The sequence below is a fragment of the Xenopus tropicalis genome, chromosome 3, assembly GCF_000004195.4.
Source record: "Xenopus tropicalis strain Nigerian chromosome 3, UCB_Xtro_10.0, whole genome shotgun sequence".
NCBI lineage: Eukaryota > Metazoa > Chordata > Amphibia > Anura > Pipidae > Xenopus > Xenopus tropicalis.
Window position 1 is genome coordinate 109,450,927 of NC_030679.2, and position 72,089 is coordinate 109,523,015.

General features: G+C 39.1%; 1 protein-coding gene and 1 long non-coding RNA gene across 6 annotated transcripts; one reads left to right on the top strand and one right to left on the bottom strand.

Moving 5' to 3' along the window:
• Window positions 1-4,636: 4,636 nt before the first annotated feature.
• Window positions 4,637-42,448, bottom strand: rhcg (Rh family C glycoprotein). Of its 5 annotated transcripts, none has more exons than XM_012958791.3 (12): window positions 42,346-42,448; window positions 40,716-40,749; window positions 39,983-40,155; window positions 27,090-27,276; window positions 24,234-24,384; window positions 20,568-20,715; window positions 19,983-20,149; window positions 17,591-17,728; window positions 16,136-16,272; window positions 15,430-15,554; window positions 15,039-15,112; window positions 4,637-6,782 (listed from the first exon to the last, which is right to left on the bottom strand). In XM_012958791.3, exons 1-12 carry the CDS (start codon window positions 42,431-42,433, stop codon window positions 6,675-6,677), a joined length of 1,530 nt encoding a protein of 509 aa, XP_012814245.1. In that variant the 5' UTR covers window positions 42,434-42,448; the 3' UTR covers window positions 4,637-6,674.
• Window positions 38,121-55,899, top strand: LOC116409779. Its single transcript, XR_004222056.1, has 3 exons — window positions 38,121-38,597; window positions 45,713-45,823; window positions 54,108-55,899. It is a non-coding gene; the product is annotated as an uncharacterized LOC116409779 (long non-coding RNA).
• Window positions 55,900-72,089: the final 16,190 nt, after the last annotated feature.

Sequence of the window (72,089 nt, forward strand, 5' to 3'; positions counted from 1 at the left end):
CACCCCAAACTACAGGGCCAAAGACCACCCACACTAGAAACTTCCCAAGGTATTCCTCTTAGTGATGAGTTCGGGCGAGTTTGGGCCAGCTCAGCACCTCTTTAGTGGGTCGTAGTTGAACCCACTCACCCATAATGTTATTGTTCAGTGAAGTGCCTGGCGAATGCCTGCTGTCTGCTTATTTATATACTCGCACCTGATTGCCCCGCCCCCTCTAGTAACCAGGGCCATATTTATATATTGGAGGGCGGCCCTCGGGTGCCTATATATTAGTTTTTACATTTTTAAAAAAATATAACATATGCTCCTGTTGCAAATAGAAAAGGCTGCTAGTTTGGGGCAAGTGATAATAATGGGGGATTTTAATTACCCTGATATTGACTGGGGCAATAGTACTGCCAGGACAGTAAATGGGAACAAGTTTATAAACTTGCTGCATGACAACTTTATGTCACAAGTTGTTGAGAAGCCAACCAGGAACCATGCTATACTGGATCTAGTGTTCTCTAATGACCCAGAACGTATAGCAAATGTGCAAGTGGTTGAACCCCTGGGTAATAGTGACCATAATGTTATTTCATTTGATGTTTGGTGCAGGAAACAAATTTACATGGGGCCAACAAAGACACTGAATTTTAGGAAGGGAAATTTTAGCTCCTTAAGGGCAGCGCTTCAGGGCATAGATTGGGGCATTATGTTTTCTGATAAAAACACAGAGCAGAAATGGTTGTCATTTAAAATGATATTAAATCATTACTGTTCTCAATTCATTCCATTAATAAGAAAAAGTAGAAGTGTTAGGAATCACCCCATGTGGCTTAACTCTGAGGTAAAGAAGTTAATAGGGAAAAAAAGGAAAACTCTTAAGAAATATAAGTCAGAGGGGACAGTAGCTGCGTTTAATGATTATAAACACTATAACAAGTGTTGTAAAACAGCAATCCGGAAGGCAAAGATAGAAAATGAGGAGCGCATCGCGGTCGAGGCCAAGACTAACCCCAAAAAGTTTTTAGAGTATATTAATAGCAAAAAGATGCAGGTTGAGGGTGTGGCCCCATTGAGTTATAATAACAATATGGTTACAGCGGATACAGAAAAGGCAGATGTGCTTAACCAGTTCTTTTCTTCTGTGTATACAGTAGAGGAGCCAGTGGGCCAAGTCCCACCCAATAGCTGCACTGTTGCCTCAGCTCCAACTACACAGTGGTTGGCACAGGATATGGTGCTTAAAGGGTTACACACGATAAATGTAAACAAGGCACCGGGGCCAGATGGAATACACCCTCGGGTACTGAGAGAGCTAGGGGCAGAATTGCAGTGGCCCTTGTTTCTGATATTCTCAGACTCGCTTTCATCAGGTATGGTACCTAGGGATTGGAAGAAGGCGAATGTCACTCCCATATTTAAAAAGGGAGTAAGATCTCAGCCTGGCAATTATAGGCCTGTAAGTTTGACATCCGTGGTGGGCAAGTTATTTGAAGGCTTGTTAAGGGATCACATTCAAAATTATGTAGTGGAGAATGGCATTATGAGCAGTAATCAGCATGGCTTTATGAAGGACAGGTCATGTCAGACCAATTTAATTGCTTTTTATGATGAGGTAAGTAAGAAGCTGCACAGTGGGGATGCAGTAGATATAATCTATTTGGATTTTGCCAAAGCATTTGATACCGTTCCCCACAAACGACTGCTTTCTAAGCTAAGGTCTATTGGTCTTAGTGAAGTCGTTTGCACATGGATAGAAAACTGGCTACAGGATCGGGTACAGAGGGTGGTTGTTAATGGTTCATTCTTTACTTGGAGTAAGGTTCTCAGTGAGGTCCCTCAGGGTTCTGTACTGGGTCCACTTTTGTTTAATTTGTTCATAAATGACTTAGGGGAGGGTATTATGAGTAATGTATCAGTGTTTGCAGATGACACAAAACTCTGCAGACCAGTCAATTCTATCCAGGATGTGACATCCCTGCAGCAGGATCTTGACCAACTGGCAATCTGGGCAGCTAAGTGGCAGATGAGATTTAATGTGGATAAATGTAAGGTCATGCACCTGGGATGTAAAAATATGCAAGCCCCGTATACCCTTAATGGGACTGCACTAGGCAAATCCCTAATGGAGAAGGACCTTGGAGTCCTTGTAGATAATAAACTTGGCTGTAGCAAGCAATGCCAGGCAGCAGCTGCAAGGGCAAACAAGGTTTTGATCTGTATTAAAAGGGGTATAGATTCACGGGAGGAGGGGGTTATTCTTCCCCTTTACAGAGCGCTGGTAAGGCCCCATCTAGAATATGCTGTTCAGTTTTGGTCTCCAGTGCTCAAACGGGACATTATTGAGTTAGAGAGGGTCCAGAGAAGGGCAACTAAGCTGGTAAAGGGTATGGAAAGTCTCAGTTATGAAGAAAGACTGGCCAACTTGGGTCTGTTTACGCTGGAGAAGAGGCGCTTAAGAGGTGACATGATAACTATGTATACATATATAAAGGGATCATATAATAACCTTTCTAATGTTTTATTTACCAGTAGGTCCTTCCAACGGACACGAGGGCACCCACTTTGTTTAGAAGAAGGGAGGTTCTGTTTAAATATTCGGAAAGGATTTTTTACAGTGAGAGCTGTGAAGTTCTGGAATTCCCTCCCCGAATCAGTCGTGCTGGCTGATACATTATATAGCTTTAAGAAGGGGCTGGATGGATTCTTAGCAAGTGAGGGAATACAGGGTTATGGGAGATAGCTCTTAGTACAAGTTGATCCAGGATCTTGGAGTCAGGAAGGAATTTTTTCCCCTCTGCGGCAAATTAGAGAGGCTTCAGATGGGGTTTTTTGCCTTCCTCTGGATCAACTAGTAGTTAGGCAGGCTATATATAGGCATTATGGTTGAACTTGATGGACGTATGTCTTTTTTCAACCCAACTTACTATGTTACTATGTTACTATGTTGCGCCATAGATTTCCATAGGAAATTGGGAGATGGAGCTGGGGGGTGAGGGGTAGGGGGGGTCAGTTTGCGCTGTGTGCATTGATGTCACTTCTGCTACACAGGTGCGTGTGTAAGGTGGCAACGGACCTAAATACAGTCCTGCTGGTAATGTCAGTGATAGGGGGTTGGACATGGGTATCTATGACAGTGCCACAGATCAGGTATGGTGGGGTTGGGAGCAAATGGGTTAGAGTAGGTTGCACATCACTAACACCTTTCTGTCATCAAATTTAGATGTTGCTGCCACCTAATGACCAAATAGTTGGAGGGCCAAAGAGCAATCCTTGATGTAACTTCTTGTCCCACTCCTGTCTCTCTCTGTCAGGTAGAAACTGGTCCAGTCTTTTCTGTAAAGTACTAGTTCTGTCATTCCAGATTCCTTATTAGCTTTCATATCCCAAAATAGCAACCTGTGCTCTGGTTTGGTGTATTTTTAACTTCTAATAGTGTGCTAGGACTTTGTGTGCCAGGTCTGGAGTAGGCGGCCCTGTCAGACTTCCCACAGGAGGTGCATTAGGACCTGTCTGTCGTTGCCATAAATGTGTGTGACAAGCTTATTTCTCCCTGTGCTCAGGAAAGCCTGCTTATAATTTAGTATGGAACAGATCTGTAACTGTACCTCAATACTCACTTAAAGGAGAACTATACGCTTACCTAACCAACACGTGTATCCTAATAAGATTAAGAATCTTATCAAACTTTTCAGTTGTGTTGCTGAGAATTCCTATGATCATATGAATATAAATGTGTTGAACCTAATGCTACAGTATTGTGCAGCAGGGCTAAGGGTTTAGACACACGGAGCTACTAGTTGCAGCTACTTGTCGTGGCTACTAAAATAGACAATGCTGATCATCTACTGATAATTGTCTTTACGTGTGTTTTAGCAGAGGCAATTCTCAGTGTTTTCTATGGCAAGGGATTTTCTGGTGTTTAGAAGCCATGGAAAAAGTAACTGCTACCAGTAGCTCTGTGTGTTTTCACCCTAAGGGTAGAGAGAGGCCCCCTGGAAAATGCAGAAAGGCTGGAGCCCAACCTGAGGTAAGTCACCAATCCTGTCTCCCATACACTCCATTTTAATCAAATAATTCAGATTTTTAAAACTGATTTCCTTTTTCTCTGTAGTAATCAAACAGTACCTTGTAATTGATCCCAACTAAGATATAAATAATCCTTATTGGATGCAAAACAATCTTATTGGGTTTAATTAATGTTTTATTAATTTTTAGTAGACTTAAGGTATTGAGATCCAAGTTACGGAATGACCCCTTATCCGGAACACCCTTGGTCCCAAGCATTCTGGATAACGGGTCATATACCTGTATCATTATAACAGTTCATGTTTTACTTGGTCATATGACATACAGTGGTAATGTACCCCCTACTGTAACACACTGCCTCGGTCTGTCATAGGAATGCACCATTTATAATATAATATACAGTTTTGGTTCATAGGGAAATGGCCAAACTGCATAATATATAAACATCCCAATACTGAATTGACTTTTTCTAGAAAACCAGTATAAATGTAGTTGGAGTGCTTCCACCACCCAGACAAGTAAATTGCCACGTGTTGTGATGGTAGGTGTTTGTTACAGATCCCCAGCCTGCCCTGGAGACATAGTAATAGATAAACCAGAAAGTCCAGTAGCACACTTATCATTTGCAAAAATCAGTTATCATTTTATTCAGCCAAAATAAACATACGGGTGACATTTCAGGCCTCACTCGGCATTTTTTCAAGCGTTATTATGTTTTCTAGCAAAGACCCAATACCTCTTTACAAAGACAAATTTGCAGCAGTGATAAAGTAATCACATGTGACTGTTATGGAGTATATATGGGGTACAGGCTTTAGCATTTACATGGTTACAGGGGGCTACGAGGTATTTCACTATTATTTACCACCGATCTAGGTAGATAAGCATCTGGAAATAATTTAAATAAAACAGCACAAAGCAATAGAGCAATATTACACATTTATTAAAATTACATCAAAAGTAGTTTGGTGGGGGAAATGCATTTATTTCAATGATGAAAAGGTGACAGCGGATTTTGTACCTTTATATCTCTGTTATTTCTATCACAAAGCAGCAGTTCTGACATGCTTTATGGCTGGGATTATAGCTATCTTCGCACTAAATCTGTCAAAAATCTTATCCGAGACCTTTACTGCAGGAGTGAGCATTTTACAAAATTAATTAGCAAAGCAAATGACATAAGAAAGGTTAGCAAGGCAAAAGAAATGACACCACTTTAAATATTTAAAATATGCAAATGTAGCTCCAGAGCTAATAAGACACACTTAAAAAATGAAATAGAAAAGGCCTTTATTTTCCCAAAGTCCCTAGAAAAGGCCTATATTTTCCCCAAAGTTCCACTGTCCCACTGCAGAACACCATCAAGGAGTGAGATGCTAGAAGTGAAAGTGACGCCAAGATTCAAATAGCTGATTTGTGCTTAAATGTCACTGGCACCTGAAGTCCCCTCTGCCAAAAGCAATCTGGTTCATGTATGGAGAGGAGGATGCCGTTCATATAATGTCTCTGCCTGCAGACAGGGGTGCTAGCGGAGGGTGATGGAGTTTTCCTAAAGCTGTTCTAAGTGCAATATTAAGTGCAATATTGAGAATTTCATTAATAAACATGTATACCTTCTAATTATCCCTGTTTAGGAAGGGTGTAGCTAAAAATGGGTGAGGGTTCTGTGCAAAATGGTGTAGTCTGTGATTAGGAGTGCTCACTGTAGATCAGGGATGATATAATAAGAGGTATGAATGTGTGTGGATATACTGCACTATATGTACTGCTTCAGCCCAAGTACAGCTATGTAGCCCGATCCCTGCGAGAGCAAATAAGAGTTTGAGGATTTAGGTGAAATGGAGGGGCACCTAGTGAATTTTCCAATAAGTGTGACCATTCCAGGTACTACAGTAGGGCCTACCTAGGGAAGACTTGAGATTTTTTTTGACAATTTATCATTTATTTTCAACTTCCTATTGAAAATGTGACGTCAGTGCCAATATATATATATATATATATAATGTATAAATCATACCCTCCTACTCAGGTGCAAACGCAGGAATTCTTGCACGTGGGAGTTCTAACACCATATATTGATAATAATTATGGCTGAGAAAATCACATTCAGTTTCCTTGCTTTTGAGAAGTGCCTTTCAAGCTGTTTTGTCCAGCTTTCTCAATGGAGTGGGTAGATTTTCAGTGCTAACGTGCTATAAGGATTCTAGAGAGTTCTTTGGCAAGATCAGGCCAAAATAAAATGGCACATGCATTAATGGCTCAGGCTCAGCTTGTTATTAAGCAAGGCTGTCAGGGCAATGGAACCCCAACTCCCAACACCCAATGCTATCAAACACCTTGCTGGATGAAAAAGTTCTTAAAGGCAGGTATTATCACATTTTCATTAAGGGATATTGCAAAAAAAAAAAAAAAAAAACAACAACAACAAACAAACAAGTTTTGTTTGATCCCAAAAGATTGTGCACTGCTGAGTAAAGCAGAGTACCTTGGTCAGAAAAAAAAAAAAATATATATATTTGTTTTTTTTTGTTTTTTTTTAACAATAGAGTAAAAAAATGGCTTCTTCAGAACTAAACATTCCAGCGTGTTATTCAGGAAGATAAGGAGACAGAAGATGAGTGCCGCGTTGTGGATATTTTCATACAACTTTGTTAAACAAGTCATTTAAAGGCCACTTCCGTCCTATCTGGTAGTTTAAAATTTTCTGGTAAATGAGTGACATATTGATTGGCAGCCCCAAGGTGTTCCTCCTCATCCTCCTCAGGCAGCTGTAGGGACAAACAAGGAGATTTACTTATTATATATTCATTAGATGTTTGCACAACTCATGCCATGCAGGACACACTTGTCTTGCTTACTAAGCAAATACCCTCTAGACCCACATTTCTGGATGTCTGCTCAGAATGTGCATAAACCGGTTATTATATAAATATCTACATTCTCACCATTAACTAAGGTTACCAGTGAAATCTGGGGACAAGAAGGAGCCTAAGGTGCGCGCAAAGGTTTTAATTGCCACAACCACTTTTGGTCACGCCCACATTGCGTACACCCACTCAACATCACAGCCACACATTTTGATATCAATATATTTTCCTAGAAAAGCTCCAGAATATTTATACATATTACCATACCTAAAACCAAAACTAATTACAGAAGTAAAAAAGCCAGCAGTAAGAGCTGGGTTGGACTGGCTGGCAGGTCACCTGATCCTCGTGGGCCCTGCCAAACAGACCCAATCCCCATCTTATACTATAGGCACTCCCCCTGTCCTCCCATCAATCATGGCTGTATTGGACTGGAGGGTCCAGGGTCCACCGGGGCTGAATAAGAACCAATGATCACAGCTGTGTCAGGCAATGTGTATAGTGCAGATGGCTTATCTGTTTCTGGGGAAATGTCCCCGTTTCCCTATGGAAAATTGACCACTGACAAGAGGAAGGAATGAGTGAACTTCCATCTCCTGATCTTCTCCTTTCCTTCTTCCATGTCCTCCAAACTTTCTGTGCCTGTTTCCATTGCTAAAGCGAAGCTTCTCCTCTCCATTGCACTTTAGCAACAGAAAAGCTGGCGCAGAAAGTTTGGGGGATGTGGAAGTAGGAAAGGAGATCAGGAGATGGAAGTTCACTCCCTCCTTCCTCTTGTCGTGGAATAATGACGATTGACTGGGGGGCAGCTCTGTTGACACAGGGACAGTTTTCAGTGGTCAATTTTCCATAGGGACAGGGAATCTGAAACAGGGTCATTCCCCCTGAAATGGTAACCTTAACATAAACCTAAAGGCTTGTGGCTAGGAACAGTGGCATCGGTGTATTCACAATTTAGCCAATGCCATGTATAGCATCTGAGTATATATGTAGCCAACCTACCCAGACTGTAACATTTTAAGAAGTGGGTCAGTTTCACAGTTTCATTTGTGCAAATTTCTGCAACAGTCTGTACTTAAGGGGCAGATATTTTTAAATATGTGCTTCTAGTAATTATCAAGGGCCATTAAAGGTTTGAGACCTTTACTTACAGTTTCAATAGTATCTTTGCATAAGCAAGGGACTCTAAGCTGTGGGTTGCTCATAGCACTAATCCATCAATTTACATTACTGAATTGTAGGTGAAAGAAAACATTTCACATTCTTCCAGCAGGAAAAAAATAGTAATAGAAATACAATATCATAATATATAAATATAAAATTAAATATTATATTATAATAATATAAATACACTTTGTTTATATACATCATATTTCTGTTGGAAACATTTTAAATGTTTAATCACACAAAATTAGTAAAAATGTAGCAATTTCTTTTTCTCTTAGGATCTACTGCCACCTAGTGACAAATTGTGCTTTATATTTTGACTGGTACACTGCTGCCTTATTTAATGAATAGACTAGGGGGAGGAACCACGTAGGCAGTAATTCCCTCTTAATTACGTTTACCCACACTAGAAAACACCAAGGATAGTGAAGCATTGGTAACTTTATTCCTTCCAGAGACCAAGATGTTAACACAATAACAAATGCCAGTCAATATTTCTGCAGAAATTTCACACAGATGTTATCAGTCATGCATTCAAAAGGTAGTTCATTGTACAAAAACAAATTTTAGCTGATTACTCAAGACCATTTGAAGTGTTCTCTCTCCCATCCTTGCCAGCAGCCTCCATGTCAATCCAGAGAACCTGTCCACACATTTCCCTCTAAAGGTCTGAGCCCAAGACACTTCCTCAGTCTTTTGCAAAATCCCAGAGCCTTCACTACCCTGGTCCTTCACACTGATAACCTACCTGGCGGGGAACCCACTTGGAAGCTACTCCCACTCACTCCTTGGTGAGACCTTTAATGGCTTATACTCACTGGCCTGAACTCTCACACTACTAAGTATGCTATGACACAACTATCCTATGCTGGCTAAACCTGACATACTCTGAGTTGTGGCTATTCCTCACTGGCTTTGTCCAGTAGATGACTATGCCTGGGATGTGAGCAGTTTCTTTTTATACCCTCCTAGCCACACCCTTGTAGAACTTCTTAGGTCTTTCTCTTCTCTCTAGCTCCCTCTGGTGGTCAGGCATTAAAACTTCAATTAAAGCACTTAACTAACTCTACCCTACCCTCTAGTGGCCAAATGCTACCCTAAAATAACTTTGGCACACTTCTTTCACCCCCTTACAAGTGATATTACTCTTTGTCTATATAGTTCCAACACATTCATGCAGAACTTTACAAAGATTATGCATCATTCACATCAGCGCCTGACCCATTGGAGCTTACAATCTAAGGTCCCTATCACATGCGTACATATTACATTTTATCAGGAGCCAATTAACCTGCCTGCATGTTTGTGAAGTTTGGTGTCATTTTTCTTAAAGCAACTTCCGACCTTACACAAGGTCCGAAGCAGTGTAAAATAACAACGTCAAATATGCATTCCTTGCTGCTCCTTCCATTGTGTACCATCTTTAATGTACAAGGAAGGGCCTATAGTGTCATGTTCACATCCCACCCCTCCTGTATGCATTGCTCTCCATTCCAGACAGGTGCAAATGGAGCTGGTGTATTATGGGCATAAAACAGTACTTTACACCTGCAATTTGCACTATTTTAGTAATAGTATATAAACTAGCCTTCACATCTAAGAAACAATTAAAATTACTGTATATACTCGCATATAAGCCTAGTTTTTCAGCACCCAAAATGTGCTGAAAAAGTCACCCTCGGCTTATACTTTAGTCAGGTGCCATGGGTCCTTCCAGACTAGCACCCTCTGTCCTTTGTGTGCAAATTAGGCCCCCCACAACCAGACCCTCCAGTGCTTTGGCCTGCTCTCAAATTCATCTTCATCTACCATCCTCACCTGTCCCATTCTGCACTAGACATTGCACTTTATATTCTATATAAACTATATATAGTTTTGAAGGATTTTAACTCTTTGTGTTTTAGCTTGGTTGCTGATTGAGCTAAGGGGGTAGTACTCTTAAGGTATCATTGTTGATGCCATATTGTTTTTGTTGACCCTCTTCTCCACTTACAGAGCTAGTTTACTGTTTTTCTTTGAAATAAATATTGAAAAACATATACTCCACTGATGCCTCATTTAATGTAATTTTATTGGTATTTATTTTGATTATTGAAACTTAGCAGTAGCTGCTGCATTTCCCACCCTAGGCCCACCTCGAGTCAACAAGTTTTTCCACTTTACCTCGGCTTATATTCGGATCGGCTCATACTCGAGTATATACGGTATGCAAAAATAATAAAACCTATTTGTGAAGAATAAACATCCTCTATAGTTTGCTTGCATATTTATATCAATGATTATTACCCCCTTTAAAATAAAAGTTTAGTAAAATCATACGTGCTTTTATGCTTAGGTGGGCCCTGCCAGCCCCTATCCATGTCTCCATTGTGTTTGATTTACTAGAGCAGAGCCACTGCAATCTCCAGCAGGATCAAGAGAGTTAATAAAACTGGTACACCTTAGAGGGGCATTTAGTTCTGCCTTCTGGCTAATAAAAAGTACACACCTGGCCTTAGCATGACATGAATGTGTTTGGTCATAGGCTGTGGCCAAGAATTTAAAAATTACAGCTTCTGCCAAACCCTGTCTTACAGCTTCATCAAAAACATTATATATTCATTCTAATGAAATAACATACACTCTCACCCGTTAGCGGTGTAGGGTTCCCCAAAATTTGGGTCCCCTAGGATGGTTGCCCCCAGAATAGACCCCAAGGGAGGGTAGTACTTTAGTAGTGGGACACCTTGGGTGGTTGGCACTATAAGGGTTAACAGGGAGTTAGCTTCCCTGCAGTTCCATAGTTAGGCCACAGGGTGCACACAGTATATAAGGCTGTGCAGCCATGTGCCTGCAGGTCTTTCAGCCTGGGACCCCTCTTGGAGAAGAGGTTAACAACAGGTCAGAGTTAGACAGTGAGTAATTGTTATAGACCACTCTAGGAGTGGTAGGTAGGTTATCTAGCTGGGCAGCGTGGCCCCGACAGGAGGTTTTACTGGATTAAGATCCACCAGCACTCATAGCTGGAGTCAGGGAGTAAAGTGCTAAGTGTAGGAGATTTGCCTAATCCAGGGGTATCTAAGTGGAAGTACCGGGGTGAGGTCTGCTGAGGGGGTGTCCGCTTGGCGTGTAGTACCGGGAAGTGCCCTAGAGAGGGGCTTCTGGCGAGAAGTACCGGAGGGAACCCCTAAAGGGAATCATCTGGCGTGTAGTACTGCTAATATCTCGTGGAGAGAGGGTCTCTTAAGGGAGAGGGAGTATACCCTGACTGTAACATTGCTCCTGTGTGTAACCTGCCTGTCTGATACATCTGTGACAATAAATAAGTTCCACTGGTTAAACATCCATCCAGTGTTCTGTCTCTGCATACACGGAGGATCCACACTGCCGGGTAAGCAACTACCCCAGGGAGGGGGCAAGGTACCAGGAGTGCTGGGAGTCCCCATACTGCAGTACAGTATCAAGTTCTCAGGAGGGGAGTTATAGTTCATTCTATCCCTATCCTGGGTGGAGGCACGCCAAAGTATAAAGGAATAGCTGTTCCTAAGCGGGGCTCAGGACTCCTGAAAGCGCCAAGTATAGTGACATATCAGCAGGTAGTGCCACATCTAATCATAAAGTGGGCTACAGCGGGAAAGTGGGAGTCACAGCAGAACAGCTGAAAAGCCTCTGGTTGGACATCCCTGAAGTATATACTTAAATATGTTATACATTCTGATGCTCTTTTTGTCCTACCCTTTAACTGGTCCAACCAGCTTCATCGGGTTATTTGGCCAAAACATTTGATGATCATCATTTACCTACGGTTTCAGTAAATGTTTGCATGTTAACTGTTATGTTCAGTGTTGGTATTTTGTAAATATAACACATTAACACAGAACACAGTAATAATGATTTTGGGTTTGCATAGCTGGATGCATGCTGTCAGGGCTGGGTGATATTGGCTCATAAAAGGCACATTTTCCCTAGCCTTCACCTCAAGGAATCATTTTACCTATACATCATATATACCTATACATCAATAATTCTATGGGCCATCACACTCTGGCCTGAACACATAAGTCAAGAAGTATCAACATGTATCTCTAATTTATACCATTGCTGTGCAGCTTCTGTGGGCACTGCATTCTGCATACATTCCAGCTGCTTGCTATGTCATTAAATTAAGGTACAAGCCCAGAGTTCCAGACATTACAGCCATGGCACAGCTCTGATACATTCAGTTAAACCTAAGGCCCCTTACACAATAGAGTACTGCATATCACACTTATTGAGTGTGGCACTGGACACAACTGCCAATTATACTCAATAGACTGCTGTCATGATAACCAACATTGCTTTGGTGCTCAAGATGCAGAGTGGAAAGTGAATGTGTGTACACATAGGAGTGCGCCTTATGCAGTTGGTCTCCCTTCTTCCTGCTAAGTATATCCCTAGCCCCATTGGTTAATGTCACTTTACAACCGAGAAAGATTGCTGCTACCCCTCCAGTCTCCTAATTTCTAGCCAGAAACCGTTTATCCTTAGACTGGAAAGTTCTCACCCAGACTTTGCAACCTGAGGTGGGCAAAAAGCCATATATCTTATCTTACTATGGGCAAGAAAAGAGGGATAATTTCTGAATACAAGCTCTGCAAAACCGCATAGCCCTATAAGGGACCCAAAATTGAGCAAAGATATAATTTACAAAGATACTTGCATCCATATATGGAACCAATTAAGCCTGATTAGTAGCTGACGCCCATCTAATAACTGGCAGTCTGGACCTGCAGATTGTGTCCAAAGAGGCACCAAGTGAATTAGATGCTAATTCTGTTACTGATGCAGTGTTTATTGCTGTGGAAGTGATGCAATCTCCACACAAATGCGGCAAGAAAAATCTGAGTTGAAACTTGCCAAAAAGGACACTAATTTGCATCAATATTAGTGCATCATGTATGACAGACAATACTTAGCTGACACTTCAAATTACTCTTTATTGTGGGCATAAAAAAAAACATGGTGATCTGCATCCACATTTAGCACTTTGCACTGTATTTGTAAATGAGATCTAAACTTCAGTAGGCAGTGGCCACATTTCAGGTGGCAGGATACAAGTAAATGGGTTTGGATTTGTGATATTTGTGACATTGGTATTTGGGGGAAAAATTTATATGAGGCCCATAACCCTCTACTTACACTCCTGTACTAAACTGATAATGCTATCATGCGTGCAAACCTGTTACTAAGAATTGCTGGTTTAACTTTATGTGACAGTGTATGTTTATAGGCTTGCACCCATGAACTTTTTACACAGGATATCCAATATCATGTTTATATTGGCCTTTATGATAACTGACGCTGACACCTCTATGTTTATTTCTTTTGCTTTATTAGCTGTACAGTTTGCAGTATACCAGCGCCTAGTCTTCCTCTCTCAAGCACGAGATGCTTTTAAAAAAAAAAAAAACACCTAGTAAAATCAATAATGAAAATTCATTTGTCTCTGGAAAGGGGGTAGAGTTACACCAATTATCTACTCATTGTAGATAAGATTTTATCTCTCCTTATAGAGCATTAAAGGGAAAAGTTGTGCCTATTATTGTGCTTCTTTAGGCTAATGCCACACGAGGCGTAGGGCTGAAATTTTCGGCAAGCGGATAAACGCTTGCCGAAAATTCAGCCCTACGCCTGCTACTTGTGCCTGCACCCAAATGAATGGGATACGCTCGGGTGCAGGCACATGTAGCCGATATACGCATGAAAACGCGAGACTTTGCATTCTCACGCATTCTCGTGCGTATATCTGCTACATGTGCCTGCACCCGAGCGTATTCCATTCATTCGGGTGCAGGCACAAGTAGCAGGCGTAGGGCTGATTTTTCGGCAAGCGTTTTTCCGCTTGCCGAAAAAATCAGCCCTACGCCGTGTGTGGCATCAGCCTAACTTAAATCAGGTGCAGGTCATTTCTGGGGCAATATAATTAGAATCTATTTATTGTCATACTGAATATTAATTCTTGTCCTTTAGTTATAAATGTGGTATTATTACTTAGGCACAGTTATTTATTATTATTATTTGTACAGGGTCAGATTGGGCTGGTAGGACACCAGGAAAACACCCAGTTGGCACTGGCCTCTATGGGCCCCACTAACCAGGTCCATTCCCCGTGGCATTTTGAATGCTCCCTTGCCCCTGTAGCCTGATCACAGCCACAAGTTAATGAGTTAAATCTAAAGCAATATGGTACGGTGGCAGGGGAGGGAAGGCTGGTGTATGCCAGAAGTGAGGTGTACGTTGGGAGGGGGGCCCTTGAGGCTGAAGCTCCGACACTGTATTTGTATTATACATGTAAGTTGAGGAAATCATAGCAAAGAATGATATGTGAGCAGGGTCTGTTTTGTGCATTGACTAGGGGTCTTTTTATCTGAACAGTATCAATGCCAATGAGCAGACTGAGCAGTGTATAACCAATGCTGCTTTAAGACATGCCACATGGGGAAGATTGGTCGCCCTGTGATTAATCTTCTCTAGAGGTGGCAACTAATCTCCTCTGAATGCTTTCCTGCTGGTGATTTACATTATTAAAACATATATGTTGCTTCAGCTTTCCAAAAGTTACTTTCCAAAGTCACTCGAAGTTGCCTCGCGAGGAGATTAGTTGTCACCGCAAGAGGAATAGCAGGGTGACTAATTTCCTCACCTCGTCATTAATCTCCTCATTTGACATTGCCCTGAAGAGACTTTGGATATCTTCACACAGCGTCAGCAGTGCCATAGCTGGGGTATTTCCCCCTTTGTGATATTTTTCATGGTGTATTACTAAATATTGGTCAAAATTAGATTTTGAAGTCAGTGGAGCATTCCTTAGCCAAGGCAAACAATATGGCAGGTCCCTCTTGTAAATTTAACCAAACAGTAAATCACAGCTGAGCAATAATATATCTACTCCCATTTTCTAAGAAAGTAAGGTTCTTCAAACAATTAAATGTCTCATTCCCTTTAACATACTGCCCTCTATAAAGATCTTACCTCCCAATAGACTTCATCATCAAAGCAGTTCTCATCTGAAGGGTCTCCCCAAATTGGCAGTTTTAGAATGCAACCTATAAAAAGATACATTCTTTTAGCCCAGAACCCTTGAAGAGGTCAGATTGTCAGTAAAATACATAGCCAGCCAAAATGATCTTGAGCTGACTGCTTATACCAGGGTCCTAATGTAACCTCTCTGGACCCCACACCAACAAAATATGTCATTATTTAATTCAAATATCATAGATGGTTGTAGTAAAAATATTAAAAATAGTAGCCCTGAAATACTGTTGTATAAATTTTTTTCATTCCACGATAGAAGGAATAGGCTGTGCTAGTTACCTATCAGTAAGCTTCCAGTAACATACAAAGAAGAGATCATAATTCATACCTACAACAGTGCCTCCTACAAGCCCAAATGCAAGTGAGACACAGAGGCCAGCTGCTTGATATCCTCCTTGCATGCTGGGAGTTCTGGTAGCATAATCACCTTCAAATCTAAACATTTTTTTCAGTCTATGAAATAAAAATATGAAAGAATTTTATATCAAAATATTGCAGTTTAATTAAGATTTACTACTTTATGGGTTGTTTTATAATACACATACAGTATAAAACGTGCCTGTGCAATTCAGTATTTTTGTAACTTATATGTACTGTAACACCAAGATAACCAAGTTTTTGGACCATACCACTCAACATCCCTAAATTCCTCATCCTCCATGACAATGCCCAGCGGCACCTACATATATTCCAGATTCCCCTGACACATGACCCACTTTTTTTTCACGTCAACAAGCTAGAGCTTTCTGTGTAAATGCTTACAACTGGGACTATATATATATGACAATAAGAACCATTCATCGGTTTGGTTGATAACTGAATAGAATTTAAAAAAAAGTCACAGTGAACCAGTTCTGTTTTTAAAGGTACTAGCAGGTTTGATTATCGTTGAGAATGCTTAAATATTGTTTTGACAGTCAATACAATTTTGAAAACTCCTGGAAAGAATGTGTGGCTTATGCTTATTTTTCATATGTCAGTACACCACTTAAACAATGTAAATGTTCTGTTTATTGTTTGTTCAGGTTACTTACCCATCTGCAGTATAAACCGCTTCTGTTGCACATGCTGCTGTGACTGCTCCAACAATTCCACCTATCAAGCCTGGCATTGCATGGAGATTATGTATTCCACATGTATCATGGAGCCTTAGTTTATTGGACAAAAAAGGCTGAGGAAAAAGAATAATAGTGAGGGAACAATAATAGAGGCAATGTCATTTACAGTTATTATATATATATATTTGTGTATGTCTGAGCCGCTGCAGGATTTTCTGTATGCCACAGTAAGGTTTTTAACATAATCCAAAATGGAATATTGACGAGTGAACATTTTTGCCAGATTCACCGTGAAAAAACACCTACAGACTCCAATGAGTGCAAAAAAAAAAAAAATCCCATGGTAAGAAAAAAGTTGCCGTGGAAAAACCCCGTTGACTTCAATGTGTTTAGTTAATGTTTGTGAATTTCTTGGTGAAGCGAAACAGGACAGATTCGCTCATCGACAAAGGGGAGCTGTCATCCTGAGGAATAATTCCAAATCCTTTTCTAGCATGTTAGTTGAGCAAAATAAAGAAAATAAGTATAAACAGTAGCGAATACCTCTATGAATGCAAGCAATATTGTGCCCCCCTGAATCTACATGTTAAAATTCAAACATGCAGAGAAGAAGCATTATGTGTGGATAGTGATGAACAAATTTTTTTGGCAGGCATGTATTCACAGCAAATTTCCACATTTCGCCATTGGCGAATTGTTTTGTGAAACTTGCGCAAAAATTTGCCTCGGAAAAATTTGCCACACGACAAAAAACGTCACGGTCGCGGGAAAAATAGTCGTAATCATATCGAATTGGGTGCGCTTGTGTCTAAAATGGACGCAGTTGTGGCAAATTAGGCATGGGCATAAATAAAAAGACGCAGGCGTCAAAAAAGTCACGTGACAAATGTGTTTAATGGATTTTTTGCAAATTTTTTTGTTGTTTGGCTAATTTTGTGGCGAAATGGGACAGATTTGCTCATCACTATGTGTGGACAGTAAGTTATAATCCTATACTTTCATTGAATTAATGGAATACAAATGCAGTCAATAAACAGGACATCGTTTGCATTAAAAGAGAAAATGACTGTGATTTGTCAGCCTGTCTACTATCCTACACTTTGGTTTGGAACTGTTGTCTGGTTCTGGGTGAGACACACCTATTGACCTACTTTCTGTATAGCATTGGCCGATATAACTCACTCAAGGTTTGGTGTTGTAGTTTTTGTTTAATTTTATTACTTAATTCTTTTATGTGTTTGTACAATATTGGCTTGTAGTGCAAGAAGAAGGGAGTCTTGAAATTATAGATGCATGTTTATAATACCAAGCTCAACATCCCTTGAAACTTACAGATACCTCCAGAGTATTAGTATTTAATAAAAACAGTAAAAAAAAAAAAGATATTGTTCTACAGGAGAGTAACCTTATTACAACAGCCCACTTACTTACCGAACAGTAGGTAAATCCTAAGGTAGACACAATGCCACATATGAATCCAACAATTAAAGATCCATATGGAGTAAGCATCATTTCTGCAGCAGTACCAACTGCTACTCCTCCTGCCAGGGTCGCATTCTGAATATGAACCTATAGATGAAATTGTCAGATTACAATTTTGCCCTTCCACTTCCCTTTTACCAAGTGATTATCAAAACTGTAACATTGGAACAATATTACCCATTAAAGTATACAAGGCATTTAAATCAAGCCACTTATTGTATAAGGTTTGGTGGAAATTGGCTTAAGCACACATAAACATAAATAGTCACATGTTTGGCACAAATTAAAAATAGCACGTAAGTGGCGCTAACTAGCTCCAGCAGGGTATCTCTGTGCTACATGTGTAATACACATTGGCAATGAGCATGTTATCAAGGCACAAAAATGAATATCACAGAACAGCAGATAGCCCACTCTTAAAGATAAAATACAGCTTTTATTAGCATGTTACTAAAAATGTCCATGATACAAAGTGTAGCAGGAGCCTTGACGGTGCTAGGAACAGCAGGGGGAGTGAAAGGGGTTAATTAATACAGGCTAGGACCTTGGGAAGGAGGTAAAGTAAGAGGAGGGACCAGGATAGGGAAGCTAACAGCATAGGAAGAGGCGGTACCATTACCTCGTGGAAAGTCAAGGAGCATTGTCCCGCCCGCCTGCCCTTGAATATTGCAAGGTGGACCGGGTTGGGGAGGGGTTTGTTTATGCTGTCACAGCTTGCGGTAGGAATGCTTGCTGGCAGGTGGGGGCTAAGCCCCAGTTTTGGCACATGGGTGTCAAAAGGTGGATGGTAACCTCCTCGGAAAAGGGTCCCAGGAGAGTAGTGGATTCTGGTTGCCTGCTCTCACTTGCCCACTTGAAGCTGCTGTGGAAGGTGGCCGGCATGGCAGGCAGCCATGGTTGGTGGTTTGGAGTGGGCAAGCATTCCAATGGGCATAACATGGATGGTTATTGTTAAAATGTTGATTACTTTATAAATTATTTTGTATTTATATATTTACATATTTTCTGTTAATACAGCTGTGGCCTGTTATATCCCATCCTGGACGTCATTATTGTCTCTGAGGTACCGGGGGTGGGGGAAAAGAGCTAAGGTAAGGAAACCTGCATAATTGACGCTGCCCGTTATGAATACTTAACCAACAGATAGGTAACTTAATATGATTTAAACTACTAAAGAATCTTACAAAACTGGAATATAAATATCAGTAAATATTGCCCTTTTACATCTAATTCCTTGAGACACACCATTTTATGATTGGCTGTGTGCTCCCTCAGAGATCACCTGACAGGAAACAGGGCAGCTTTAAACGTAACAGGAAGTAGTGTGGGAGTAAAAGACAGAACTTTGTTCACTAATTGGCTGATGTGCCCTAACATGTATGTGTGCCCTTGGTTTGTTTGTGTGCACTGTGCATCGTATAATCCCAGGGGACGAACCTTAGTACATTAATGGCAATTTTTTATTTAGGATTACCCAATGGCATATACTACTTAGAAAGTGTATATTTATGAAAACATTTTATGCTATATATTTTTATTGAGACATTGTCTGGGGGTACAGTTTCCCTTTACATCAAGATCTGCAACCCCATTAATTAGCAGTAGGTTGTTACCTACATGTCTACAATCACGTTTCTCAGCTATACTTTCAATCTCTCTCTGCACCAATTTATTGCAATTTGGTGGCTCTTTTGGTATTAATATCTTTCTTATAGTTTTATTAGTATGTACTACCCCAGTAAAGTTATTGTCTCCCTGTCATTTCTATTCTGTAAATCCCATAAAATCTCAAGGGTGCACATATTTTTAAAATCATAAACATGAACATCAGTAGCAGTCATGCCATAACCCAAAACTATCGCAACTTTACAGTTATCATAAATTCCTGACAAAGGATGTAAAGCATCCTTCATTGGTATATCACATTTAAAAATGACTCTTCAAAGTAAATAAACATATAAAGGTTTTACATTAACTACTTGCAGTCATGTAAAATGTACAAAAATATTGGTGGGTGGGCTTTTGAAAAGGGTTGAAATAGTTTTTAGAATTCAAGTGGAAACACCAACACTTCATCTTGGTTAAAATTTAAAAGGAATTTTAAACATGATAGGAATAAAGGTAGGGCATGTACAGTCATGATTGTTTCTAAATAATTTACTACCTAAATATACCTGAATAATATATCTGCCTACTTTTGAGTGTGATTCTCAATATTTAGGGGAAACTGCATGTTACACCTATATTAGGATTCTTAAGCATCTAAGCATCATTAAAGAACCATTGAGGCTTATGGGGGTATTGACATGGAGTGTGGGTGTGCATATTGTTCAATACTTACCATTTCTAGTTTGCCTTTTTTATTCACTACACTGGAAATGGCTACTGTTGTGAGAACACAGGCAGCAAGAGAACAGTAGGTGTTGATTGCAGCCCTGTGCTGGGCATCTCCATGATATGAGACAGCAGAATTAAAGCTGGGCCAGAACATCCACAGAAAAAGAGTTCCTGTGATCACGAAAAAATGAGAGGGCAATGTATAATGTATATCTGGAATATCTTAAGTCAGTACTCGGCAATGGGTGGTTCAGCTCTCAAGTGCCCACTTTAAAGCAGTAACGTCTAACTTTATAAAAGTGCAATGTAATGAGCCACAATAAAGCCTACTGAAGTAGACTTTTGATAATCAGCATCTTCACTATGCAGCCTACTACTTATATATGAAGCTAAAAATATGTGTTAAAGGTGGACCCTTGTAATCTTTTGTATCTGTCCTATGACATAGCATTAAATATTGGCTGCATGAAGACTTTTACACACGTAAATACACACAATTTATCCTGTAATTGTTGATTGTATTACTAGAGATTTTTACACCCTTTACTAAATGTAACCTAGTATATGAAATTTCCCAGGAGGAGCTTACCAATCATGGAAAACAGATCAGAAACATACACTGAACCCTCTTTGTCATTAGTTTGCTTTAGTCTTGGTCTGTTTAGAATCCAAGCCACGGTAAGCCCAAAATATGCTCCAAATGTATGAATAGTCATAGAACCACCAGCATCATTCACCTGCAGTGACGAAAAGAGATGTTAAATTTGTCCTTTTCTAAAAAGTTTAGGGTATTTATAGTATTAATACATATGCAGTCTTTTACCACTTGCTCAAACCAACTTTCAAAGCTCCTAATTCATTAGGAAAAAATAGTTTGCAGGAAACTGAAGCAGTTGTACTTCATCTATGTCATGTACTATTATTTTGTGTACTCTGTGTGAAATCAGTGGGATCAGCCAGCCTGGGGATTTAAAACTTCTTGTGCCAAAGACTACCCATTGATTGGCATATACAGTAATACAGGGCCTATGTGTCCACTGTGCCATAGACAGCACAACAGACCATACACATCATCCTCATAAAATGTCACTAAGACAACCGCATTCTCTTATATCTGTTGCTTGAGAATTTGCCTAGCACACAAATTTAAGTGTGGTTTAAGATTAAATAGCAGTCAGGTTTAGAACAACTGAGGCATTCTTAGATAGACAGGTCATGGCAGGAAAATTGTGTCCATAGTAGGAGATGAGGATTAAGAATAAAGAAATAACAAGAAGTTGATGGAAAGTGGGGTACAGACTGGAATTGGGTAAAAATGTGGAAGAGGACAAAGCTTCACCCTTCCCTATCAATCTATATAATTCATTTACATGTTTGGGAATTTATTAATTTTGAAAGATTACTGACTAAAGTTGGGATTGTTTGATCTGCTTATTATACTGTTTATGCCAGTAACTGACTCAAATTCAGTCTTAATTTAAAGTCCTTAATAAAAGGTATATGACATTATTTTAATTTAATCTGGCCCTTGAACATGTTATTAAGAAATAATCACCCCCCTTAACGTAATAATTTGGACAGCACTTCCCTAGATGATCCACATTTAGAACCTGTCCCTAAAAGCCCTAAACAAAGAAACTACTGGTGTTTTAATATTGAAATGTCTTTCATTCTAGAAATGAGGTACATTTTTATAAGAGGAGCTCAAAGTAACATTATACGAAAACATTTAGGACATTTTCATTTCTGGGTATCAATTTGTCTTTAATTTATTCATAAGCGCAAATGGGGGAACCCTCCATCTATCTAAACTGACTGTGCAGGTTAAAAACAGGTTAATTTGGTTCAATAGTGTAACACCTTTTTTCCATCTTAGTGAATCACTTTCCCATGTACCATAATACTCCTTGTGAGTCACAGTGCACCATTACATCCGGCTCCATCTTTATATACGTACATATGTGTTGAAACATTCTTGCACAACAAATCTCCTTGACTGAATTTAACACTAATATGCCTGTGTTAATTCACTAATTAGGAAAATGACTTTCATGTCAATAAAATTACCATTTAGATCATTGCTTAACTGTCATTAAGGACATTTATAATAGCATTTTACTTATTGTGACATAATAGAGATGATAAACAACAAGTACTGCTTTATTTTGTAATAAAGTGATATGTTTTTAACCATTATAACCATGGTGCCAGCAGCACAACGTTGTTAGTTACAACTAAGGACTAAAGTTGAATGTAATTATTTGTCTGTCATAGCATAATCTCTCTCCATAATGGTTCTATATAATAGCCATTTTATTTTTTGCTCCCTGAATGCTTTTAATAATCCTTGTGTAATGTCTTTAAGGAGGGGAGATGCCTGACATGTGTCAGCAAATTCAAACTGCTCTTTTCTACAAATGTCATTTCAGGACACAATGGGGAGAGTGTAAATACAGTTCATCATGTCCTAATACACCCAGCCGACTCCTCTTGAATGTAGCAATAAACTATTAGCCAAGCCTACGTCTAACTGCAATTATGACACCAGATACTGAGTACAACAACTCAATCATAATGTAATCTCTGCTCATTAGCTAAAAATGTTACTTTCACTAATTTAAAAGGCAACTGTACCTTTAGTTTTATTATCCCTGTGGAAATATCAGGAGTTTTTAAATTAGAAAGCCATAAGGGACTGTGGGCAGCTGTATATCTATGCAAATACCATACATGTATGGCAGCATTTTGGGGTATAGCTAAGCTTTGTATAAACCCATTATCTTTAATTTTTAAATATCCCAAATGTGTTTTTTAGGATTTAAGGTGGTAGCATAATCCAACAGTTTTTTTTAAATCTTATTGTTAAAGCCATCATTTATGTTTCTATAAAAAAGATACAGAAATATTGGAGATGCCTGAAACTAAGAAATAAGAATAAAAATGGGCAAAAGATACAAAGTGGTATAGGGCAAAACTCCCCCTGGTGACCAAAGAGGGGTAAAACTACTAAATGCAACAGTTAGAGCTCAAAGACCACTTGTAATGAATAAAAAATGTTTTACATTTATTTCAATCCATTAAAAACAGCAAAGAACCCCCTTACATGCAATGCCTAACGTGTTTCATGCTTACCCAGCGCTTAATCATAGGCTCCTATCTGCCAAATGAACATGGAGAATACTAGAGAACATAAAATAATAACAGAAGGAATAAGGTGTAAAAGTATATATAGAAGAGCTAGTAGAAAGGTGGGTCAAATCCTGTACAGGTTGAATGCAAATACCATTGTCACAAGCCATACCAACATCAATATATCAAGGTCAATGTTTCTTTAGCCAACATTGACCTTGCATGACCTGTGTGGTAAAACTGTAGGAAAATTAGATTTCAGCATTAAATGCTAAAGATTTGTCCAGTTTAGCCTCAAGCTGTCTATAAAATTCCTATGAAAAAAGTTTGTTCAATTTTTATGTGCATGCTGACCTGACAATCCTGACTAATGTATCAGTCAGTTCCGCTGTCTAGCAGGTTTGAAAATTTCATCTTCTGATTCAAGATGCCGGCCACTGTATGGTACAGCAATAGGAAGTGCCAAGCCCTCTTCACTGATGTTCTGATCATTTGGGCTATTGGGGAATTCTAACTCTCAGCTTAATGCTTTTTGTCAGAAGGCTGCCTTGTGTGCCTTGATGAAAACAATGCTCTGTACATAAGCACCACAAGGTGGATTATCTATACAAACATTGCAAGAGGTGTAATGATGTGGGTCATAAGCTAATTATGTTACCTGGGGCTTGGGTCCACACTTTCCGCTACTTCTTTGCACAAATCATCTTATTTTTTACTTTTTGAAATGCAATCAGAACAGTAGAAGGAATTGCATTATGTCCCTGGCTTTTACATTAAAATCTGGTCTTATAATTATATTTTAAATGTACATTATAAGCTAAAGCTTCTAGTTTATATATTCTTGACAGATGAAAAAAAAAAAATTATTAAAACTCTGAACTTTTTAACCTGCCTAGAAACTGTTAAAAGTTATCCCTACCTCAGTTTCCGACTGTTGGAATGAAACTGTGGGTGCTGCGGAGCATGACGGCTCTTTGAAATCTTTTGTTTAACTGGAAAGCAGTTCCTTAGGCTTACATGAGTACATTTCTATTCCAGGCCAAGTCAAACTTAGGCTGCAAGCTTATATTTGTTGTGATCAAAATTGTTCTTATATGAAACTATTCATTTAAAGAAAGTGACTTACATGAAGTAGGTTTAGAAGGATCCACTCGTTTACTGCAAAAAGAGTGACCTGAAACAAGGTCATGACCATAATCTGAACTGGGCTAACTTTGCCAAGAATGGCTCCAAAAGCAATGCAGACTGATCCCACGCAGAAATCCGCGTTGATCAAGCTGTTTGAAATAAAATCAAGGGTAATCATACAACCCAAACTAGAAGAATTAAGCTGTTTAATCTATATTTTCTCAGATATTATTGCATATATATATATATATAATATATTGCAATACATTCTCTAACCAAATGTACCAAAGATGTTTAAACTAAGTTATGCACTAAAATCTCCATTTTAGTTGTTGGTGTGCTAGAATTTTGGCACCCCAATGACAAATAGGCCTGTTGGTGGGCGACAACACTTGGAATCACATATTTATTTGGATGTCAATAACCTGTAATTATTGATATACATATAACCAACAATTGGCTGGTGCAACAGAGGGACTAGTTTTGTTATCTAATCATCGGGGCCAACAAAACACTCAGAATCATTAACTAAACAAGTGCCCTAACAAGGACAAATACTTTCTACATGTACCTGCCGAACATGGTACAGATTTGAACCAGTGTACTCTCAGAGCAGTCAGTCTACTATTGCATTATTTGACCTGCAGTAGGCTGATAATCACACTTACTTGCTAAGAAAATAATTTTTAAAAATTAAAATGATTTGCTTATAATGGAGTCTATTGAAGATGGTTTTCCTGGATAACAGGTTTCCAGATAATGGATCCCATGCCTGTACTGAATAAAAAATCTTTTTAAGGCCTTCATATTGCATATATGAATCAAACTGCAATAGTGTGTCTCAGTTAGACATGGTTTAATTTAAGGCTGAGCCATCTCTTTCAGCGAGGCTTTGAAGGTGCAATAAATATGTATTCCAGGCCTCTACGCTGCATAGAATATTAATGACACCTGAGGTGCTTTGTGGGACCTGGGTACGTACTTTGCATTTCTCTCTATAAATCAAGACAAAATGAATAATGTTTCTCTTGTATTGCTAAAAGTGTTATATAAGTGATATATCTGGAATTAAAAGAACTCTGTCATTTCAATACATTTATAATATACACGTGTCTGTCTGTGTGTGTGTTGCAACACTTGCTGACAGGATGTATGGTTGATGGTGTATGAGTGCGCACTCACATTGTAATCTGGCCAATACAATTGTTGCAATTCCAAAACAGATGACCATCAGATGCCAGTTAAAATATTAAAGTTAAAGTTTATTCATCTGTTAAAATACATGCGCACTTAATCATAGGACCGATGTCAGGCGTAACTCATTTTAATGGATGAATAAATTTATATTTAAACTGGCATCTGATTGTCATCTGGTGTGCTAAGCCATGTTGGAATTGCTGATATTCAACTCCCTAAGCTATGGGTTTGGAACCAGACCACCTCTTGGCAACGGTGAGCAGCTTTATGGGACTGATTTAACTTGCCGGCTTGTGTAGTTAGAAACAATGGGCACAGGGTTTATACACCCGAGTCATGTTGGAGAACTGGGTACGGTTCATTTAAGAACCAATGTTAATGAGCTGGCTCTAATTTGCTTGTATTCTAGTTGTTTTGTCATTATATTTATTCTAATTATATTTTCTTTACTTTTTGTTAATTTGCTTTTTGATTTTGCTTTCAATTGAATATTTGCATGACTGCCCTACTTGATTTTTCAAATAGGTAAACCCCTCCCCCAGCACGTGACTCATTTCACTCTATGTATGGGCCAGAACTAAACAGAGCATCACGCTTGCTTGGATCAGTAGTGTCCACATTTGGGTCAAATGGTACATTTGTCTGTGGATCAATGAAGATTGTAAAAGCTGGAAAATAGATTCCAGCTATTCTTCCTTGTCATTTAGTTCAAAACTAATTTTCCTCCAGGTCTCCCAAAAACCTGCTTGCAAAGTTGATACAGTGATGTAGAGTAAAAATGATATAGAAATGAAGGGAGAAGGCTGGTGCTCTAAATTAAAATTAGAAATAGTAAACAAAAAAATGAATGAGTATTTACGAAAAGTATGCTCTAGGAAGCACTTGGAGTCACCTCTGGACCCATTAAATAACTGTTAAGTTAGGGATTATTTAAATCAGCAAATGATGTACTAAAGACCAATGTTGACATATCAAACATACTATACATTTTTATTAAGGTATTTATTTACATGTCATTAACTGATCAAATGATGGTGCGTGTTTGCAGAGTAAAACTATCAATGTCAAAAATGTCATTTTTTATGGTTTAAAAATGTTTATGTTTTGTAAAACAAGCAAGGTTACTCTAACAATCCTTGTTAAAGTTGTAGATTAAACCAGACCACACCGCTAGAGTCTAGCACGCAGTGTTCTTTTCCACGTGGTTCAGGTTTAAACTTTTGCTTTAATTGTTGTGCACTGTTAGTGCTTTGTATGTAAACAGTGCAATAAGCAGTAAGTGGAAATTGAGTGATTTAACTGTAAAAAAAAACTTTATTGCCCCTTTCCGAGAAAAGTAATGGAGCTTCGGTATAGTGTAAGTTTAAGCGCCACCATTATTTACTCATCTTCAGGTGTTTAATAATCTGAAGAGTTCTCCACAGCTGAAAGTACAGAAAGTACAATATCTGATTCAATTCACAATTTGTGATCTTAATGGACACTCAAACATTACATTGCAGCTGCAGAAAGTTCCAGTGCATGAACTATGATCGGAATAGATGTTAATTACATTATCATAATGGCATTATACAGTGAATACACACTGGGCTGGGCTCAATCCTTGTTTTCTTTTATTATTATTATTATTATTATTATTATTATTATTATTATTTACCTTTCAACTCCAATGAGAATTTTCCCATTTTTAAATGTGTGAAACCAGCCCTGCATTAGAATGGCCCACTGAATTCCAAAGGCAGCAAGCAGGAAATTGAAAGCAACACTGCCAAAGCCGTATCTCTTAAGGAATGTCATTAAAAAGCCAAAGCCAACGAAGATCATGACATGGACATCCTGGAAACCTAGGGGTGCAAAGAAGAGATATTTTAGATCTCTAAAAATGCATTTCAATGCTTATTCATTTTTTAGCCAGTACTCCAATTACTGTATGTTTATACCAAACAGTTTGTCCACTCTATGATTGCTTATTCCATTATACTGTATAACTATCTTCCTATTTTTCTATTGATGTAGATTTTAAAGGAGAAGGAAAGTCAATTTGGCATTTTAAAGCCAATAGATACGCCACATTAGTGCCACCTAGAAAGCTATATTTATTCTGCAGAAAGCTTTATCATACCTGAGTAAAGAGCCCTAGAAGCTTTCTCTGTTTGTTTTAGATTGCAGCTGCCATTTTAGCTTGGTGTTCATTACTTCCTGCTGTAGATCTAGAGGCTGGTAGCTCATATTACACATTCCCAAGGGTGGGGGAATGAGTTTTATGAATTCTTATTGGAGGGGGGTGCAGGAGAAGAGATAGAGAAGAGAGCTGGGCAGACTCTGGCCCCAGGAATGAAGGATTTTTCTGAGAGATGAAGTCAGAACATGTTTACAAAAAAAAGAGAGGATAAATCCTATGTTTCTTTTGATAGAGGACTCAGTGCAGCGTTTCTGTGAGTGCTTATGGCTGTATTTACATAGACCTTTCTGATAAAGCTTACTTAGTTTTTACCTTTCCTTCTCCTTTAGGGTGAAGAGACACAGAGCTACTTAGTAGCAGCTACTTGTCATGACTACTAAACTCCAGAAAATCCCCTGCTATAGACAATACTGAAATTTGCCTCTGCTAAAGCACATGAAGAGACAATTATCAGTAAATGATCAGCACTGTCTATTTCTGTAGCCATCACAAGAAGCCGCTGCTAGTAGCTCTGTGTGTCTTCACCCTTAAGGGGGTTATGTAATAAAAGGCACTAAGTTTGCCCAGGAATAGTAACCCATAGCAACCAATCAGCAGGTAGCATTTACTGGTTACCTGTTTAAGCAAACATCTTATTAGTTGATTTGGGTTTAGTGCCTTTTATTAGATAAGGGGGTAAAGCTATAATGGGTAGGAAATTAGAATTAGTTACCACCAGTGTCCGATAATGACATCGCTTTCCTATCCTTTTCTATTGGAAGCAAATTTTTTATTTGATCCAATGAATGGATATGGGCAAACCCACAGAAGTGCCCTAGGACAGAACTATGACATAATTTTAGCATCAAAGGCACCCACACTTTAAAGTTATTTAGAAGTGCACTCTTAATGTATACCAACTACTGGACACAGAGCTCTCCTATCTCTTGAAAATGAAATTATTTATGTAATAAACAATTAGGGAAATACTATAGCATTAGTATGTGGCATTTTGATCACCACTTTGCGTGTTTCATCCTCTGTTAAGTCTCAGCACCATTAAAGCTTGGTACAAGTAGTAGTTCTTATGCAGGCTGTGGCCAAGTCAAGGTGATCTTGAATCTAAATGCAATTTGGTTTTCACTTTTGATAATGATCTAGCACATTCAAGTTAAGCTAAACATTCAGTGGTTATTTATTAAATCCTTGAACTAATTCAAGCAAATTGGATCCTGCTTAAAGACTAACAGCAACATTAAGTCAAGAGCAACAATCTGTAATAAATATAATGTGCAGTTTTGTAGAGGCCGAGTGTGTCTAATCACAATTAAACTACTTAAAGTCACTTTAGCGCTTTTAATATGGGAAAAATAATAACACAGAAACATGCAATTTAGCAGTAGATAAGGCCCCACTGGTTCATAAAGTCTGTTTATACCTGCACTCCTTGAAAAAATTTAACAAGCAATATTTTTTTATATGTTACAGTGTTATGTATAGCACTACAGTTAACAAACATATAATAACAATCATTTGACCATATTGCTGCTGAATCACATATTAAAGTGAAATACACAGTTTAGTTTAAAATACATTTGAGGATGTACAGTAGCATTCTGGGTTGCCAGGCATCTACCTGTGTACAACAAGGATAATAACCCACTAATCTCCTGTTGGCGCTTTGGGCTGCTCGGCTACCCTGACTGGCACTAAGTGGGTTCTGAGCCACTCCTATAACACAAGCTGGCTAACCCTAACTAAGAAAGGTTCCCCCTGGGGTCTTACCCTCTATGCAGGGTAACAATTGGTTCTCTCCCAATGGGCATATGTAGCAGTTCCTGTAGCTCCCAAAAAAAAGAAGGAAGTAAAAGTCCTCTTCCTTTCCTCTAAAACTCTGGAAGAAACCACTCTTTCTCCAGAGACAGGGGATCTTGGTCTCTCAAACTATCCACAGATAGGTGTTTCTTTTGATACATGAGCTAAAGATACAGTGACACCTACAGGAAAGGTGTCAAATAGCTTACCAATATAATTAGGCCAGCAGAATATTTAATTTCAGTATTTGGTAAGTGCATCCCTAAAGCATTACAATAGTTTATGTTGATTCTGGTGCAGATAAAAGACTTTTTAGTCCTCATCTGTCTCGTGAGAACTGCCATATAGTTGCCGCTCAGTATCATTAGATGGTAGCTGCATAGGTCATATTATAAGCCTCATTGGTGGACATTTAAATGCAGTGACCCATCGGGCAAAGGCCAAAATGGCTATACTGCTAGTCTAAACAATTTCTGCCATGTACTAAATAAATATATGTTCATGGTAACAATGCACTTATTTTCAGAAACAAAACAGTGTTTACAGACTTCTCAGTAGAATTTTTGAAACACCACCATTTGCAGTTGTTTGTTGTTCCAGAGACGTTAGTTCACCGGAAGAATGCAGAAAATATCACGTAGGGAATTGACTGATTTCCTTGGCTTTGATCAAGTTCACTGTCATCGCAAGTGTTTTCACAGGATTATTTCAAAGAAAAAACAAAAACTTCAAAACTGTGCATATGACAGCTTTAGGGAAACAGCAGGAGGTATCTATTGTGCTCAATATTTTACAGTTTAGTTATTGTGGTGTATGTTTTATTTTCTCATGGGTAGGAGAAACACAGAATCTACTGCCCGTATTGATTGGTTGATAATAGGAAAAATGCATTTTGTGTAGAACAAATAGCATTCCATTATTGTGTGCATAAGTTACAACTTCTCAGCCTTACAGATGCTGGAATGTGCCCAAGCTTTTATGTAATGTTATATATAAATACATATTATTTGCCAGTTGCTGAATAAATAAACGTGTTATTGTGGGAGTACCATTCCTTTATATGTTCCTTTTCTGGCCAACAAAGCTACTGACTAAAGAACCTTTTTCTTTTTGTGATGACTGTATAAATATAAATACATCTTAGCCAAAAAACTGTCATTGTGAAAGCAGGCATCTGCCAAGTTTCTCTTACCTACAATTACATTAGGCTTCCATAAAAACAGGAGTAATCATTGTAATATTTCTGCCAGATTTGTTTAATGGTTACGAGATTGAATTTATTGCTTGGGCAAATCTAAAGACTTTTAACTGCAGCCTGTACCCCACTACAGCAAGGAATGTGTGAGTGGCTAACTATTCATATATTTGCTCCAGATGAAGCAGAACCACCATTCTTCCCCTAAAAGCAAGAAATAGTAGTGAGGTACCATGAATCTTGGTGCATTATAAGTAGTTATAAGTGAATCTGTCCTGTTTCACCAAAAAATTTGCGAAACTGGTGAAAATTTAGCAAAACGGTGAAAATTTCACAAAGTGCAACTATAGCACAACTTTTTTTTTAATGTTACTACAGCTTATTTGACGTGGCCACGATTTTTTGATGCGACTGCAGATTTTTTAATGTGACAGTGACTTTTTCTTCACTCAGCTAATTTTTCCAGCAGTTTCATGAAAAAATTCGCCACTGGTGAAATGTGGAATTTTGCAGCGAATCTATACCTGCCGAAAAATTTTGCCCATTACTAATTATAAGTTCTCTCTTAAGTATGCATTGGAGGGTGTATGAAAAATGTACAGCTTATACAAAAATAAGTTATTTTCCTTAACTAATACCAGACAGATGTTAAATGATGCAGCAGCTGCTAGAAGCAAAACTGTTCAAGGCGTCAACAGTGGTGTCAATTGTAAGTGACAGTGTGATCAGAAATATCTTTCAACTGCACGCTAAAGCACAATTAAATAGTATTTATTGCTATGAATCATTTTATCAGACAGAGAATGCTGTATACTGACTTAAATCAAGTCATTTGCACATAACAGCATCATCCTACAGGCAAAAGCAAGACTAAGCAGTGACACATGCTAGCTGCATTCTGATTGGTGCAGAGCAGAGGTGTGTCAGGTCAATTAGGGGAAGAAATAAATCTAGTTTTAGTGACTCCTGTCATTGGTTTAGGGAATGTTCCCTTGCAGACTGTTGAAATAATTAGAAGATTAGATGATTTAAAGACATAACACGCACTGCTAAAGGCTGCAAGGGAAAATATTCAATATCCATCCGCCAATATTCTCTGTATTACTGAATTCCAGTGGACGTGCACTTTAAATTTGCTATTGGGTGGGTTTATGTTACATTATATATTATAGTTATGTCATGCAAATCTACATTTCTTCTAATTTTAGCACTGGAGAGAAAACTTATTTACTGTCTTAGATGATCCTGGGAACTACAATATGATTGAAGTCACAATAAACCTGTGACCTTTTTCTGTAAAAGGAATGTTCAGAAACAAAAGAGGTCGCTTTATTTTTCCATGACTGGACTGCATCCATTTTTACCCTCCCACTCCATGATCATATTCACACTCCGTAAGCCTTACTTATCAACGCTGGGGATGCTGCAAAATGCAGTTTTTACACAAACTGCCATGACATTTTTTCATTTTACTCACAATGCAGAGTTTCTCCAGTATGACAGCCTAATTATGCTACATCCATCACAACTTGTGCATGATGACCCAGTGCTATGCAAATTAACAACAATTTTGCAAATCAATCACAAGTAATGAAAGAACATAGTTTCGGCAGGTTTTATGATATAATCCTGTACACAACGTTAATATTGGCATTGGCAGTCAACATCTGATCTGCATAACGATGGTGCTTGCTAAGGAAGCCATTGAATTGCCACCACCTCCAGCCTTGAAGAAGCTCCTAGGTTTCCTTGGGTCAATGCATGCCTGGCATGCAATTCATTGGTGCTGGTAGTAGACACTAAGGCAGGGGTGGGCAAACTTTTTGGCTCACGGGCCACATTTACTTACCGCCGGGCCGGACCGGGCCAGGGCGGGCAGGGCCAGGCCAGCGTTACGCCCCCTTCGTCTCTTTAATTCCGGCCCGCCAATGACACCAAGTCTTGCGTGATGAGACTTGGCGTCATCGGCGGGCCGGATTAAAAAGGCCAAGGGGCCGGATGTGGCCCACGGGCCGTAGTTTTCCCACCCCTGCACTAAGGGGATGATTTATCAAGTTTAAGTTTGAATTTTTAAGAGCTAAAACTCACACAATTCAAATTATGGTTCAAAAATGTGAATGTCTGGTATTTATTAAGGAAAACAAAATCAGAAAACTCGAATATAAAACTTTGCCATCTAAAAGCTTGTCAGTTCATGTGGAAGTCAATGGGAGTTGTCCTAGGCAAAGTTAACCAATATTTTCAGTTTGAGATTTTCAAGTTTTTCAAAGGTTTTTTTGAGTTTGTAAAGAAATTCCAGATATTCAATTTTTTTTATTCATAAATAAGCAAGCATTTGAAATGTAAGTTTATTTACATTAAAAAAACAATCTCGAATTCAAAAACTCAAAAACCGATAAATAAACCCATAAGTAGATGGTGCCCCTTACTAATTACTAATTATTATCCTAGAGTGCTATAGCTGTAAATGCAATGTATCTTGGATTTAAAGCCTGTAAAATGTGTAGCTGAAATGCAATTTGCCATATCAAGCTAGTAAAGCAGTACTGGGCCTTGCAAGCGGGCGCCCTAGGCAACCTGGTCTCCCTCCTCGCCCCGCGTGTGCACACATGCACAAATGAGCGCATGTTGGGCTGCGCTAAATACGGATGGGAAAGAAGCAGGCAGTGGATAAGGACATGAACATTACACCCTAGGCACGTACCTCTTCTCCCTACCCCTAGTTCCGGTAAGGTACTCTAAAGCAGTGCAAGAAGAAAAACTGGAACATCTACTAGACTTGAAGAGAAACTGGGGTTGCTTGAATATGCAAGTTTTTTTAAGCAGCAACTATGCTATGACTATGACAGTCAAGCTTTTCTCTCTTGATATCAGCGTCCCTTGATCTTTCCTAGCATGGGATTACCCGAAGGGTGTTTTTACTTTGCAAAACTTGCCTCAGGCAGAACCTTACAGGTGGTGGCAAATAGCTGCCTCTAGTAACTTTGTCAGCTGTACTGTCTACATTAGCGGCCCCTCTAACCTGTTCTCAGACCAGAAGTGGTAAGCAAGGAGGTGTCTCAAGTGGTGGGCGAAGCCCCCTTGCTGACCTTCACTTTCCTGTCCTTACTGTAAACATCAACTCCCATCTGCACAGAGTAGTCAATCTGCAAAAGACTGTCAGGGCATGTCCCAGGAGCTTATGTGCTATCCTCCCCCTAGAGACAGAGAGTGCCAAGAACTTGGCCCACCACCTGCCAACCACCAAAGATAAATGTAAAATCATAATACAGGCAAGGGACCTGTTATCCAGAATGCTTGGGACCTGGGGTTTTCCGGAGAAGGGATCTTTCTGTAATTTGGATCTCCAAATCTACTAATAAATCCTTTAAACATTACTTAAACCCAACAGGATTATTTTGCCTCAAATAAGGATTAATGTTATCTTAGTTGGGATCAAGTACAAGGTACTGTTTTATTATTACAGAGAAACAGGAAAGCATTTTTAGAAATTAGACTTATTTGCTAATAATGGAGTCTATAGGAGATGGCCTTTCAGTAATTCAATACTTTCTGGATAAAGGTTTTTTTAGATAACGGATCCTATACCTGTATAACATTCAAACACCTGTTACAGTAATATAGTAAAGTTTAGAAGTAGCGCAATAGTCTATTATAAATATATAAACAAGTATTTATATATTTATTTAGTATCTACATACCCAAAAATGTTAAGTTATGTTACCCAATAATACATACTTTTTTTTTATTTAAATCTTCACATGAAAATGTGTTATAAAATGTACTTACTAGCATACCGGAAGTAAAAGTCATTTTCAATATCACTTCCAATGTTGTTTGTTTGCTTGAACTCTGCCCAGTGGGGATCTGCTTCTTCGTCATACCGTACAAAAACACCAAATAGAACGATCATAGCAATCTCCCATATGAAGCAAACCAAAGGCAGCTTCCATCGCATGTTGGTGTTGTAGTGCATTTTAAAGGTTTTGTAGTATTTGAGTTCCAGGGGATGTTTCCCTAATCTTGCTCTATATGGAACCACTGAAGTTGTTCTTCCCAAACAGTCCAATAAAATTTGTAAAGGAGAATTCAAGCTATATAACTACAGGTTTAGGGTGTGACTTTTACACCCATTATTACATGAAGTTTGCAAATTGTGCAAACCATTCCTGAGGAGGAGAAGATGCTATAACCACACATGATGGAACATAAAGGCTGTTGGAGTGGATTTGTCAGGCTCTGCAATCTACCTTTGGTAGTAAAACAATATTTATCACAACAGAAAAAACAACTCTATGGGTAATTTGCCCTCCTTATTTATTATTTCAGGGTGTTTTAAAATAATTTTTCCCCCTAAAATATTTTCACATAAAAGTAACAATTCTACAATACTATCACTTAAGATATATATGGGAATGGGATCCGTTATCTGGAAACTAATTATCCAGAAATTTCCAAATTACAGTCAATAAAGCCATCTCCCATAGAGTCCATTTCAAGCAAATACATGTAATATTAAAAATAATGTAATTGGGATGACTCTGAGGTATGATTATCCAAATTATAGAACCCTTATCCAGAAAACCCCAGGTCTCAAGCATTCCAGATAAGAGATATCTAAGCTGCTTAGGTGAATTTACACCATATTAAATACCCACTAGCTGTAGTCAAAGAGAATAACGTGGAAAACTTAAACAAGCATATTGGACATTGGACAATAGCTGTCACAAAATCTGCTGCTTTTACTTTTTTGGTTACTTTTATAAATAACCAATAGTTGTCCCCTCTACCCCAAACAGATAAATAATCTATGTACTGATGTAACCATAGTTCTGATTGAAGGACACTACAAATAACAGGGCAGGCAGATTGAGCATTAGTAATAAGCATGCTCTTCTGATGTGTGCTGATTATGTTAGATAACCCAATGCAATAAAATGGAACACTTATACATACAAAGGAATTTACAAAAACAGAAATACCAACTAGCCAGTTGTAGAGTTACTGTCCTGAAACACCCATGTACATGGAAAAAGTTAGTATTTGAACCATGTCCACATTCCAGTGTTCTCACTATCAGTCTTGGAATCTTCTAATATGTCCTGCTCCTTTAGCCACCTCATGCTTTCAATCCTATGGAACAATTTATGTATTTATGTTATGTTGGCATTTCTGTCCAGCGTTAAAGAGATAGTTTACCTTTAAGTAAACTTTTAGTATGTTATAGAATGGCCAATTCTGAGCAACTTTTGGACTTCATGATTTATTTGTTATAGTTTTTTTATTTGCCTTCTCCTTCTAAGTCTTTGCAGTTTTTAAAGGAGAACTAAACCCTAAAAATGAATATGGCTAGACATGCCATATTTTATATAATGAACTTATTGAACCAATCTAAAGGTTCAACATCTCTATAATAATAATCCAGTCCTCTGAAGGTGTCACAGGGGGTGACCATACTGGACACTTCTGTTAGAAGTGTCTGTGACACTCACATGCTCAGTGCACTCTGAGCAGCTGTTAAGAAGCTAAGCACATTGTTTCTATCTTAAAAGAAGTGTGATGCAATGCGTCAATGCATTAAACTCTGACCACCCCTCTACTCACCAATACACTCAAGTGCCATTTGCCAAAGCCAGATGCGCCCAACCCAGGTCTGCAACCAGAGGATTTAGCTACAAGTGTCTAGCAGCAGGTTGGGGAGGGGGGTTAAAAGAGTTTTTTTTTATTAGATAGAACCCAGTGGGTGCCTAAATAGAAAATAGGGTCCTGTGTAGCGTTAAAGGAATTTCAAACATGTCAGCATTGTTAACTAGCATTCATAATCCTATGCGGATGATTTATGTTACAGTGATATTCAACTCTGTAATTGTCTGTAAATTCAGTGACCAAATAATATTAAATAGTGATGTTATATAAGAAGCAAATACAGTTTGTTTGCAGGCTAGGGGGCATAAAGATGCTACATCCAGCTCAGGGCCACTCTTGGTTAGCTTTGCCATAAGACATGATTGTAAGATTTTTCTGTGCAGGTTTCCTGGTACTAAAGTGCACATCACACAGAGCATAATTGCAAGTTTGACAGCCACACCCAGCATGATGAAGGAAACTGTTAAATGCTTTTTACTCATTTTGCATGCCAAGACTCTTGATGGCATGTGGGGCATGAAGGAAATTACACCTTTATTATTAACTATATAGTGCTAAGATATTCCACAGTCCCTGCTGCAGCAGAGCTTACAGTTTCTATTGCTTTCATGCACACACACCATGGACAATTTCAATAAACCTGCCTATATAAAATTGCAGTGTGGTAGGATTCCACATATTGAAAGGAAACAAACATACTTGTTGAAACCTACCCCCTAAAGGCTCACAGTAGAGATTCTCTGGAAAGCATAGAAAGATCAAGTTCTAACCCATCACTTCACAATGAAACAAAGTGAGGAAGGGGTTGCCTTACACTGCGAGTTTTAAGGTGGCCACACACGTGGCGATGTCATTGTCAGATCCGCCACACACCGTCAGGGCTGAAACAGCAGATAAGGAGGTAGAAACAATAGGATTTCTACCTCCTTCTGCCGATTCAGCCCTGACGGCAGATTTTGCTCAGACGCCTTCTATGGCGCCCGATCAAAATTTTCTGACCTGGCCGATCGGCGAGTTGACCGATATCAGCAGCCTCCTGCGATATCGGTCGACTCACCGCCCGGCTTGCCATACACGCACCGAATATCGTACGAAACGAGGTTTGGGAAATCATCCCTGCAAGCATTAACAGATTATTATGGCTTGCTTTCTATTGGTGGAATCAAGTATGCCTAATATTTACAGGTATGGGACCTGTTATACAGAATGCTTGGGACCTGGAGTTTTCCGCTTAAGGGGTCTTTCTGTAATTTGGATCTCCACAAAAATCTAAAATTTAAATTAAATCCAGTAGGATTGTTTTGTGACTAATAAGAATTAATTCTTAGTTTGGATCAAGTACAAGGTACTACTATTTTATTATTACAGAGAAAAAGGAAATCATTTTGAAAAATTACAATTATTTGCTTATAAAGGAGTCTATGGGAGATGGCCTTTCTATAATTTGGAACTTTCTGGATAACAGATCCCATACCTGTACTGTATTTTTGGCAGTTTACTGTAGATAGTGTAGTAAGCTCAAACGAATGAACTCATCTCATTTGTATCACATTTGGGTACAGAAACAACACTGATTATGTGTTTATCTTATTATATCTTTATTCCTAATCAACCTAAAATAGGTTGCGTGTTTTCACCCAACACAGATACTGCACTTGGAGTGTATTGAGCTCTGCTTTTGCTTTATAATAACTGAAAACTTTGTGACAAGTGAAGGTTTAGCAAAGTGCAGTCATGCAACCGGTTCAAAGTCTCCTGCACAAACTCCCCTGCTGGCTGATATGTGTTTGGCCGGCACATGAACCACCCTTTGTTTTCCAGGATGATAAACTGTCAAAAGTACACAAAGCCATTGCTCCAGCCTTGGGCTATCCCATTGTTACTGTCAGTGAAAGGATCCTTATGGCACAGGAGTTCACAGGCAAACTGGTTCCTCTGTATGTAAGCACAGAGAAGGCAAGTGTTGGACAAACTCCTACCTGTTTTGTTTACCTAAGAAGAAGCCAGTTTCAACATTTATCATCAAAATGTCACTCAGTAAATAAAAAATCTGACTTCTTCAAAAAATGTCACGTAAGAGACAAGATTAGCACTGGTGGGTCGAACCAAGGAAGAAGCTCCATAGCAGAAAACTGGTCAGACCAGTAAGCTGTGTACTATGAGTACACTGACAGTTCTGTGTCAGTTCCTATCAATCATCAAATGGGATGCTAAAAGAAAGTGAGCATTCAACAGCAGCAACCATCCTTCACTGCTGGTGTCGGGAACACATGGGTTGGTCCTTCTATGAATTACACACCCATCTGTGCTTCCAGCAAGAGAAGACTGTCAGACCATAGCTGCTATAGGTGAGCATTTACTGATTGAACAACACTTTTCTGGACAAATAAAATAATCATATTATAAGGGTTTATTATTATTATAACAAAGGTATGATTATATTTATCTACCAGTTTTGAGGCGCTGCCTCGCTCTTTAGCATTAGTTACTAGCATAAGCAACTGGTTGCACTTTATACCTTTTAGTCATTTTACATAAAGCAGGCATCTATAATTTGCAGGAAGGAAATTGATTAATAATATATTTGATGCACCATCTATTAGGTTATATACTCCAGCTTCATTGGATGCTTACCTACATATCTTTCACTGTGCGGCTGTATTTATTCATGGGAAGACTCCGTGGCAAGGTATAACATATATGGCTTACTGTGCATAATTGCTTGCACTTCAAAGAAGAATTGGGTTTAAATATGCAATTCATTTTAGTATTTTTCCAGTAATTATTTTATTATTTATGCAGCAAAGACATATTACATAGTGATTTACTAGAAATGTTACAAGTCCCTTCCAGACAATACACCACAGGGTAGCACAGCTACTTTAAAAGCATCATATATATGCATATAATGTTACAGCCTTAAAACAATAACGACCTTCTGTTTAAATAAAGTATGTTGCCCTAAGCAAATGAATTCAAAACCTTTAGTTCTTGAGCTGTTATTAACTGGTAAACGTTACTGAACTACAGCATGAAAGTTGCCACTCAGGCAAAGCTAGTAACAGACATGTTACATCCCTGATTATTAAGTTGCCGCATTATTACAGGTAATAATTCCTATTCTTTCCAGCAGAAGTAATTATGAGTATCTGTTCTAAAGAGAAGCATACATATTGTGTTTACCATGGAAGGGATACAAAGCTCTTCATAGAGCAGAAAGCTTTCAAAATCTCTACTTTTTCTATTCTTCATCTTTCTCATTTAATGAAGATGCTGGTGAAGTCTATTTCATGGAGAACCATCAAAAGATACCATAAGTTCTAGTTTCTAGATACTAAAAGTCAAAAGAGGGCAAACGGTGGACTCGCAGATGTTGCCAAACTATAACTTCCAGCATTTACGACAGCCTTATGACAGGTTGTCCTTATTTGCCATCAGCTAAAACCAGCACATTCCTCAGTCTTATTGGAACAATAATAAGTATTACAGTTTATCAGCCCCACAATATAAATCTGGAATGTTTCTTAAACTGCAGCCCTCAGCCATCTTAGTTTCTTAAGGGATACAGGAAGATGTTTTTGAGCAGACAAATGATGACATAGTTGATATCAAATTAAGATAGGACTGCCTATGATACTTCTCTATGTATGGACATCACTATACAACCAGTTCATACAGATTTTAATATACTGTATCAGTTGTGACATTGAAATGATTAGAGAAAGGTACTTACTAGGATATCTGAAGTAATAGTCATTTTGAATGTCACTGGTGATGTTTTGTGCCTTCATGAATTCTGACCAATGGGGATCAGCTTCATCGTTGTATCGCACAAAGATTCCAAAGAGAACTATCATAGCAATCTCCCACAAGAAGCAAACCACTGGTAGCCGCAACCGCATGTTGCTGTTTCTCCACATATTTGATGGATTTTTTTGTTTTATATAAAAAAAGAAATAACAAATAATGGACTAGACACCTGCTGAGGGCATCAGCATGAATATCGTCGTGCAGGTATCTGATAAATTGGACAGGCTTAAAGCCCCATGTGAAGTTTGAGCAAATTACCTGTTGCTATATTCAAGGGTTTAGGGGGTGTGACTTCTAACCTGAGAAGTAGGAGGGGATTCAGAAAAGGTTATGAACTGATATACTGATAGCATGACCCATCCTATAAGTAGCTCTGGCATATATAGAAAAGAGGGTGGAGTTGGAGGTTGGCCTGTCAGTGTTGGGACCATTGGACCTTACAATGTTACACTAAAAAGGTTTTTTTCACCCCCATAAACTACACACTACAAACCATGACATCAAACTGCAATCCTTTTACTCAGTGGATTTGCTTTCTAACCAGTAAAGACCAGGTCATTGCTTAAACAAACTGTTACGCACCTGGTCAAATAACTGTAAATGTTTATAGAATCGTTTAACTTCACATGATCAAGGTAAGGTATTTTTGTACTTACTGGGCCAGGATCAGACTGCATTTTCTGAGGGGCTCTGTAACAAGGCACAAAAGCAGCAACCTTCAGAGAAGGAACATTTGCCTTATGGAACACCGTGACACTAACAAATATATGCAGGGGAAACTTACTCTCCAGTTTAAATAAACTACTGTAAATACACAGCTTTACCTGTCTGAGCTTGTCCTTTATAGTTATTTCTCTTATGTTTTACTTTAAATTACTCAATTTTTTTTTAATTACATTAGAGTAAGGTACGGTTATAGTGAAAATCTATATAATATAGTGAAATTCTAATCATTTCTTTTCACTGTGTATGTTACACACACAATCACTTCAGGTGAGATGTCCACTAACCCCATGTCATTAGGATGATAATGATCCAGTCCTGCATTTTTTCTTTTTAATTAATTCCTGTTCACATGAATAGAAGATCTTAAAATAACTGGAACAGATCATTATCTTCCCCATAACATGGGGTTAGTTGACATCTAGGGGTGAGACACGAGCGAAAAGGAAACATTTTTAATGACCATAAGGGGTGCTGTTTCAATAGAATCCATGGAGAACTGCCTCCATTATCCCAAATAAAATTTGTCGCTTCCAATAACATATGTAAAAATTCAAATATGAAATGTTCGCCTTCTTATGGGAATGTTGAAAAATCTAAAGGGGAGCCTAATGTGTATATTCATTAACCAAATACTAAGCATGACAGTAAGGGCATATTCTATAACTCTGAATAGAGAATATCTGCAAACAGGAGTATTCACTGGGAGTTTGCGTGCAAATAAACTGCAGGTGAAAGCTGTTTGTGCAGAGTGCTGACTCTTGTTTGTGTGTTCTCTTGCCCCTCAGGGCCACTTTTTGCAAAGTGAAACATAGGAAAGAGGCAGTAGATATGTTCTATTTAACTGCATAAACCCTTGTTTCCCACTGACTGCCAGTATCTACTGTGAAGATATTTCCCTTTATATAAATTGTATATTCTAATTGAAACCCAGGGTCAATTTTTACATCAAGACTGGCCCCTATAAAGAAGTGTATTATGGTGCTTTAATCACTGCTATTTGTGTTGAAATCTGCTACACTGGTTTTAATTAGGATCGCCACCTAACCCCTTTAATACCAGCCAAATATTAAACCCGCATCTTACATGGCTAACAAGATGTTGGGAGATAAATGAACCCCTGAAAGCATTCACTTTTGTTGTACCTTCCCCCCTGCTAGCTGCCTTGGTTCAGTGTAGAGCTAAAACTTACTTTTAATAGATAAATGTAAAAATCCCCCCAAAAATACATTTAGGTATGCACCTAAATTAAATGTTAATTAGCCATGCAGGATGTGGGTTTAATACGTGGCCAGAATTAAAGGGGTGAGGTGCCAACCCTAGTTTTAATGTAAGTGCTTGTATGGACTGATTGTGGGACCTGATTGTATGGACCTATTGTGGGTTAATGGTGTGATTCTCATAGTCATTTTCACCTCTGTTCTATTAGACTGCCCACCTCATTCACCTTCGCTTTTCTGGTTCTGTCAGCAACTGTAAACAAGGCAACTAACTAACTAGTATGTAGTCTAAAATATATGTTTAACAGGTAATTGCTAAATGACCTTGGAAACATTTACATACTTGTGATCCAGCAGGATATGATCACTTGTACCTCTAAAACTGGTGCTCCCCTGCCCCTCCTAGGATTTAAAGATATGCTGCAGTGCATTATGGGATGTCTGACACCTATGAAAGGCTGGAGCAATCAATCATTTTAAAGAGCAAGTGCTGTCTCTAGCGGAACTTCTGCAAAGAGTGAATGCCAGGGATTTTCTTTCATTATAAGGTCTGCCTGCAAATATTTGAACTTCGTTAAACAAAAGTGCTGCTTATTTATTCGTCTATGGATGATTCTTTAATAACGTAATCCTTTAAACTTTGCGTCAAGGGGATCTCTTATTCTCAGTATCTCACAGCTTTCTGTCATTGGCATACCTCCATTTAACAAACAATCTTAATATACACCCTATGCAGGATTCAGACTATGCCAACCCAAACCCAACAAAATCTACATGTGTCCCAGCGTTTCAAGCAAATTATAGAGGTTGTTAAATTAAGGATAAACAAAAAAATGAAAACATATGAAAAATGAATTACATTTAAAGGAATTGCAAGTGAAAATGCGTTTGTTCACATGATATTTCTGCAACAGAACAAGTCTGCAAATAAATATGATTCTGAAAAGGGTGGAGTTACCTCCCTACCTCCCTACATAAAGTATGTAGAGAGGTAGTGCTGGGTCCTCTTACTTACCAATAAAAACACATAGAATACCCTGTGATTCTCCCCTAGAGGATTTGGAGGTTAAGAATGGCGAACTGCTTGCAATGGTCTCCTGTTGTGAAGCATATTTAGCATGTGTCCAGGGCTGCCATCAGGGGGACTTTGGTCAGGGGCCTGGTCAAATTTTGACCCGAGGGGACAGACAAACTGGCATCATCTGATAAATTCTCTGGTGGCTGATACCCATGTGGTGTACCAAGTGTAGGATACGTTTAATATATGAGACATACGTATAAGGAGAGGCTGCTGTCATGTCTGGAGAAGATAACAGGTAAGGCCGCTGGTGACTGGCGTTGTGTCTGTTTGAGAGAGCTAGTGTGGTGACTTGGAGAAAACTGGCATATGATTTGGTTAAAACTTAAAGGAGAAGGAAAGGCTAAGTCACTTAGGGGTGTCAAAATGTTGGGGACCCCCAAGTGATTTTAATCGCTTACCTTTTACCCAGGGCTGATGCCCCTGTTAGGACCAGCCCGGGGTACCTGGGAGCGTCTCCTCTTACTGCTTCGTGCTCTTGCGCATGCGCAGTAGAGTGAATAGTGGAACTTTAACAAAAAAGTCGGCTTTTCACTCTACTGCGCATGCGCCGGGCCAGGGATTTTGACACAGAAGGAACAAAGAAGCGCTCGCTGCAGGTACCCCGGGCTAAAGGTAAGCGATTAAAGTCACTTGGGGGGGCCTAACATTTTGGCACCCCCAAGTGACTTAGTCTTTCCTTCTCCTTTAAAGCCTCTACTGACTAACAATGAATTAAAAAAACTAAAGGTAAAACTACTAACTCATTATTTTTTCCCTGTTTTCACTGGTCTACAGTACATTATATATAGAATTGATTGACCTAGCGTCTGGCCTGACTGTGGGGTTCCAATAAGCAGCAATGAACTGACTGACTTATTAACCGAGTAATTACTATAACTATATGTGTGGACTACTTATTAGTAACAAAACTGTTTATATTGGGATCTATTTATTGAAGTATATGAACTATATCACCTACCTAAATATTTCAGCAGTGAAACAACTAGTTATTGGACCCCACAACAAAATCATTGTGCCTCCTAAAAAAATAGAAATAAGACATTTTCCACTGCCCACCTATAGTTCCTGGCCTCCCCACAGTTGCAGGGTCTGTTTCCTCTATAGCAGCGTTTTTCAACCGCTGGTGTGCCGTAGGCAGGGCCGTAATTTTTACTTTCAAAGGGGGCCCGGCGATGCTACAGTTTTTCTTAGTAGCTCGGGCCCCCTTTAATAAAATCCGGGCCCTGTCATTGGTTGCGCCCCGTGTGTACGGGTGACGTCAGTACGCACGGGGCGCAACGTTATAAAAGGGCCTGTGTGCGGTCGCGTGTAGGCAGAAGTGCAGAGGCGGCGCGCGTGAGGGGAAGATGCTGCTGAAGCCGCCGAAGTAAAATGCTGCTGGGCACCAATGTATTAGGGGGGCCACGGGGCACACTGACTTATGGGGGCACTGCTGCTGGGCACCAATGTACTAGGGGGGCACTGCTGCTGGGCACCAATGTACTAGGGGGGCACTGCTCTTGGCACCAATGTACTAGGGGGGCACTGCTGCTGGGCACCAATGTACTAGGGGGGCACTGCTCTTGGCACCAATGTACTAGGGGGCACTGCTGCTGGGCACCAATGTACTAGGGGGGCACTGCTCTTGGCACCAATGTACTAGGGGGCACTGCTGCTGGGCACCAATGTACTAGGGGGGCACTGCTCTTGGCACCAATGTACTAGGGGGGCACTGCTCTTGGCACCAATGTACTAGGGGGGCACTGCTGCTGGGCACCAATGTACTAGGGGGGCACTGCTCTTGGCACCAATGTACTAGGGGGGCACTGCTGCTGGGCACCAATGTACTAGGGGGGCACTGCTCTTGGCACCAATGTACTAGGGGGGCACTGCTGCTGGGCACCAATGTACTAGGGGGGCACTGCTCTTGGCACCAATGTACTAGGGGGGCACTGCTGCTGGGCACCAATGTACTAGGGGGGCACTGCTCTTGGCACCAATGTACTAGGGGGGCACTGCTGCTGGGCACCAATGTACTAGGGGGGCACTGCTCTTGGCACCAATGTACTAGGGGGGCACTGCTGCTGGGCACCAGTGTACTAGGGGGGCACTGCTGCTGGGCACAGAGTTAAATTTTTTAACATTTTCTAATGGTGGTGTGCCTCGTGATTTTTTTCATGAAACAAGTGTGCCTTTGCCCAAAAAAGGTTGAAAAACACTGCTCTATAGTTAAAACATTTTCTCCCATAAAATAAACTGTGAGTTTGTATTATAGCAGCCGTGCTTAAAAAAATACACATCCATCAATGGGAAGTATATCACAAGATTTCAAGCAAATTAAAGGATACTGTCATGATTTTTATGCTATACTTTTTTTATTTTAATGTTTTAATAAATATATTTATTTATTTCTAAATTACAATCTTTACATAGCAAATAATTCAAGTGTATTTAAAAAAAAAGGGCAATATTTTTAGTCTAATTGTAAATTAACAGAACAGTGTGACCTTTATCTGCTACAAAACTTGATCACAATGATTATTTTTGGTTGCATTATTACTTGCATTTGTTCTTAAATATTCTTGTACTTAGGAATAAAAAAGGTGGTCATGGAAAAAAGAACTAAAGGTCTATTTTTTGTGGTTCCTAGTGGGACCACCAGTAGGGGTAATGCCAAGATCCCACTGGGTGGAGACATATGTGCTATCAAGTACCAGGAACACTTCCCATAGCAGCATGCAGGATTGTCCCATGCCAACAGGTGAGTGTCACACGTAGGGAAATATATATCATGGGGTGAAAAAGAGAGCGGTAGAATTTCACTCTATTGGACTGTTGTGAGCTCTAATTTCACTGTTTAATAAATATGCCCCTAGGAGTGTAACAATGTATGAAGTTCCATAAAAGTTGTTGATAGGGTTACAGGTTACATTTATTTTCCATTTGCCTTATTTTCCACCAAACATTTTTAAAAGAATTCCTGCAAAGCTTGTAATGTGTTTTTAATCCCATTACAAATGTATGACGATTCAATATTATGTTAGGAGTTTCTGAAAGTCTGTACACAGATCTGTCTAGACATTTATGCTGTACAGTTGTTAGCTGATGAGCTCTCCTCCTATACTCAGCTTAACAGCACTACACTTTTGAATGTTCACAGGAGCCACCTTACAACATGATCCAAATGCGGAGGTGGCCTGGCAGTTAAGGGGTGAGGTAGTATGTCATTTGGGGTGGGACCAATTAAATGGAGCTGTAATTGGCACTCTCCAAAGCAGGTACAACTGTTTGAGTGAACTTAAGTCTATGCCAACATACAGTAGCTATTCCTCTTTACTAAGCACAATTCTGCTGGATAATTTGAGGGTATAGTGGCCCTTTAAATAACATGACTTCTGGCAAGTAAATACATTTTTTTTATCATGAAGATATCCAGATGTGATGAGGATTCTCTAAATTTAGCTGAGCAGCAAGTCTTGAGGTCACTACTGAGTCATGTTGCAACACACATAAATGAACATCACTCTCTTAAGCCTGTAGAACGTTTGTCACTTTGTTTAGTATTAAGCTCTATGCTCAACCTGCCTAGAGGTTTAAAACTAAATATCTCTATCATATGGAAATTTAAAAATAAAAATAATGAAAATCACACCACCTTAAGCTTGTCAAGATGCACTAGAAATCAGGGCAAAGTTTATTTTCAATGTTCAAGGGACAATTGTGTCAGACTTACCATGATCTCCCTTTGCTTAATGAACTCCATGTCAGTATTGACTTGGATAGCCCCCCCCCCACCCGCTCTCACCCACTCCCACCCATATCTGCAAAAGACCAGCCTCACCCTCCTACCGGCATCTTTGTAACAAGCTTCCAAGACTACTGGAAAAGGGATGGGCCGTACTGACATGAAGTTTGCTCAGGAAAGGAGGCTCATGGTAAGTATGATACAATCTTCCCTTTTTCTTTGCAAACTTCATATCAGTATACACTGGTACTTGGCAAGCTACTTATTCTCCAATGGGAGGGTAATAGGCTCTAAAGAAACCGATAATAAGGAATGCCATAACACTGCAGAGAGCCCACAATTATCCAACTTTATAAGTGAATAGTGATGGCGAAATGTTCCGCCAGGCATGGATTCGTGGCGAATTTCCGCGTTTCGCCATTGGCGGATTGTTTCGCGAAACGGATGAAAAAATTTGCAGTGGAAAAATTAGCCGCACGTCAAAAAATTCTCGCCCACATCATAAGAATAGTCGCGGGCGACAAAATAATAGCCGTGCGACAAAAGAATAGCCGCGGGCGACAAAAGAATAGCCGCGTGACAAAAGAATAGCCGCGTGCGAATTTTCCGCCATTTTTCGGCGAAGTGACAGATTCACTCATCACTATAAGTGAATATAGCAAAACACTCCGGGTGGAAACCCTAGAAAAAGGAAAGATAATAATAATCCTACAGTATAGACTTTATACTATAAAGAGTGAGGGGGGAGAGCAAACCACCAGAATGAGGAGAAAATAGGACTTATATTTTGCAAAAGGCAACACCCTGGAAAGTGAGCCCAATAAAAATAACAGCTTGACACTCCCAGAATGTAAGAGATATCAAGACACCCCTGTGCACTGTGACATTAAAGTATAAAATCCTTACCCCCCCCCCCCCCCACTCACCAGGAATGATGCATCAGGAGTACGCCTGGTTTTAGTGAAGATTGCAAGGTACCTGTAAAAAACACTAATGGGCCTATTTATTAAGCTGTGTAAAATGAAATGCGCCGAAAAAACTGTAAAGAGCTGTGTAAAATAAATGGAATAAGTTCACCATCTTAAAGTCAGATTTTACACGGTATAAGAAAAAGCGTGTAAAAAAATTACAATGATTTTTGCACCATTTTTTACGCGTGGCAAATTTTGTCTCCATTTTTTAACACTGCATAATAAATCTGCCCTTTAATAGGAGTGAAAACCCCAAGACAGACCCTTCCTTGGTATGACCAGTTTAATAATAATATTGAAAAAAGCACAGGGCATAAAAAGTACCATAAGGTATACAGTATATCATAAACTCCTACTGAAAATAGACACAGTTGCCTAGTATGTAATTAGTTTTACCAGAAACTGATCCCCAAGAACAGAGACAGGGGCGCCTGATACCTGCATCACTTTCATAGTACAGGTATGGGATCTCTTATTCGGAAACCCGTTATCCAGAAATTTCTGAATTACGGAAAGGCCATCTCCCATAGACTCCATTATAAGCAAATAATTCTAAATTTTAAAAATGATCTCCTTTTTCTCTGTAATAATAAAACAGAAGCTTGTGCTTGATCCCAACTAAGATATAATTAATCCTTATTGGGGGTAAAACAATCCTATTGGGTTTATTTAATATTTAATGTATATTAATGACTTAAGGTATGGAGATCCAAATTACGGAAAGATCCCTTATCTGGAAAACCCCAGGTACCGAGCATTCTGGATAACAGGTCACATACCTGTATAAGATTTTGTGTGTGGGGGAAACTCAACTAACAATTGAAAATACCAGTTCCAACTTCTCATCCCAAGAAGATAAGCCTAGGAAAAACCAGAGAAACAACCTAAGAAAACAGATAGCAGAACCCAGCAAGCTTGAGAGAAATGTATACTAGGTTACCCATTAAGTTTTCCAGGTCCAAAAAATAACCAAGTAATGCTCAAAAGGCAATCACATGAGCCATGAAGGCAGGTTGTAGCACTTGGGCAGGGACAAGAACATATTTATATATAGAGAAAGTCAGCCATTCTGCACAATATTATCCCCCTCAACAAAGCTGACCCTAAGGCTGAACTGGCCAAATGAATATTTCAGTAAATGTCAGAAGGCTGATCCATCACACTAGAGCTTTTTGGGCCAGATAGCTAAAGTGTACTTGAAACCAGGCTCCATATATTTTACCTGCAACTTACTTGATTTCAAGGTTAAAACCCCCTTTTATTGGCTTCACTGAGATTATCTGACTGTAGCTGGGAAGGGTGGGAGCTACAACATAGGGATGACTGATGTAGTTGGCCAGTTTAAAGTATATTGCAATATATGGACAAACAATGCCTACTTTGCTTAAAGGGGAGGGCATTGCTTGGTAGCTGAATGCACATAATGTCCTGTATATATTGATAATGGGTGAGTGCAGAGGATCTCTTGCTTCTGTCTGCATTAATTTTGTGGTCACAGCCTCATTGCACCCCTGCCTACTGGTTAACAATTTAGTGGTGAGCACAACTTTCCCTTGTTTGCTATTTTGTACTGTATATTCTTTTGATGCCCAGAAACACCCTAACCAAATTAGAGCAACAAAGAAATGGATCTTATAGAACCCATATATAGGGCATGGAGACATAGTGCTAGCATGTGCTAAACAGTATGTTTTGTTTCATAGCAGATTATTATGTATGCCTCTGTCAGGGCCCTTGGGATACTACTCACTGGCAAATCCCAGAGCCACAGCTACAGATAGTAAAAACCCATGTACCATTTGATTGAAATAAGAAGCCCAGTGTTTGGCCAATTATTCATGCAAACAATGACCTAGAGTCATGAGGCTGCTGAGCCTGGGTAACCTTGAAGCCAATGACCCCAAAAACTGTATATAATAAATACCTACAGTTTCATTGCTAATTAAGCAATCCTTATAACAGACAGTGAGTGTACCACTGACAACCCGTTTAAGCCTGGATACATACCCACTGCAGGGAGAAACACTTCCATGTGAAATAAATACATTTGTTTGCTTAACTGAGTAAGCAAGACCTTATCCCATTCAGATGTAGTTGCATTAGAAATGGATACAACCAAGTCACATAATTTATGGGTAATATGTAGAGTTGATTACACCTGAATATGCTAATGGGTAGTAATTACACAAATCATACAAAATGTAATTATATAGGGTGTCCATTTATATATATGTATATGCTATTAATACCAACATTTTACATGGGACTTAACCCCTGTATGATTTAAAAAAATTAGAAGTCATTCAAAATTAAAAATACAAAACCACTCTTTATTGTATACCACTGCCAGCAATAAATAAAAGAAATGCCCAACCCATAAAACCAAAGCAGCCTAGGAAAAGAGAGAGGGGCCTCCTCACATGTATAGATAACCTCTTATAAATAGTATAATTTACATACACAATCAGTATTATATAATTATATCATCTGCATGAGTTTCTAGTATACAGCAAATTGTGCACCGTGTTCAGTGCGATAGTAAAATTCAATCCTGCTGTATTAAGTAATCGATGGTCCATAAGGATGGTCAAATTGCTATAGCTCAGTTAGATGTACATCGGTCCCATAAACGACAGGATTTTGTAAGCCATCCAAAATGGCTATCCGATAACTGAGGAAGCAAGGAGGATGACTAAAGGTGGCCACACACGTGGCGATTTCCGATCTTTTGTGCGACCATCGATCACTAACCGTTCAAGGCTGAAACGGCAGATAAGGAGGTAGAAACAATAGGATTTCTACCTCCTTCTGCCGATTCAGCCCTGAAGGCAGATTTTGATCAGGCATCTTCTATTGTGCCCGATCAAAATCTTTTAACCTGGCCGATCGGCAAGTCGACCGATATCAGCAGCTTCCTGCGATATCGGTCGACTCGCTGAAACGGGGTTTCGTACGATATTATCGGTGCGTGTATGGCCAGCTTAAGGGAGGAGGGCCATGAAAAGGGACTATAAAAACAGGAGCGTTTTTTGAGCCGCCTGAATCGGCTCCTCCTATGCCGTCCCCCCGTGGCCCCCCACGCTTACCTTTATAGCGCTGGAGGGGGTCCGAGGGGGGGGGGGGGCTGCATTGCTAGTGTAGAGAGTGTAATTGCTGTTATCTGGAAACCCATAAAAATTCTGAATTACAGAGAGGCCATCTCACAGAGACTTCATTATAAGCAAATAATTCTAATTATTGAAAATGATTTCCTTTTTCTCTGTAATAATAAAACAGTACCTTGTACTTGATCCTAACTAAGGTATAATCAATCTTTATTGGAGGCAAAACAATCCTATTGGTATTATTTAAGGCATGGAGATCCAAATTATGGAAAAATCCCTTATACGGAAAAACCCAGGTCTCAAATAATTAACATTTTTCAGTATGATTTCCCTTTTCCCTGTAATAAAAAACAGTACCTTGTACTTGATCCCAACTAAGAGATAATTAATCCTAAATGGAGAAAAAACAATCCTATTGGGTTTAATTAATGTTTAAACTATGTTTAGTAGACTTAAGGTATAGAAATCCAAATTACAGAAAGGTCCCTTATCTAGAAAAGTCCCAAGCATTCTTGATAACAGATCCCATACTTTTATCTACCATTCAGCCATTGATGCAGATGAAAAATACAGCCACAGTAGAGAATGTGAGCTGTATGTATATGGCATTTGTTTAATGATATAGTAGGGAAGTGGTCCTACTAAATACAATTAGCAGTGACTTAAGTTATTAAAACACTCTTTTTAATGCTTTCTATTTTTTGAGCAGAACAATTCATTTGTTTTCAGTGGTGCTTAAGCCTTCAATATGATCTGATTTATGGTCCAGGGGCCAAATGATTGAATCATCCGAATATGGCTCAGCACATGGGTGGCCAAAGTTGGCAAAGACCCACAAGTCTGGCAACATATTGAGTGTTGAGGATCTTCATGTATATTCTCTTAGTTACCCTTCTATCCAGCTGCCTTCCATTTAAAACAGCTGGCTTTTCTTCCTTATTCTCTGATCTTAATTAATTAATTTTTTATGTCCTTTCCGAGCAGGAATTTTTCAACCTAGAAACAGGCTGTTCCTCAGTTACACATTTTATATACATATGCACATATATTGCATAATGCAGGGCTATTGGGATGTGTAATGTGCTGCAGTAGGATTATTAATTACGGTGTTTAAAAAACATAACTCTGATGTCATAACATAATTGTTTGTTGCACAATGCCTTACCAGTAATTTTCTGCACGCGACACTGTGTCCCAGCATTGTCCTTGCAGTGAGGATACCAGACCCTTTTCTCTGATTATTCCACCTGCACAAGGTCAGGCAACTGGCAGACTGCATTACTTTTACTTTTATTTAAGTGATTGTATTTCAAAAAGTTTGCATATGTGTTTTGTGTTAGTGGCACTATGGGAGAAAACAGTGCAAAATTAGTTCATTTTATTCCTGGCCATGTTCCATTAACCTGTCATTATACCAGTATAGGTCTTGGCCAGTCGTAAGCGAAAAAAAGCAAAAATGAGCTCTTGATGTTCCAAAGCTTCTCCTGAGAACCCATGATGGGAAAAGTACCCTTTGTGGCAAGGCCAACATTCCCCTCATCACTGTAGCAAGCCTGACTTTACCCCTCAATAAAGCAGTGATTCTCCTCAACCCTCACAAAATTAGAAATAAGGGAGACAACTAGTAAATGGGGAAGAGCACAGAATGCTAAGCTGTTTACACCCCTTGCATGTTGGTAGGAGCACCCTGTAGTGTAAAATCTGACTTTACCACTCTGACAGACAGTGTAATCTACTTCCATTCATGGGTTTTGTTGCAGAATACTGTGCAGCCTTGGATTTCAAAATGACGCACCCCCTAGGCCAGCCGCCTATTGTGCCCCCTCATACAGACCAACCCTCTCTCTTTTAAGGGAAATGGCTGCAACTGAGGAAAATGCACTTGTTGGAATACATCTGGTTACCAGGGCCCCAATGAGGTTACTATGCTTCAATTCCAATTTCACAGGATGAAGTGCAGCCCATTCTTCCTTGCTGGCCCCATACTGACACAAGCACTTCCAAGCGCTGAGATTAGGTGGAACGCAAGATGCCTTCCACCTGCGTTTGGCGCTTGGATGCTCATAAGGAGGAATGAGCCACATTTTGTCCTGCCTTCCCTTATGGTGCAACACAGGAGAATTTCCCCTTATGTGAAATAAACTCTCATGTGTAAGAGCCCTTAGGCACATACTATAGGGCTGCTGTTGTAGCAAGCCATTCAGCAGCCCTAAAGCCTTAGTACTACCTAAAACAAAACATTTTTATTCATTTATTGCCTTTAATAAATGACACATGCGCCCTGTAGGGTTGCCACCTCACCCCTTTAATACCAGCCATATATTGAATTCACATCTTACATGGCTAATTAGCAATTACAGTGAAAGCTCAATAATATATGCTGCCTCATTTTAAGGCTGATCACTTACCTCTAGGCCAAGTCCCCCTTCCAAATGTTGGTGTGTTGGTGTTAGGGTTGCCACCTCTGCCAGCTAAAAAAGTTGGGCAGGGGGTTAGGGGTGACGTCATGGGAGCTTGGGAGGAAGCAGGACAGTGATGTTGCATGGTGGGGCAGTGACATCATGATGGAGGGCTATGACCCGCCGATTGCCGATTGGCGAATCGCCACATCAATGTTACTGAGTCCTGCCCCGTTTTTCTAATTAGGGAAACCAGACAGGAGGTTTTGACCTGGGCAGCCCTTCCAAAAACCAGGCTGCCCGGGTCAAAATCAGGTGGCAACCCTAGCTGGTGTGTCAAACTGTCATTACCCAATAGGATGTAGGCAGCCAATCACAGCCCTGCTTATACACAGGAGCGGGCAGACCGCAGTTATGTCTGGTTGTGGATTGGCTGATAAACTACAGTGCAAAGTGCTAGGATCTGCCAACTGGGCAGCTTGGTGGTGCTTGAGGGGCTTTGGGGAAATTTTCAGTAAAGTACATAGGTGGATATGCAATGGCAAAGCCTTGTTCTTGAAACAGTACGTGCAGAGATTTATCTATCCAATCATGGTGCTGCTGGGACCACACTGCCAGTGGTCCATGGTGCAATGTGCTATTATGTGATCTATATTTATGTAATGCCACTAGTACATCACTGGTATTACATACTGCAACCTTACTTGTGGTTGATAACAAAAAAAAGGGAAAATGAAGACCAACTGCAATTGCCACCATTTTTTGTTTTTGCTGCAATATATGAAATGCAAAAAAGAATATCTGACCCTGTGTGTTTTCTTTCCAGGGCAAAAGTCTTTAATATTATCACTGTGCTAGAACCCCATGGAATTAGATCACGTGCTTTGATCTTGCTGTGCAATACACCCCTGGCAAAAAGCTGGAAACCAGTTGACCAGAAAGCCCTGAAATATGGAAATTCTGTTATCCATAAAGTGATCTTTTAACAGACCATTCTTAGTAAGTCAATAAGTAAGTTAGGTTGAAAAAAGACATACGTCCATCACATTCAACCATAATGCCTATACATAACCTGCCTAACTTCTAGTTAGATTGACTTTTCTCTTTGTGCCAAGATCCAAAGCTTTTCATTTACATATGTGAGTATTTAAACTACCCAAAATGGGTTTCTGCCTTGACCAGTGTCTATAAATAAGAAGAGCCCACAGTAAAATGTGCTGTGAAAGCCACTGATACGGGTGCAAATATCCAGCTGTCATAGAAGGGACATAACTCAACAGCAAGAAGGCATAATTGGAGTCTGCCTGAAAATGCATAACCCGGGGGACTTTTTACTAACCAGTCAAGGACACCCCCATACTAAAGCCAGTACTCCTGCACAGTCAATATGCTCTCTTTACTGTATTTAATTTACATATATTTCTGGCCTAAACTGGTCTGGAGCAATGTAAACATTTTGATGTCTCAATTCTTACTTTTTTGGGTAAAATACACAAGCAATTTGTCAGCATTTATCTCTCTACCCTTGGGCGACAAGGTGGTTTATTTGAAAATATTTTCAATAGTCTTCTTACTACTTTTGAAACTACACAGAAATTACACAGAAAAACAATGGGGATTGGGAAAAGATCCACAAAACCAAAGGTTCAAAGTGCGCCTCTTGTCTTTCGAGTGAAGGAAGTTCTCCTACATACACATAGATTTTTACAGAATTATTCCAAACATTTTTTTTTTGTTTCAAAAGGTGCAAGTGAAGTTATTAGATCCTATACCCAGCAGATTCCATGCAGGGCTCGTTTATTCACAGAATGCTATCACAGCCTCAGCTTTACTTGTTATTGTGCTGGCTGAAGCTGAGACTGCTGCCCCTTCAGGAAGGGATACCGTAGCAACCAGGAGGTCAGAACATCTTGAGTTGGGGGGGGGGTTATCACTTACTTATGGAGGGTTCCCACGTGCATTCTGTAGCACACATACAACTGCAGTCTGCTCCAAACTTAACTTTAGCAAGGGGTCCGGGCTGTGTGCATTCCCTATTAAATAGAATAACTATTAAATTCAGAATAACTATTACAAACACAAAGAGCCAGTTTTTTTATGATTGATGACAGGGCTATAGATTTTCCTTATTACAGGGAAAACTAATACAATATCAAAATGGATGCAATCCATTTTGGGTTGGATGGTTACACATATAGTTTCAAATATGTAACTTTCTCTGTGGACTATGCCCATAAAGTGCTGAAAGAGTGTAGCCATTAAAGTTCACTACTCACACAGGGTATTTCCCGACTTTTACAAATGCTTAGGGCAGAATAAGCCTTGCTATCTCATCCAACCCACCTGGCATACAAGATTAATTTTAAACAAATTACAGAAACACATTAATATAAAGTTTTCTATTTTGCCTGGTCCCAGGGGTGCTAACAGAAGACTCGATATTTCTAATAGACCGTGTGGACTTAAACCCTTGGCATTGGTATTCCCACCATGTGTTTGTGGTATAATGAAACTGATGGTAATAACAGTTGGTTTGAACACTTTTGGTTCTCTTTCTTGACTAATGACATTTTTCAGTGATTACATATTAAAGTGCTTTGGCACAAGCATTTGTCTATTTCAGTCAATTAAAATAACATATTGTGAGGCTGTGCAGTACTCTGGTTACACTTGTTCCATTGCTTAGGATACATATTCAAAATGGTTTGCTTCTATCCTAATGGAATTGTTCTCAGTGTATTTTCCAGCACGATGTCTGTAGGTTAATTTCTTGTCAATAATTATGGCTTTGCTCACATTATTGAAACTTAATAGGTGGGTGAAGCTTTTTTTTCAAATTAATCTGAGTGTTTACACTACTTTGAATTCAACTGTCGGTAAATGTGAATGTTATTAATACAAACAACATTTCCTTGTTTCACCTTATCTTAACTAGAATCTTAGCAGCTCATTGTAAGTCACGAAACCGCATTTCTTTCTCATTTTATTTTTTTTACCAAAATGAGCTTATCCAACCCCATAGTTACCCTTAAATACTGTAAATTATGGGAGAATGCCAACTGTATATAATGGCAAAGTGACATGGTGGTAGAGTAATTTTAGTATAATATGGCTCTTTGATGTGTCATCTATTCAAAAGAAAACATCTTATTGGTTGTTATGATTATGGTTACTGGACGTAGGCAAACTTTGGTCCTTTTATTACAGATGACAGAATGATCTTGGTATATTTTAGAATAGTGACCATATACATTGTGTCAGAGTAATAACACTATCTATAACTGTAAACTACTATTGCACAGAGAACCATCTACATTATAGCACAGTGATCTCAGTATATTCTGTATATTATGCCATTGTAGCTGCAGTATATTATGGCACTGTGGGCCCTATAATCCAGGGATCCCCAACCTTTCTTATTCGTAAACCACAGTCACATCTAAAAAGACTTGGAGAGCAACACAAGCACAATAAAAGTTAATGGAGGTGCCAAATAAGGGCTAAGATTGCCTATTAGGGCTATTAGTCAGCCTCTATGCATACTATCAGCTTACAGGAGGCTTTATTTGGTAGGAAATCTTGTTTTTATTCAACTAAAACTTGCCACCAAGTCAGGAATTCAAAAATAACTACATGGTTTGGGGGCACTGAAAGCAACATCCAAGGGGTTGGTGAGCAACATTTTACCATTCAAAGATCCATGAGCTATATAAACATACTCAGCCTGTGACACTCAATTTACATGGTCACAAAATACATCTAAGAACAGTCATTTAATCCATACATATGACTTGTGTTTACACTTTGGTATGTGAGCAGCAGCAAAATTGTCAAAACATGCTCATGACTTGGATGGAAAAAACCCCTATTGGAAAAACTGATAAAATGAGATAAAATGTCTTTTCTAAAAACAGAAACAAATTGACAAATGAACTCTGCTGAGAAATGGTGCGAGGAGAGTAACCTGACTTTCACCCTTATTCTCATTCTGCTTTAAGTTGCATTCTTTTGCATATCCCATAACTGCACTTAAAAAGAGAATTGCAAGAATAAGCACAAACAAATCTTAATAAAGATCTAGGGGCAGATTTACTAATGCACGAACGGACCGAAAGCGAGCAAACGCGTATTTTCGTAATGATCGGTATTTTTGCGACTTTTGTCGTCGTCGTCGCGACTTTTTCGTATGTCCTGCAATTTTTTCGCCGCTGTTACGACTTTATTGTATATATTCCGCGACTTTTTCGTCGCTGTCGCGAAAAAATTGTATTAGTTTCTACGCCATTTACAATTGCTCAATACGAAAAAAACGCGGTGGCGACTAAAAAGTCGCACAAAATACGATAAAGTCGTGACAGCGACTAAAAAATTGCGCAAAATACGAAAAAATGCGACGGCGACAAAAAAGGTCGAAAAATTTTCGTTTACAATCCGTTTTTTTCCCATTCGGGATTCGGATTCGTGGATTAGTAAATGTGACCCCTAGTGTCTAGTAAATACAAAATATTATTGATATTGTTACAAACTAGAGGGATTCAGTTATTTTAGATTCATTTGGCACAAAGCTGCTAATTGATAAAACTGGCCTGTCACTAACAACATCCTTAAAAACTTCCAAAAAATCCACTAGATCTGTTTCACATCATCTTTTTACTTTTTTCTTACAGTTTGTAAATGTTAACGTTAAGAGTTTTTCAATTTAACACTATCTGAAAGCTGACTTAAGCCGTTATATGCATGTTATGTGCACTATATACTCTACTTAAAGCCCAACTGAAAACCCTGAAACTACCACCTGCACTAAAGCCATTTGTTTAATCTGAAGTGGCTGGTTACTAGCTTTTTACTTTCTGAAAAGATACAAGATCAGGGATGTGGGCATTGCTCCAACAGAATGCATAGAAACACAACCCTGGTAATGCCAAGCATTCCATTACAATAACAGCAGAAGGCAAAATAAGATAAAATAGCATAGAAGACTCTACAACCATAAATGTCTGCTCTATTAGAATGTAACTATTCTCTCTAGACCCAAAAAAGCCCAATGACTGTCAGAATTCCTCATTAAAGCAGAAGACCCAAAGAAGTAATGAGGGCTAATTCACAATGCCTCAATGTGCAAAAAAAGTGCAAGGTATGAGTGGCAGGATGTGCAGCCCACTGCTAAGCCTTGTCTTTTTTGTCTTGCTTAGACTAGGCAGTAAGAACAAGAGTACCACATTCTGGCCCTGCTCTCTGCATGGAGCGCAAGTGCTACTAATTGTGCACTAAGGGGCACCCTCTTGTACTTGCACCCTTTGGGGTTGTAAATAATCACTCTGCATCCCCAGTATTTCCTGCAGTAGAACTGTTGGCAACCCACTCCACTTAGACTGTAAGCTGTGTGGGGCAGGGACCTCCTTCCTACTGTGTATCATACCACATGTCTCTTATTTATACTTGTGTATAAATATGTATGTATTTATACTTATTTATCGTATTTCTTATAATACATGCACTCCTTGTGTGTACTACTGGTACATTGTATTTAATAAATAAAGTTATACATACATACATACATTCTTCAGAAACCCATTGATAAAAAGTTCTAGTCAGGCAACTAGTTAAAAGGGTCAAGTAGAAACATTAACAGACAGATGGTCAGGGCAGGTGGCAATCAGTGTAGTTGAAGAGGCAAATGGTCAACATTAAAGGAGCAAGGCACAAGCAGGCCCTTATTTGTGGGAAGGCTACAAAGGAATGGAAATAGGGCAGCAGAATTTTAAGGACAAAGCCACCCAGGCTCAAGGGCATTTGTTCCTGGGGATGGGGTATTTGGGATCTGATTTTTTTTTTATTCTCGGGCACAAGTCCCCAGTGCTCTGTCAACTCTGGCACATATGCACTTGCACGAGCGTTGGAAGGGGCAGAATGAGGCTGTAGGGGATTGGTGGCCTTAGGGTGCCAGAGTAAAAAATCTGGGCCTGAGTCCAGGAACAGGCTTAGCAGGTTCTAAATGTAGAGAGAAGGAAGAAGACTGGAGTCTTACCATGTGTCATTGACCTCATAGATTTAATTCTGTGCACTTATTTGCCTTTTACATATTATACCACTTAATGAGCACCCAGGCTACATATCTAGAACAAGCCAAGTGAGAATACAAAGATGAGTTAAGCTTGTAATTTGAAATGATGCAAATTATGCAAGCAAAGCAATTTTTGTGATAATTGGACTATATAAAACACATAAACCATTTATTTTTCCTTTAATGTAAAACCATGTGATGTCAGCAACTTGGAAGCAACTGGCCAGAACAACAATGAATAAGGAGGTGTCAGGTGGTGTGTATCAGATTGCTTTAAAAGAAAATGGTAAATATTTATTTCTATGGCTAAGAAATGATAATTTATTATGGTTAAGCCATAAATAAGCAATCTATGGAGATGTTACAGATATACTTTAATGGGAAATATTGACATTTAGAAGGAAGCCCTTGTAAGGTAATGATGTTAGGATTTAGAAGGAATTATAAGGAGCTCAGAGGAAAGTATTTAGCGGGCTGGATCTTTACCATCAGTCTTCATTAGGAATCTTCTGGCTAATATATTCATGAACGTGCAGTATTGTGCTTGCTCTTGCCATATACTTGCCAAGTGATAAGTTTAATATTTCAGTCAATTAACTTGTTAGGTGCCCACACCCCATAGTTCTATAACTGCTATGTTACATTCCTGCTAAATGCAAGTTTGTTACCAGGGCAATGCTGATTACAAATCGTAATAAATGTTAATACATATGCTGGTATACAGCTGCATATTCAAAGTTGTGCCTTTGTATGCTCACATACAAGTTGCCAGAAACGCACACATAACAAATGGTGGAGCCCATAGAAAATATGGACAAACAGATGTGCATGTATCACACACAAATTCATTGCCTGCACACAATGTTTAAATTGTGCACAATAAGTTAAACTTTTCCACACAGGATCTTACAGGGAAAACTGTCCATATGTCATCTATAAGGTGGTCACAGTGGTGCCAGTTCTCTTTTATTCAGCTTGTTGCATTAACTGAATTTTTTTCATCCTTCAGTTTGTTTCAGCAATAAAAAATACACATTTCTACATATAGTTGCCTATTTTCATAGCACTCTGTGCTTAATTTAAGGGCACAAGCTTTTAAGTGCTCTTACAAATGAGCCTTTCTTTATGGGTTCCCCTGTGGTGAATCTCTCCTATGTTCCACCACAAGGAAGTGCAAGAGTTAACAGAGCGAATTCTTTGCTAACTGTTTGTACTCAATGCATCACACAGATGTGCCAAACTCATGTGTTCCTTTGTGGTGGACTGCTTAAATGAACTACCTCAGAGTAACACTCATGTGCAATGGTCGTGGCACCCTGCATTCTCCTGCAGTGGATTTCTTCTGCATTCCACGGCAGTGGATTGCAGGATGAAAAACAGTCAATTCTTCTAATCATTGAGGTGGATGCAAATGCCGAACACAGGAGAAGGCAAGGGAAAAATGCCTTAGAAAGCCTTTTTATGACAGCATTTTCAGACTTACAACTATGGCTGTTTATTAACATTTATAGGCTGTACATTGCAGATCCTAAACATAATGCATGGAATTATATTACTGCCATAGGATAATTACTATAGTAATGATACAAATACAACTTATATTACATGAAGCATATTTTATATTGGGGAATGTAATTCAGTGGCTTATGGTTATAAAACCCTTGCACAAAAAAGGATTAAATTTCCATTATAAAAACACATTGCCAGTGTTTCTTTGGTAACCTACTGTAATAGAGAATAGCTTGTCCTGGGTCTTAGTTAAGCAGGGAAATATGTGGAACAATCTTTTCTCCAGGTGCACTCAAAAGCTGAATCATAGGATATCCAACCTATCATCCCATGAATGAGCCGTGAATGAGCCGAAATATTGACAGCATATGGATCTCACCTTCCTACCACAATCCTGCTCCTATTTGAGCAAAGGTCTGTATTGCAATTGAGTCTTATTAAAAAGGTCAGTTTCTGCCAACTTCATTTTTGTGCTTTGTGAACCATTATTTTAATTTTCAATACGTATAATTCGTAAGTGCATGTATCAGTCACTATTTCTATGTAATCAGTATAAGTAATATGCCTTCTATTGTATAGCTTTAAATATTTTGGTCTCTTATAAATACATGCTATTAATAATAATAAGAAGAAGAATATTGCTGCAGTCACTCTACGCTAACAGGTAAGGTATAGGAAGTATTGGGAAGATGTATGAAGGAAGACCCCATAGAATATTTCAGGAATGTAGTGCATACCCATTTCGATTTTGGCATGTAAGCAAGTTTATCAGATGTATGACCCCATTTAGTACAAAATTATAGGGTTTGTCTTTCATTCCTAGAAATCATTTCAGCACATACGTAAATGGCACACCCAATTATTAGCAAATAGACTCTTCTGCGTATGCATATTGTACTCTAATACTAAAAACAGATTCACTAAATAATTGCAGTAGCTAATGGATTTATATTATAAAGTAATTTACAATATAATTTTGAACCTTTGACGTTTAAGGAGAACACCACCCAAAAAGTATATTTTGCATAATGAAACAAAGTGTAATTTTAAGCAGCTCTCAACTAATTAGAAAATTGCACTGCTAGCCCTGACTCCTGAAACAATGTATTAGGACATGGCGGAGAACTTACTTTTGCTATATTGCTTCAGAAGCCAGAATCAGAGAACAGAAAGGCATAAAGAAATACTACTTTCAGCTTCAGTTACAAAGTAGTATAGTAAATGAGGTTGAAAAACAATGTGTCCATAAAGTTAACCTTTTCCAAGTGAAACCTGCCTATCTGATAGTTGATCAGGAGGAAGGCAAAAATAACCATATCTAAAGCCTCTCCAGTTTGCTTTGTCTTCACTCCAAGAGCGTAATCAGAGCAGCCCAGATCAGCTTTATTATCAGCTTAGTTTTGTGTCTTTATTTTCTAAAAAGTTATCTCTCTTACATAGTTAAGTTGGGTTAAAAAAAAGACCAGTACTATACTATATATACTAATACCTTTACAAACAGACTAATTCAAACTAACTGTAGATCTTAGGACCACAATAGCCTTGGGTATTATGCGTGTTCATCCAAGCCCCATCACAACATCACTCGGAAGGGCATTCCCCAACCTCACTGCCCTCACCAAAAAAAAACACCTATGCTGCTTCAAATGAAAGTTCTATTCCCCTAGTCCAGTGCTCTCTAGTTTTTGTGGTACTGAGTGTCAGAATGCTTCTGGCCTATGTGGTAGAGGGCTGATAATGGAGGGCAGTGTTCTCCAATGTAAATAACCCAAACTTGGCCAGTTTTCGCTCTTAACTGAGACCTTCCATACCCTATATCAATTTAGTCCCTTTTTCTTAGACTTTATTCCATTAATATCCCTTTAAAGCACTGGAGACCAAAACTGCCCTGCATTACATTTAGAATGTAGTCAATGCATGTTGGACATTTGCTTAGAATTGCACTTCCTCACCTTATGTAAAAACAGGTGTTTGAGTGTATCCTTTTAAACGACTAGGGTCATACTTTGAAAAGTTAAGCCAATGTCATCTCTACAGGAGACTTTTTGCCTGTGCCCTTTGTGTGTACTGGACCTTGGCTATATTTTCACTTTTCCTTAGTCCCATGAAGATATTTAAAATCAGCCAGTTCTGCTCATGTACTGTATATGCAAAACACATCTGATTGTTTACTATAGTTACTAGCCCTGGGCAACGTTTGCACCTTTTGTCACATTACCCTGATGGTTTCTCATTTCCACTGTTATTAATACCATAGAATATAATAGAAGTCCCAGCCAGACTCAACCCATTTGCTTTGAAATAATGCTGCTGAAGGAACCAGTCGTTACTCAGTGCTGGCACACTAGAAAGATCTCCTTTTACAGGGTACATAGCAGAAATAACATGTTCAATGAATGCTTCAGGCATGATAAAATAGGTCTATTTCTGAAACTCGAGGACTGGTGCAGCGAGGTAAGGCAGGAACATACTTTGTGCTATATGAATAGGCATATTTACGAAAAGAGTGCAAAGTGCAAGAACTACACACATTTTTCCCCTTACTCTCTTCCACATAACTGTGCCACACTTAAAGGAAAACTATACCCCTCAAAAATGTAGGTCTCTATAAAATATTGCACAAACCAGCTCATATGTAAAACCCTGCTTCATCTAAATAAACCATTTTTATAAAACTATACTTTTTTGCAGTGTGTGCCACTGGATAATCATGAATAGAAAATTTATATTTTTAAGAATTAAGGGCCACCTCCTGGAGTCATACGAATTACAATGCACGATGTGCGCAAACCCATACATGTTAGGGCACACCAGCCAATTTATGGACAAAGTTCTGTCTTTTCATCCCACACTTCTTCCTGTTAGACCTGTATTATTTCTGGTCATGTGATCTCAGAGGGAGCACACAGCCCATCACAAAATGGTGGCTCAAGATTCTTTGATAGGTCATGATATAAACTATTTGTTGGCTAAGTAGTATTCATTTGGGGGTATAGTTTTCCTTTAAGGCAGTCATATAGTGGACCAGGGGTTGAAAGGACAGATACATGAATACAGCTGCAGCTCCTCTTTATTTCTTCAGCTGCCAATGCACAAACCGCTGCCTGATATACAAACTGACTAATATTTGTTGTATATAGCAGTATTGTGTTGTACTGTGCTAGCCAGAGTTCATAAAAAGAAAAAAAATACTTTTTATGGTAACCTGATACTGTTTATTGGCTCACTTTCCATGTCAGATTCTTATCTTGATGTAACTGCATCTATATATATATATATATATATATATATATATATATATATATATATATATATATATATATACTGTATATTCAGTTACTGTTTTAGAAATTGTTGTCTGATGCAAAGTTTGCATTCTTACATATAGTAGTTAGGCATTAAATGGTATCCCATCTATGGTACATAGATAACAAACAAGATCATTTGGCTAGCATACACAACAATCAGAGTATATCTTTACCCAGCTTTACATGCCCTTCAACCAGTTCTAAAAATTGGGGAGGGAAACAGAGGGATACCATCTCCACTTCTTAATTTCTATAAAATAGTATCCCCTTGGGGGGATGCAATGGTTTGGAATCCCCAACTTTTTTATTGTAATACTGGAGCTTTCTTTTGCTCCTCTCCATTTGTGCATGTAAATAAAATGGAAAGTTTAAAAAGCCGTATGCACTACTTTAATTTTGAGGTCCCTACAGGCCACATAATTTGGTAAAATCTATGCATACTGGGCATCAAACAGTTCAGTAGAAGGAAATAGCAAAATGGCTTTGTTTTAAAGTAGGCAAAACCAGAGTTTATTTTTGGCAATCTGTGCTATGTGCCATGCACATAGCATCCCTACACTTTTTTCACACAATTAAAGCACTACCTTTAACTGAGTGTGATTTAACTGGTACAACATCAAGTGCTTATAGGCACGACACTTGGAGCATGGTCAAGGCATATTTTCTGTCAGGGTATTGTGCTGGTAAGACGAGAATTTTTTTTTTAAGATGAGATGAGTTTATAGCTTTTTAACAGCTGCAATTCGGTGCCCATTTTTGCCCCCCTTCCTAGCAATTGTAAAAAACCCTATGATCTTTACAGATTATCTCATAGAATCTCTGAGAAGTTTGGCAAGTGCTCCAATTGATCAGTAAAACCCAGGCTTGTAAAATAAAGTAAAATTACAGGCATTAACTCCTGAACATGTTTTGTGCTATACCTAGCGCTTAGCACATAGGCCAAACCTTTTTTTATCTGCCTCCCTATTCTGTAGTCTCAGGGCAGGGCACCCAGGCCATTCTTTGCACATATTTTACAGACACAGTTTTATCTGAAATATTTTGGAATAAAAAAATAAAATCTATCTAGTTCTAACAGTTTTTATGCTTGAAAGTTATCCAAGACAGTTGCTTAAATATTTTTCTAAGAAAAGCACTACCAGAACCTATACAGGTATAGGACCCGTTATCCAGAATGCTCGGGACCAAGGGTATTCCGGATAAGGGGTCTTTCTTTTAAGGGGTAATTTGGATCTCAATACCTTAAGTCTACTAAAAAATCAATAAAACATTAATTAAACCCAATAGGATTGTTTTGCATTCAATAAGGATTATTTATATCAGTTCTTTTGGCTTTCAGTACCACCTCTATGCTGACGATACTCAGATCTATCTTTCCTCTCCTGATCTCAACCCAGAGCTTCTAACTCGCGTCTCTTCCTGCCTGTCCGCTATCTCCACTTGGATGTCCCAACGTTACCTGAAATTAAACCTCTCTAAAACTGAACTGGTTCTCTTTCCCCCATCCAACGCCCACATTGTTCCCGAGGTATCTATAACGGTTAACAATTCTACCATCACCCCATCTTCCCAGGCACGGTGCCTTGGGGTTATCCTTGATTCTGCCCTGTCCTTCACCCCTCATATCCAATCACTTATCAAATCATGTCACTTTCACCTAAGAAATATCTCCAAAATCCGATCATTTATCACCCAAGATGCTGCCAAAATTCTTATTCACTCTCTTATAATATCTCGCCTGGACTACTGTAACTCCCTATTAATTGGCCTTCCCCTCCAAAGACTGTCCCCTCTCCAGTCCATAATGAATACTGCTGCCAGGCTCATACACCTCTCCAACCGCTCCTCCTCTGCCGTGCCGCTCTGCCAATCCCTGCACTGGCTTCCCCTACCATCCAGGATAAAATTCAAGCTATTGACCCTCACATTTAAAGCAGTCCATAACTCTGCCCCACCCTACATCTCTGAACTCATCTCTAGGTACCATCCAACCCGCTTGTTACGCTTCTCTACTGACCTGCTCCTCAACTCCTCTCTCATTCCCTCCTCACACGCTCGCATTCAAGATTTTGCAAGGGCTGCCCCCCTTCTCTGGAATTCGCTCCCACAAACTGTCAGACTTTCTCCCAATCTCTCTGCCTTCAAGAAATCTCTAAAAACACATTTATTTAGAGAGGCTTACCCTAATCTAGTTTAGCAATACCCTGTGCCCCACCTCTAACAACTCTGGTCATGCCCATTCCCACACCTTGTGTCTCAACCCTTTCTCCTTGTAGATTGTAAGCTCTTTTGGGCAGGGCCCTCTTCACCTCTTGTATCGGTTATTGATTGCTTTATATGTTACTCTGTATGTCCAATGTATGGAACCCACTTATTGTACAGCGCTGCGGAATATGTTGGCGCTTTATAAATAAATGTTAATGTAATGTAATGTAAATGTAATATATCTTAGTTGGGATCAATTACAAGGAACGGTTTTATTTCTACATAGAAAAAGGAAATCAGTTTTAAAATTCTGAATTATTTGCTTATAATGGAGACTATGGGAGACAGGCTTTCCGTAATTCGGAGCTTTCTGGATAACGGGTTTCCGGATAAGGGTTCCGATACCTGTACTGCCCTTTTAGTAAATAAATGTTTTTCCTCTGGTTTAAATGCTTTCCAGGTGCATTCTGTTTGGTATTTTATACATTGTCTGCACTGTTAAACCTTGATAAGTCAGATATTCCATTGTGCACCCAACAGTAAAACAGGAAGAGAAGTTACACTTCAACCTTATGGAAAATCTATTTAGACTTAAAGGAAAAGGAAAGGTAAAAACTAAGTAAGCTTTATCAGAAAGGTCTATGTAAATACAGCCATAAGCACTTACAGTAATGCTGCACTGAGTCCTCTATCAAAAGAAACACAGGATTTCTTGTCTCTTTTTTTGTAAACATGATGTTCCAGTGTCTGACTTTCTCTCTCAAAAACATTCTTAATTCCCGGGACCAGAGTCTGCGCAGTTCTCTCCTCTCTCCCCTCTCCTGCTCCCCCCTCCCACCAGAATACTAAGAACTCCCTCCCCCCTCCCTTGAATGTGTGATCTCAGATATAAAGGCTAGAGCTGAAGCAGAAAGGAAGCTACGTAAAATGGCAGCTGCTATCTTAAGCAAATGGAGAAAGCTTCTAAAACAGGTATGGCAATGGTTTCTGCAGAATAAATATTTTGTTCTAGGTGGCACTAATGTGGCAAATCTATTGGCAGTAAAATGCCAAAATGACTTTCCTTCTCCTTTAAGGACCTACCTGCTAACTTTCTAGTAAATTATTTCTGCTTATCTATGTTTTTCTTGTGATGTCAGCAATTTTTTCTGGCACACTTTCCAAATGACATTATTTTGGTGGACAGATTGCTGGAAAAGTTGCTATAAATTTGCTATGCGGTGTAGCATCAGCACTAGCACATTCATGAGATTCTTGTATAAAAACAAACTTGCAGGCTTTTTCATATATGAATAAAGAATAAAGAAGAATAACTAAAGGTTGAATTGTTGTGGGTGAAATTGCCAGCATGGTGTTTACATGAAAAGTACCCTGCGTCATCTTAGAAGCAGAGGACTAGAGTCACTGAGGGCTATCTATGACACAGTGGCAGGTTTTTGGGTGGTTGACGGGACAATATTCCTGCAGGCAGTGTGCCTGACAATCCACAGATCTTCTTAAACTTCTTAGCACTTATTTACCTACACAAGTTTAGTTGAGGTCCCAGCAATATTTCTGAAGTCAGTTGCACTTAAAAGCACTTTTATTATGGGTACGTGCATCAAAATGCTCTTCTTGCACTTCCGTATGTTTGTGCCTGTTACCACTCAGTCCTTCTTACCTAGCAGTGCTGTGTTGCAGTGGAACCCTGAAGTTACCACCACCTTCTGATTAGGCATTAGATCCAGGTTCCCTTTGTGGCCAGCGTTGATAGATGCAGCACACGTGTGCCTAAAGAATTGGGCAGACGCACGGCAAAGAACAGAAATGATGCCAGACTTCTGCTCCATTGCCAAAGGCACAATGCAATTGTGCCTAGCACATTGCCCCTTTCCACTGCAATGAGGCTGGAATTCTGGGGGAAAATGCTGCATCGTGGGAAAAAAACCATGATGATTAGACTCGAACTTGCACTTTGATTGCTGCCCTTACTGACTAGATTAGTATTTTCTCCTGCCTGTCTTGAAGCTCTTCTAAAAACACATTATGTAACACATTACTGTTTTGAAATGCCTGGAACGGTTTTCAAGAAAGTCCCTGTTTTTACAGAATTTAATTTATTTATGCTGGTTTTGCAATAATGGGTTTAAAGTAGGTTAAAAAATAACTGCAAGCAAAAAAAAGCAGCTATTGAACTAGAGGCAAGTTTTTGAAGTAGTGTAAACCGTACTGGTACATAAGAGCCTTTACAATTTACTATTTTACCTTTTCTTTTTTCATTTTGTTGTGTTTGTTTTATCTATCCTGTTCAAATATAGTTTTATTTATTCCTACCCTGCTCCACATTGCCCTTCCTTACTTGAACCCTGTTACCCATACTCAGCTTTATGTCATTCTTACTGAAACCAGATGGTTCGAACAAACGGATGACTTAGTGCCTGACGTGTAGCACACATGCGTATATTTACATACCATTTGTCATGGTGTTGGACAGTCCTCACTGGCTAACATAGGCCACTTTTAGTCTATCTCTTGACAGGCAGCATTTCCACGGAAAATGACAAAAGGTTTTAAAAAAAATGTACATTTTTATTTAAATTGAGGTTGAAATAGGTAATTCACACATGCATTCAGAATGACTTCGCTAAATCCCCATCTTCTCTTTGTTCAGAATGTAACTATAGTTCCAGCCCATTACATTATTGCACTATGGTAACACTGAGCTGAAATGATGAACTCAAATGAATCCAAAGTGTATATATATCTATCTGTGGATGACTCTTACCTTATCATTAATTGTAGTAATCATTTTACATGATTAATCGCTGCCTTATTTCCATTATGCCATCGTTAACTCCCATCACTTCAGTTTAAACCATGTTGATGAATGACATTCTCTGACGCTCTATGCATTGTAATGAATCATTGCAACAGTGTCTCCCCACATTAAGTAAATGAGATGCACAGAAGATTTTGGGTGGGCTGGGTGCAGTCTGCTTACAGTAGTTTAGGATTATGTACTTCTAAGGTAAAATGAATAGGTTTTAGAGGATAATGCCACTGGATAAGTGCCAGTCAGGCATGAAACCCCTAAGACTAATGATCTAGGTATAGCTCTTAAAACAACTCTGTAAACATAAATTACATGCAGGTTATTTAGTTCCTATGAAACTGACCTAGGTGCTTGTGAGTTGTGTGAATGTGAATGGGATCTTAGATTGCAAGCTCTCCTGGGACAGGGTCTGATGTGAACGATAAAAAAAAATATCTGTTAGTGCTAAATGATAATACAGGTAATTAAACATTGTGGGTGCAACTGTAGAGATTCTGTGTAGTGTGTTTTTATGTACTCAAGCTAATACTTTGGAACTAGGGTTGTAAATTCTCGCAATTTGATTCCATAGTAATTGCAACAGACATGTCTTTAACAGTTTTTATTCATCCAGGTCATGATATACAGTTTCTAGCAGTGCTACATTGAAAACAATTGGATATTCCACCAATCATACAAACTGCATCTCCAGTTCAACATAATTGTAGAGAGATCTCTGATGGGGGCGGGGGGGGCTGCAATCCCACCTGTCAGCTACATACAATGATATTTTAAAGAACAATTATAGCCCAGTTCACTGGTAGTGTACCACCCCAAGTGTCCCCACATCCTCCCTGGGCCCCTGCAATTGCCCCCCGCCCCAAGCATATGTACATTATACTTATCTTAGGTGTGATCAGGGGAGGGAACTCATCTGTGGAGCTCTATGGGGATCTGGTCTGGGTTGGCAGGCCCAATGGGGTTTCTTGAACATTTGCCCATGGACAGTAACCCATAGCAACCAATCAGTGATTGGCTTTTTTCAGCCTCCTGCAGGCAGAACAATGAATGCAACAATTTGACTGGTTGCCATGGGTTACTGCCCACAGGCAAATTTGCCCAGTGCTGTTAAATGATCCTAAGTGTTTCTATCACCTACTGGGTGAGCACATGTGATGTGTTTCATCTGAACACCTAGTTAGGAAACAAGTTAATTGCCCCTGAACAGATGAGGAGGCCAAACATGTCAAATGTAAAAAATTCCTACACACCTCCTGGGACATAGAGTAGTACAGTCCAGAACTGGAGCTCAAGCAGGGTCAGTGGGCTTAATACAGCACCCAAAGCTGCTTAAAAGAAATTTAAATTCTGGGGAACTAAAGACACTAAGTTGAATAATGAAGCGTTTTTAAAACTAAGTTTTACTTTCACCTTTTCCTGCATCTAAAACTAATTAGCAAATCTAGTTGCTTTACCACTTCTAGATACAGATATGCACAACCCCTCTGTATTATGGAAAGGGTACAAATGTGTAACATTCTTTTCACTTCTGATTCTGATAAATACATTTTATACATTTATCACATTACACTCACGATTTTCATAAGATTTATTCATTAAATTTTTACTTATTTTCTTGACTGTAGGATTAAGAAAAACTTAAGGAAGTTGCTGTCAGACTTCAGTCCCCTATTGTGTTACTTGTCAGGATTCCTCTAAGCTTATAACCAGAATACAGTTATACGAAAGGGATATTATAACAGCTACACAATTAGTTCTTGCAGTGTCAATGATTTACCCTACACGGCCTTTGGGCTGGGCACTCCATTGATGTAACAAGAACCCCTATGGAGGCCTGCCCTTCAGTCCCTTAGCACACAACTGAGTCATAGTAATCACTGTAATTAATAGTTAATTATTAGTAGTTAATGGCTACTTATATAGGGTTTGGCTTGCACCATAGATACAACAACTTCAAGCAAGTTATCTTAAGAATAATTCACACAGCAGCCAAAGAGTAATTATAATAAATACAGATGAAGGTGCGGGATGCAGAATTGTATGGGAAGAGCACTGCAAACAATCCAACAAATATACAGTTGCACAATATAAAAGGGCCAAGTGCTAAATCAGAATGCAGGTATAGGACCTGTTATCCAGAATGCTCGGGACCTGGGATTTACCTGATAAGTGTTTTTTTTGTCACTTGGATCTCCATACAAGGCTACTTAAAAATCATTTAAACATTAATTAAACCCAATACATTTTTTGCCCCCAATAAGAACCAATTATATCTTGATTGGGATAAAGGTCGGACTGGGGGGGTGTAGGGCCCATTGGGGGTACTGCCCCAGGGGCCCTGCAGGTGCCCCCGCAGGCCATGTCCCCCACCGGCCACGTCCCCTGCAACGCCTAGGGGCCCCTGCTGAGCCTCCCTAACCCCCCCACAGGGGGTGTGAACTAAAAAAAATTGAATGGCATTCTAGGAACCACTGTGTACCCTGCACTCCATTCATAAATGGGACCAGTGACCAGTTGTTACTGAAGTAACTTTCTAAAATAGACCTAACCCAATAAAGGTAAAATATAACTAGAATTAAACTTAAAATAATAGACTAGCTGTAAAGGAGAGACCAACATTATAAGGATGTTTTGTGCCTTTCCAGCCTAAAGCCTAATATTTTAGGCATAAAATAATCCAACTAATACCACTGCCAACAGCAGTACAGCTGTGCTCTGGCATTTTACAGTGAACTCCTTTACCTTTACAAGAACTAAATCTAATTGGTAGTTGAGCGGTATTGCAAAAATGTGCTTTTTTCTAGCACATTGCATGTATGTATGTATGTATGTATGTATGATATCCATTGATTTTGTTTAATATATTGTGAGAGATACAAGCAGTAAGAACACTGGTGTATTTTCTAATAG

Coding starts and splice junctions, on each gene's coding strand:
- rhcg (XM_012958791.3), bottom strand. CDS start 42,433: ATGCACTGCAGCATATCTTTAAATCCTAGGAGGGGCAGGGGAGCACCA. Junction 40,156..40,715: donor TGCAGTCTGATCCTGGCCCA/GTAAGTACAAAA, acceptor GTGGAGAAACAG/CAACATGCGGTTGCGGCTAC. Junction 16,273..17,590: donor TAGGATTTACCTACTGTTCG/GTAAGTAAGTGG, acceptor CTTTTTCCTCAG/CCTTTTTTGTCCAATAAACT.